Below are 64,775 nucleotides of genomic sequence, written 5' to 3' on the forward strand. Positions count from 1 at the left end.
CCGCCCGGACATCCCGGCTTGGCCCCCCATGGCCCCGTCCCCGGCGGGAGCCTCCCTGAGGAGGGCCGGCCCCGCGGCCCCCCCGGCCCAGCGCCTGCAGGGGAGCGGGATTCAAGTCCGGTCCGAGCGACCCAGAGGGGCCGCCCCAGGGTCTGGCCTCCCAACCTCCGCGTGACCTTTAGCTTCCCTGAACCTCGATGTCCTCGTGGGCTAAGCCGCAGGACCGGGGCCTTCCCTGGCCACTCGGGCTCCTCCCCAGAGCCCTCCCCGGGGCCCCCAATCCTGCCTGAGCAGTGGGCACCCCAGCTCAGCCCCCTGCCCACGCCCAGCTTCCCACCTCCAGAGCCCGGCGTGCGGGGTGACCTTGGGGGGACAGGGCTCCTGGCACCTAGTGGGGCCGCAGGAACGCCTCGAGAATGAGTGCATCCTGGCGCCTCCGTCCTCATCTCCGATGCTCTGTGGTGCCCCCCTGCCCACCTGTACTCCCCTGGCTTGGTCCTGAGCCCTCAGAGGCAGGGAGCGGGGGCCAGCCCCTCAGGGCGCTAGGTGGGGTGAGGCCCGGGGTGGGCAGAGTGCCTTGCCTGGCTGGTGGGCAGAGTGCTCCTGAGGCACCTGGCAGAGGCCGAGGGGCACGGAGGGGCCGTGGGGCACGGAGGGGCCGTGCAGGCCAGGACACTGCCAGCAGGAGCTGGAGGCCAGCCCCGGGGGGGCGGGAGGGGGGATGGGCTAGAGGAGGGACGGCACGGAGAGGGGCCTGGGCCTCTGCAGTCACCAGGTCTGAGCTAAGCCCTCTGGTCTCGAGGCGCTGTCCCGGGCAGCCCCCAGATGGCACACGAGCTGCCTGTCCCACGGCCCTCGGTGCCCGGCCTGCCCGGCAAGGTCTCGGGCGCCGGGATGACAGGAGGCATCCGTGGTGCGGGCAGTGCCTCCCGGTGCCGCGGGCCAGGCGGCCATCTGGCCAGGAGCGGCCCCGGGGCCCCGCCCCGCAGCTGCTGCGGGGACCAGGCGGCCGGTGCCAGGCCAGGAGCCCCGCGCGAGGGCGATGCGGCAGCTGCGGTGACAGGGCCGGCGTCGCCCGCGCTCCCCGGGCGAGCAGGCAGCACTTTCTGTTGGAAACATCTGGCCGTGGACCCCGGAGCGGCTGCCGCAGTGGCCGGGCGGGCGACAGGCCGGGCCGCCCCACCATCCTGTCTGGGGGCAGGAAGGGGGTCCCCGGGGGAGGCCCTGGGGAGGGCTGGTCCTGCCTGCGGGGTGCCCGTCACAGGGCAGGCTCACAGGGGCGCGGCCCCGAGTGGGATGTGGGGCTCAGAGGGTCCCGGTGAGTGAGCCAGGGGACCTGGGCGGCCTCCTGGCCAGGATGCTAGTCCTCAAATCGGCCGCAGGCCCCACGTCTTCCACGAGAGGGCGCCCTCGGGGGCCCCTGAGGCCACTGGCTGCCACCCCAGCCCAGTCTCTTGGCCTCTGCCTCCCCCTGCCCTCTCCAAAGCGTGGATGAAACCCCTCCAGGGAGAGTGTGGGTGGGTGGGACCGTTCCGGGGGGTCCCCAGGAAGGTCTGCGGGGTGAGTGATGGACAGAGTCGGACGTTTGTGGGGTGACCTCAGGTCAGGCGTCCGGCCAGGCCTCTCGCTGGGCCCCTGGAGGCAGGGCGCTGCCTGGGGGTACACAGCCACATGGATGGGGTGCGGCCGGAGGGGCTGCAGGGACAGGCAGGGCGGGACCTGGGAGTCCCCTTGCCCAGGAGTGCGGGTCCCCCAGCAGGAGAGACAGTCCTTCCCTGGGGAGCGTCCGGCCGTCCTTCTGTCCGCCCAGAGGCTGGGATTGAGCCTCAGTTTCCTCTATGGGAGGGAGAAGGTGGGGGGACTGCCCCTGCCCCAGATGACGTGTCTGTACCCCCACGCTGAACTCTGACCCTTGAAGAACAAAAATGCCCCTCCCCCCACACACACCACCTCCGGGAAGGTAACTCGTGGTCTCCCCGCGACAACAGGGTGCTGTCCGCCCGGGGCCTCGCCTGGGGGAGGGGTCAGAGGGCGTGTCTGCAGGGAGTTAGGGTCCCTCTGCCTCTGGCCCTCGGCTGCCCCCTAGCGGTCCGTGGGGCCCAGGCCCGTGGGGACGGCGGGAGGTCCTGGCAGCCCCTCCGCCAGCCCCTGCGCCCGCGCCCCGGCCCGTTCACAGCTGCCACGTGTCGTGTCCTCCCGGGGGGCGGGGAGTTCCTGGAAGCCCCCCCGGAGGGCTGGGCCGTCCCCGCAGCCGGGCCTTCCGCACCGGGCGGTGTTCCCTTCCAGGTCCGCAATGCGGCAGCCTCCACGCCGCCCCGCCGGCCTCCCGGCGCCGCGGGCAGGGTCCGGGCTGGCGTTCCAGGGTCCTCGCGGCGCGCGCCCTCCCTGCCCCCCGCGGGGGGCTGCCCACTTGGGGCGCATTCCAGTGTCAAACTAACCCGCCCCCCACGCCCCCGCCCCCTGGGAGGCAGCAGCTGGATTCGTCCCGGTTGCCGCAGCGCGGAGCCGAGAAGTGCGGCTCCCGGAACAAACCGGGAAACTGAGGCCGGGAGGGCGTGGCCGGGACTGGCCGGCGGCGCACGCTGGGTCGCGGGCCCACCCCGGCCCCGGCCCCCACCCTCCCTCCCGGCCCGGGTGGGGGCGCCGGCGGCGGAGGCGGATGTGGGCGGGCGGCCGGGCGGGGTGCGCGGGGGGGGGACGGGGCGGGCCGGCGGCGGGACGGAGCGGCGGCGGCCGGCCCAGCGCGCGCGCAGCAGGCACCGGGGACGCGAGCCGCGGCCGCGCACGAAACCGGGCCCGGCGCGAGGCCCGCCCGACAGCGCCCGCCCGGCCCGGCCCGCGGGGATGCGGAGCGGCGGGCGCCGGAGGCCGCGGCCCGGCGAGGCCCGCGCGCGCCCGGCCGCCGCGCCCGGGGAGTCCCGCCCGCCGCCCGCCGGGGCCCGGATTTCCTCCCCGCGCCGCCGCTTTGTTCCCGGCCGCCGGGCCGCGCAGCCGGAATGGAGGCGCGGGAGCAGGAAGTGGCCGCGGGCGCCTGGGCGGGGAGGCGCGGGCCGGGGCCGGGGTGCGGGCCGGCCGGGCTCCCTCTTGACCTTGGGAGGCGGCCGCCGGCCCGCGAGGCCCAGGCTGGGGCGCAGGGGCGCGGCCGGGGCTGGGGGCGCCCCGAGGCCGGGCTCCCCAGGCGCGCTCCGGGCGCCAGGCCAGAGCTGCCCGGTGTCCCCGAGGCGCAGGGGCCTGCGGAAGAGGCCGGCCCGGCCGCGGTGCCAGTTGGAGGGGGGCCTGGACGCTCGGAGCCCTCACCCTCCCGCAGACAAGTTGTCCGAGGGCCCAGGCAGCCCACAAAGGACGCCGCCCTCCCGCCCCCCACGGCTTCCTGTGCGGTGGGCTTGGGGGGCTGCCCGCCCCGCCCGGAGGCTGGGCCTGGAGGGCGGCTAGGTCTCCTCCGGGGTTGCGGGGAGGTGGGTAGATCGGGCATGGCCTGTGCCCCGGGGCCAGAGGGCCTCGTCCTCCCCTCCTCCCGGCCTGGTCCCCGCAGCCGGGCTCCCTGCCCCACGGCGGAGGGCACCATCCAGGCACAGTCCGCAGCCCCGCGTTGGGGGCGGAGGAAAGGGCTTTTCGGGGACCGTTTAGAAAAGCTGAGATTTTATAGGAACAGCAGGCGTGTGCGGCTCCGGCGAAGGCACCGGGCGCAGGGTCCCGGCCCGCGTGCTGTGCGGGGCAGGTGGGCGCCGGGCGCTGCGTGCGTGTCTGCGGACGCACGCCCCGTGTGCGCACAGATGTATTTTTACACATGGGCTCCCGACAGCTGTCCGGCTCTGTCAGCGCAGCCCTGCTCGGGCCCTGGTGGGGGTAGGGGGCACCCGGAGGCCAGCCCTCTGCCTCCAGGCCACGCCCACCCAAGTCACCAGAGCCCCCGTGCCCAACGCGCTGGGGCTCAGAGCTCTGTGCCCAGGGCCGGCTGGGCACGCGGGCACTTTCTCGGGCAGAGGGTGTCTTCCCTGTCGTGGCGTCAGACCGGGGTCTAGCTGCCCGTCAGCATTTAGCCTCAGACAGTGCACAGCCACCTCCTCTGGGTGCCCAGCCCCCGCCGCAGGGAGGGGGGCCAGTGGAGCCCGGCGGCTAAAGACCCCCATTGGGATCCATTCCAGGTCCTCGGGGGTCTGCCTGGCCTGGGGGGCCTGTTCAGGGCCTGCCCTCTGGAGTCCCTGTCTGGAGGGTCACAGAGGACTGGGATGCCAGGAATGGGTGATGTGGGCACTGGGTTTTGAGGGATGCCTAGGAGTTTGCCCAGCAGGGGAGCAGTGGGGAGGGCCACGCAAGGTGAATGGCCGGCGTGTCTGCTCACGAGAGGGCAGCCGGTGGGCCCTGCGGGGCGGGTGTCTGTCCTGCATTCATACAGCCCCCCATTTGTCGCCGCCTGGACCCTGTAATTACGGGTCTGCAACCACCCTGGACGGGGGTTCCCTACAGACGGGACCTGTCTGAGCCTCTTTGTCGCCCGCGCGCAGGCCGAACCCGGCTAAACCAGAGTGCTGGCCCACAGGCCCGATGAATGGCTGAGATTCAGGCTGGCGGGGGGGCTGTGGGTTAGGAGGGGCCTGGCCTGGGGTTTCGGGAGGGTTCACAACACCACCCAGAGGGCGCCCAGTGCCTGCGCCAGCCACCCACACCCTGGCCCTGCCTTCTGTGTTTGAACTGCTCCCGCTCCCAGTCGGGGGCCGGGGAGGGGCTCTGTGCCCTGTCCCGGGGCCCCCGCCTGTGGGCGGGAACACCAGGGATAGGGGCAGCAGGCATCCTCACCAGGGGGTCGGGAGGTCAAGTGCCTTGGGCTGATGCAGCCGGGGGGCTGCCTGGAGGAGGTGGCGTTTGCTGGGTTGGCAGGTTAGGGAGGGCCTTGGGGAATGTGAGTGGTTTGTACAAAGACCAGGAAGTGGGTATGGGCAGGGGAGGTGCCCAGGAGGCTTCGAGGGCCTGGGGTCCAGGAGGGCGGGGAGACCTAGGCCCAGGGAGCAGGTGCCGTGGCGGGGACGAGAGTGAGGGGCAGAGACTGCGGGCAGCAGTGGCTCCGAGGGCTCAGCGGGGGCCGGCTGCGCGGGAAGGTGGGCCCAGGCCTCGAGCCCGGGTGGGACGGGCCTCCTGGGCTCGCCGCTGGGTCCGAGGAGGGGCCCCGGCGGACACGGCCTCACCCGTCCCTTCGCTTCCCCCAGAGGCTGTGGCAGTGCTGGCTCGGGGAGACCCCGCGGCGAGCGGAGCGTGAGCGCCCCCGGGCACCATGACCGACGTGGCCATCGTGAAGGAGGGCTGGCTGCACAAGCGAGGTGAGCGCCCGGCGGGGCCGGGGCCGCGGGGGGCCGGGGCCGCGGGGGGCTCCCCTCAGGGGCAGGGGCCCGGCAGCCCGGGTGGCTGGGAGCCCAAGGCTGCTGGGTGGCCGGTGAGCGTCCCGGGCACAGTGTCTCCGTGGTGTTCAGGGCACGGCCTGGTGGACCCCTGGGTCGGGGGAGGGGAGACGGGGCTGGCGTGCCGCCTGGCGGGGCCCTGTTGGCGGGACGGCCGCGCCACCTCCCGCCCCACTTTCCTGGAAGGCGGTGAGGACGTTGGGCCCGGCCAGGGCCTGGCGCACTGGTGGCCCGGGCACTGCCCGAGGGCTCCTGAGGGCAGGGCAGGGCAGGGCGGCGTGGCCTGGCCCGGTGCCCGCCTCGGGCCCGGGCTGGGCACGGGCTGTGGGAGAGCTCGCACACTGGGGCCCGGGCGCGGCCATGTTTGGGCTGCAGCCCGGCGCCCGCCCAGCCTCCCCCCTCACTCCCTTGGCCCTGTGCCCCGGGCGGTGCGCGGACAGGAGCTGTGGGGATGGGAGCTGAGGCCCTGGCCCCTCACCTCCCAGCCCTGCCCCCGCCCAGGCCCACACCCCCGCCCCCGCCCCCGCCCGAGGCCTCTGCTGCTCAGGGCCGGGCTGAGGGGTGACAAACCTGCCACCCCGGTGCCCTGGCGAGTCACTCCCTCCTCCGTCCTCGTCCCCCCAAAAGTCCTGGTGGCCCCACGCCCTCAGCCCCAGCCACCTCTCACGCTAGCTCTCTCGCAGATGGGCGAGGGGGCCCTCTCCCCACCCCAGGTCCCACCGGCTGTGGGGGGGCGGGACCTCAGACTCTGATGGGAGAGAACTCGCACGCTCAGGGCCAGGGCGGGGAAAAGCGTGCGTCTGGGAGGGTTTTGTGGGATGCATAGGAGCTCCCCAACATGGCAGGGAGGCTGCCGCACTGGGGTGGAGGCGGAGGGATGGCAGTGCGATGCGGGGCTGCAGAGCTGGGCGTGGGGTGTGGTCAGCGTTAGAGCTCCGTCCTCGCTGCCTCGAGAAGGAGGCGAGGAGGCGGGGGAACCTGTGGTCGGTGGGGAGACCTCTGCCCGGCTCCCCCCAGGCCCCTGGCACCCGCCTGCCTTCCCGGTCCCCTTCCCCGAGGCTCCCCACTCCTCGTTCCCGGGATCCCGCTCCCTGTGCGGAGCCCCCAGCCGGTCCGGCGGGGGCCTCACCACAGCCACGCCCCACCCGCCCCTCCCCTCCCGGGACCAGCGCCTCTCGACCTCGGCCAACGTTTGTTGACTGAATGTTAGACCAGGAGCTGGCCCCGGAGGTGCTGGGAGGCCTGCCCCCACGGGCCGGTGCGTCCGTCAGGGCCGGGGGCCTGAGTCAGCCCGGAGGGGCGTCTCATCCCGGTGCCGTCCTGTGTCCCTCTCCGAGGGCCGGTCCGTGGGGCTCCTCGGCCTTGGTTTCCCCATCTGTGTAATGGGAGGGTGGCAGGGGAGGCCTGGAGTAGGGCATGTGGTTTGTGGGGGCCTGACCCGGGGTGCAGCCAGGCCCTCGGCCTCCAGCGCAGGAGAGGGGCTGTGTCCCCCACACACACTCTTCCTCTTCTGGGTGGGGGCGGTGGGGGCGGGGGGGGCGGGGGGGGCCGGGGGGGTGAGGGAGGGCCCTGCCCTGCCCTGTGCAGTGCATGTCCCGCTCCTCCCAGGCCCCGGTCCCGCCTGCCCTGCTCACGGAGGAAGGTCTGTAACACGGGTGCCCTCATTCCCCCCCCCCCCACCCGCTCCCTGTTCCTGGGGACCCCGGATGTCCCCGGCTGCCCCCGCAAGCTCGCGCTGTCGTATTTCTGCGTCGCTCTGTCCTTTTGCCGGTCTGCTCCCCACAAGTGTTTGGGCGCTTCCTGGGTGCTGGGCTTTGGGGCGACCCGGTGAGAGGGCGGAGGTCCTGGGGGGGCGCTGGGAAATGGGTGACTTTCGGGGGGTTGTTGGGGGAATCGGGACCCCCAGCGTGGGTCTGAGGTACCGGGAGCCATTGGACGGGGAGGGTCAGGATTGGTCCTGGCCGTGACAGAGGAGGAGGCGGGTCCCGGGCAGGTCTGAGCTCCACTCAGCACAGATGCCACCCCCTGCGAGAAGCCTCCCAGGCTTCCCCTCCAGCTCCTGGCTGACCCTCTGCCCTGCCTGCCGCCTCTCGGGGGCGGCGGGGGGGAAGCTCTGGGTGGAGTGGGGGACCCCTGGGCTGGGAGGGGTCCCAGGTCTGGCCCGGGGTCGGGTGGAGGGGAAGCTCTGGGTGGAGTGGGGGACCCCTGGGCTGGGAGGGGTCCCAGGTCTGGCCCGGGGTGAGCAGAGGGCCCCACCTGCAAGGCCTGGCCGGGGTGAGAGTCAGAGCGGGGCAGGGGGTGGAGCCGGCTGTCGTCCCGGGCCGGAGGTTAGGAAGCTGCTGTGGGCGCAGCCACTCCCGTCCCTCTGCGTCCTGCGGGCTGGGCACACGGCACGCGGCCACTCCAGACCCAGGGGCGGTGTGGGCCCCGCAGAGGGGCAGGTGGCTGGGGGTGCGGGGCAGACCCTGGGCCGGGCTCCTGACACCCCTTGGGGGCGCCCATCTGTGGGGAGTGACCTGGGCTGTGTTCCGGGGTCCGGACACTGCTTTACCAGAGCGGCTGTGGGCAGAGCCCCCGACTGGGCCTGCACTGACCGTGGGGTCCAGGCGCACCCTCGGCCTCCTGCTGGAGGCTCCGGCTGCGGGGGGGCAGGTGGGCAGGTGCCCCTTGTGGGGAGGGGACCTCCTGAGCCCCGAGTGGGTGTCCCCAGTGACGGGCCGACGTCCTGAGCAAGAGCTGGACATCCTGAGTGACCGCGACCCCCGAGGGGTGGGCAGACCCCCAGCCGTCCACGTGGGGCTGGTGGGCTGCCTTCGCCCACTGCGTGCCGAGCTGTGGTCTGCCTGTGCGCCCCCCTGGCTTCCGGAGGCTGAGGCCGCCCTCGTCAGGAGCAGGCCTGGCTGGGCCCGGCGGGGGCCTCGGCCTTGTCTGGACTGTGCGCCGCGCTGAGGCTGCGGCCGGGTCGCGCCCTGAGGCTGCCCTCCTGCCCGCTGTCCCTGATGCCCCCTGGGTCCCACCCTCAGAGCCCATGGTGTGTGCCCGACCAGGGACGGGCCGCCCGGACCAGGGGCCAGGAAAGGGCAGGGGCAGCAAGATGGGGGGCCAGGGTGAGGGAGAGGCCACGGCTGGAGAGGAGGGGGGGGCGGGGGGGGCACCTGGGCTGGTGCAGGCCGCTGCTGGCCCGTGACCCAGTGGAGGAGCGGGCCTGGGTGACCTCACCGGGCCACGGTCCCGCAAGCCAGGGTGGCGGGCGGCACGAGGGGAGCCCCCCGTGGGCGGAGGTCCCTGCGGGAAGCGGTCACCTGTGTGGCTGCCCGGCTCCGGGCCTCTGTGTGCCTTCACCCCGGAGCTGCGCCGGGAGGGCCTGCTGCCCCGGCTCCGGGTCGGATCCCCGGTGGGTCTTAGGCCTTGCGGGGCCCTCGCCCTGAGCCCATTCCTGGCCCGGCCTCCCCAGCTCCCGGCCAGAGAAGGGCGCCTCGCTTCCTGCCGCGGGGTCCCGGCACCCGGGGGAGTGCATCCTGGGCCCTCCCTCCCCCTCCCTCCGGCGTGGCCCGAGATGGGAGATAGAGGCTCTGTCTCGGGCCTGGGGTCCCTGGGGCGAGGGGCGGAGTGCAGCCAGGCCCCTGTGGAGCGGCAGCCGTCACGGCGGGGGTGCGCCTGGACCCCACCGTCAGTGCAGGCCCAGACGGGGGCTCTGCCCACAGCTGCTCTGGCTAAAGCAGTGTCAGGACCCCCGGAACACAGCCCAGGGTCACTCCCCACAGATGGGCGCCCCCAAGGGGTGGGGGAGCCTGGCCCAGGGTCTGCCCCTCTGCGGGGCCCACACCCCACTTCTGAGCGCCAGCCGCGTGGAGGCCCCGAGGGGCTGGCGTGGTGCACGGTGCTGCCTTGCCTCCCGCGTGCGGGCTCCGCGGGCCGCGGGGAGCCTGCTGACCCCCGGGCTGTCGGTCCCGCAGCGCCTCGGTTCACGGGGCGGCTTGTGCAACGCCCACGTCCGAGGGCCCGGCACTGGCCCTGGGGCAGGTCCGCGCGGGCGGTCAGGCCCGCGGTGGGGCAGGTGGGGCTTGGCTCTAAGGACGGGCCTGGGAGGCGGCTCCTGGGCCGTGGCCGTGGCCGGGCCGCCTACATGGGGCTGAGGTTCCTGTTTGTGAGTGTGTTGTTGAGTTCTCCCTTCAAAACAACAAAAGAGGAAGCTGGGCCGAAGCCGGTGTGGCTCAGTGGACAGGGCATCGGCCTGTGGACTGAAGGGTCCCAGGTTCGACTCCGGTCAAGGCCCGGGTTGTGGGCTTGACCCCGTGGGGGGCGTGCAGGAGGCAGCCGATCCGTGATGCTCTCTCGTCATTGATGTTTCTCTCTTCCTCCCTTTCTGAACTAAAACAACAACAACAGCGGCAGCACATATGGATGTGAGAAAAGAGGAAGCACGGGCCTCGCAGGGGGTGGGGGTGGGGGTGGGGTGGGGGCACTGCCTCCTGGCCCGTCCCAGGTGGCCCCTAGTGGGCTGTGCCCTGTCTCCTTCCTGGGTGCCGGGTGCTGTCAGCCCAGCTGCCCTGCGCGGGGCCAGACTCGATGGGGCACAGGAGGGCGGGCCCAGGCCCCCGGACAGCCTCTGCCACCACCCCGCCACCTCGGGCAGCAGAGCGCGTGGTGTGCAGAAGGGAAACTGAGGCCTCGGCCGAGAAGGGGCGGGCGCGGCGTGCGGTCCTGGGCTCGAGCGCTCAGGGGCCCGGGTTGCATCAGGCTGGTTCCTGGAAGTGCCGCGAGGCGAGGGCAGGGCGCTGCTCGGTCCCGCTGGCGGCCCCTCTGCCGGGCACACCCAGCGGGTGCCAGCCCGCACCTCCTGGGAGCCGGCCTGTAACCGGAGCCGCTGCTGCCGACCCGCCCACTCCCGGGTCACCCCACAGGGGGCACACGCTGTCTCTTCCACGCCCGTGCTGTGCCCGCCCGGGCCCTGCCCAGCAGCCCCACCAGAAGGGCCCAGCCCAGGCCTGGCCCCGGACAGGCTGGCAGAGGGGCTGGGGCTGCAGGCGGGTATGGGCGCTCCTGCAGGGCACCCAGCCCTCACTCCCGCCGCAGGAAACGGGCCTGCAGCTCAGAGCGAGGGGCGGGCGTGGGGCTTTGGGCGGGAGCCCAGGTGGGCCCCTCACTGCACTCCCATGCGGAGCCCTCCGCTGGGGAGGGGCCGGGGCAAGGGCATGCGGCCAGCCTGGGTTTGGGGGCGAGAGGGGTGGCAAGGGTGGGCGTGGCCAGGGACTTGGGGTGATGCGGCTGGGGATTGGGGTGCACGGTCGGCCACCATGTCACCAGGGGAGAGATGGCGGGGAGAGAGCGCTGCGGTGGGTGTGGCTGAGTTTAGAGCAGAAATCACTGAGACGCAGGCCCTGCGAGATGGGGGCGCTGCCTGGAGGACAGGGTCCCCCTGGCCTGGCCCCCACACTCCCCCCGTGCAGGGGCTTTTCCCTGTGGGTGTTGGGGATGAAGGTCTCCGCCTGGGACAGGCTGGGGCACGAAATGCAGGGGTGTGGCTCCGCCTCCCAGGGTAGCAGGGAGGGCGTGGGTGTGGCCGGCCCCGTGGGGACTCCAACGGTCACTGTCCTGCAGCTCATGGCAGCCCGGCCCCGGGGGGCGGGGCACCTGCTGTCCGTCCCGGGCGTGTCCACAGGAGTCGGGTCCCACCTCTGCCAGGGAGGGACCGGGAGCCGCACGCGAGCATCTTCCCTCGCCGGGCGGAGAGGCTGCCGCCCCGTCCTCTCCTCCCCTCCCCTCCCCCTTCCTCCCTCGCCACCCGCTCCAGGGCAGTGGTCCAGCGCCCTGCTGGGGGGACGGGGACCCGGAAGCCGCCTGGGCCCAGGCAGGGGGGCCCCTCGAGGTGACCCCCGTGGCGGGCGGCGATGGATGGGCCGCTGTCAGCCAGGCCATTTGCTCGCTGCGCCGGGGAAGGTAAATGGGCGCCCGGCAGCTGTCGGCGGATGGCTGTGCGGTCGGCGGGGGACCGCGGTCGCCGCTGTCAGCTGGCGGCGCTCCCCGGGCCTGCTGGGGTGCACTTGGCTGTGGAGGAGCAGCCCGGCCCCGCCTGGCGCCCCGCCAGCGCCCGCGCTGCCACCAGCACTGCGGCAAAGAGCGCAGCCAGCGGCTTCCCGGGCGCCGGGCTGCATGGCCGCGGCCCCGTGCCCTCCGCCATGTGCCAGGAGCCGCTCACGGCTGCCCCAGGCTGCCCACCTGACCCTGGGCGCACCCAGGATGCCTGCGCCCCCCCCCCCCCGCCGCCCTGGCCGCGTGGCCGTAGGTGACGTTGGCTGTGGCAGGTCAGGGCTGCTGGCAAGGAGCCCTTCCCTCAGGAGTCCTGCAGCCCCGGGGCATCGTGGGACGGAGCTGGCTCCCCAGGTAGTGGGAGGGACCCCTGGTGGCGGCCCTGGTCCGGACGTGGGCCTGGCTGAGCTGCCGCCCCCACCCGCCAGGCAGCTGCCTCCTGGGCCCGGAGCCCTCGCTGCCGGGGGCTGGGTGGGGGAAGGTCGGGGCACAGTCCCCCCTGGTGGCTGGGCAGGACCCGGTCTCGGAGCTGTGCTGCCCTCGTGCCCGCCCAGGGCTGGGCCTCTGAGAGAGCCGGGGGGGGGGGGGGCGCAGTGCCCCATCCTGCCCGCCTGCCGCAGCTCCGTCCCGGGGCAGCATGGCTCCGGTTGGGCAGGCAGTCGGCTGGGAGCTGAGCGGGGCACCTGGGCCCCCTGGTGGTCCCAGGCCCGTGTGGGCCGCAGGGCGTCCAAGTGTTTGCACGGCGGGCGGGGGGCCTCCTGTGTGCAGGGCTGAGTGCTGGGTGTGAGCGGCAGGGCGGCAGGGCCCCCCCGGGACGGAGCTGGCCGGGTCTCACTGCCCACCGACTGCCCGGAGGTCCCCCTGCCTGTGGGCAGGCGTGCGGCCCCGGGGAGCGGGGAGCGAGGACCCTGCTTAGGGAGCTGCGTCCTGAGGGCAGACTCGGGCTTTCTGTTTGTTACCTGCCCCTGTCTGTGCCCGAGTGGGGGCCCCGCGCCTCCATGGCCGGCACCCCGATGTGTCTGCCCCGCCCCCCGCCCCAGGGCCTCGGACAGGTGCCAGCCCACAGGTATCCTGTGGCCTCGAGGACTGCAGTGGCCGGCAGAGGGGCCGCCTCCTGCACCGCCCGCTCCCGGTCACCTCCACCCGTCTGTCTGGGCGGCCGCCTGCCTGCTGTCCGGCCTGCGCTGAGCTCATTCACACTTGGCCATGGCCTGGCCCCTGGTGGCCGCCGCCTGGACTCTGGGCGGAGCGCCTGCGCGGACAAGGGCTCTGTGTGCCTCGCGCCTCAGCCCGGCCTCCCGAGGCCCCGGGGTTCCCCCCCTGGAGCGGTCTGGGCTGCACGGGGAGCCCCCACGGGGTGCATCCTGGCTTTGAGCTCAGCCGGGTGGGGTGTGGGTGGGGCTGGCTCAGGGCCCATCCCCCTGGACCCCTCCCCATGGCTCAGCCGGGTAGGGTGTCGTTCCTGTGGGCCCCCCCAGCTCTGGGTTCCAGAACCTTCCCGGCCCTGGGGGTGGCTGGAGGGCAGGTGCACGGTCACGTGGTTGGGGTGGGCCCTGGGTGCGGGGAACTCTGCCACCAGCCGTTCCAGGGAGTCCCACTGTGGGGAAACTGAGGCCCGGCCTGCTGTGGGCTGTGGAGCACGGGACACGTGCCCACTGCCTATGTGGGTGGCGCTGGGCGCGGTGGGGGCCGGCACAGTTGGTGCCTCAAGATGGATTTTCGGCTGTGCGGGCGAGGGCTCATCACTCTCCCCGCTCAGCCAGCGTCCCGCTCAGCCAGCGTCCCGGGGAGCGGCAGCTGGCGGGAGGCGAGGCTCTCCATCAGGGGCCGACAGCTCCAGACTGGCGCGCAGGCGGGAGGGAGCGCGCAGCGGGTGCCGCACGGCGTGGGCGGTGGCGCGCACCCGAGCCGGCTCTGCTTGCTGTCCGGCCTGGCACCGTGGGGAGGGCACCCGCGAGGCGGGGCACCTCGTGGGCCTGGGGGGGGGCGACCACAGCCGCCTGTCCCCGGGGCTCAGGGGGAACTGGCTGGAGGCACTGCTCAATGCCGTGGGGGCGGGGCGGGGGCGGGGCAGGGGCCGGCCGGGGTCTGGGCCGGTGGAGACCCTCCGAGCGGAGCCGGGGCCACGGCCTGCGGTGGGCTCCCGGGGAAAGGCCCTGGTGGCTAGAGCCCCCTCTCCCCAGCAGCCCCGGGTCCTGGAGGCGAGGGGCCTTGGCGGCCACATCCGAGGCCACAGCTGGGGCCCCTGGTGGCCGCCCGCCTGGACCTCCGCCCGGGATCGGGAGGGCGGGCGGCAGGCGGCGGGGAGGAGGGTGGGACCCACTGGCGGTGGCGTGGGGCCTTTGCTCTTATCCTGGGCTCGGCGGGCCCAGCGCTCAGGGCCCGGGCCGCCCCGCCCGCCGGCCCCTGCGGAAGCGGCCGCCTCATTAGTGAGTCCTTCGCTGCGGCCCAAACCCCTTGCTCTGCAGAATGTAAATGAGCCGTTTTTTCTGGGTGTCAGTATGAAAAATGACGGTCGCCGGCACAGCGCAGAGGACATCTGCTCGCTTCTGCGCGAGGCCTGTGCGCGGCTGATGTCGCCAGACTCGGGGGAGCCTCCCCGTGCTCCCGGGTGCCCCGCCGCGGGATGCGGGTCCAGGGCCGCAGGTCTCGCCTCTGGGCCCCGATGCTGACGTTGTCACGTGGGCGGAGGGGCCTCTGTCCAGGGGGCGTGTTGCCGCCGGCCCGCGGTCCCCCTGCGTGTGGGGCTGCCCCCTCACCTGGATGCCAAGCTCCATCCCCTCGGCCGGGCTCGGCCGCGGGGAGCTGCCCACTTGCCCTGTGGCTGCAGTAACTGTTTCGGCCAACCAATGGCCGGACCCCGGGTCGGGGCGAGTTCTTGGCCCTGCAGCCCCAGCCGGAGGCGGTCGCTAGTGCTGGAACTGTGCTGGTGGCTGCTGAGACACACTGGCCTGGTGCCACCTCCTCCAGGAAGGCCCTCTAGATTGGAACAGCCTCCCCACAGCCGTGCCCTTCCCCCAAGTCCAGGTGCCCCCCTGGCCCCCCCCCCCGCTCCTGTGGGAATTGGGGTCAGTGCTCACGCATTGGGGGGTCCTGGGTGCCTCTGGCCCGGCACCGGCAGTTGCCTGTTGGCCGCGGGCCGGGGTCCGAGGGCCGCGCAGCCTCACCGCCTGTGTCGCAGGGGAGTACATCAAGACCTGGCGGCCCCGCTACTTCCTGCTCAAGAACGACGGCACCTTCATCGGCTACAAGGAGCGGCCGCAGGACGTGGAGCAGCGCGAGTCGCCCCTCAACAACTTCTCCGTGGCGCGTGAGTGAGCCCGCGCCCCCGCCCCCCGTGACCCCCGGCCTCTGTGTCTGGGACCAGCAGCTCCGGACCCGGGTGGGCAGCGCTGGCTCCGCGTCACCTCGGGGCCTGTCGGCGGCCGTCCCTGGCCGGTGGGTGTCTCTGTGCCGAGTTCAAGGCCGTGACGCCGGAGCGGTCCCAGGCACGCCTGCTCGGCAGGTCGAAGGCCTGGCTGAGTCGAGGCAGATGCTGGTTTGGAGCGGCCAGCGGGGGCCGGGGGAGCCCAGCAGGGTGGGGGGCAGGGCGAGAGTGGAGTGCGTGAGGGGCACCCAGCTCTGGGAGCCTCTGTCACCCCCAGGGAGAGCCTGTGGCTGCCCCCCCCAAAGGCTGCCCGAGGCCCTGGGCCCCCGCGGTGTTGCACGTGCCTCTGCCCCAGCTTTGGTGGGGACAGGGGGTACGCTGGCCCGGGAAAGCTGGCAAAGCCGGGCAAACGCCTCATTCCACTGGGGAGGGGCGGGCGGAGGACGGCGGGTGTGACCCGGCCCATGGGGCTGGGGAAGCGGGGGTAGGGGGTGGAGGAGGCTGAGCCAGGTGGGCCTTCTAGCCCGGCCCCCCTTCCCTGTGCTCTGCCCGGAGGCTGGCCCCCAACAGTCAGGTGGGTGAGTGAGTGATGGGCTCATTAACTGAGCCCCAAGTCCGTCTCGGGCTGCTGGCTGGGGTTCGGGGTGCAGTGCCTACTGTGGGGGTCCCAGATTCACCCCAGGTTTCTCTCTACACGTTCCCACCCGCCGGCCAGCTCTGCCTTCCAGCCTCCAGCCTCGCCGACCCCAGTTCTGGCCCAGGGTCTCGGGGGATGTGGCTCAGGTGGGCTCCCTGCCTGCAGGTGTGCGGAGGTGGGGCCACCTCGCTGCCCTGCGCCTGCTGCAGGGGCCGGGCATGGCCAGCACGCCCACCGAGGGCAGCTGGGGTGGGGAGCAGAGCTGCCGCCTAGTGGGTCTCCCCGGTGGGCAGAGGAGGGGGCCCAAGGGAGGGGAGACCCAGGAGGCAGACATCCCACCTTGGCACCCCCATGGCTGTGCGGGCGGCCTGGCTGGAGATGACACCCCTCAGGAGTGCTCCCCAGGCTGAGCGCACGAGGGTGGGGGTGACCTCGGAGGCACGTGGAGGGGGGCACTGGCCAGAGGGGCTGCCCGAGTGGGGGTGGGGCTGGGCTCCGGGCCCGGAGGAGGTGGTGCCGGGCCTCTGGGGATGGAGTCAGGAGTGGGGACGAGAAGCCAGGCCCTGGGGTGGGCCCAGGTGCTTGGGACAGTGAGTGGGAGGGGCGTGTGCAGAGGCCCGGGAGGCCTGTCTGTCCCCGGCCTGTGGTGACGGCGGCCGCTCCTCACCGGCCAGCCCGGAGCCCTGCCCTAGCCCCAGCCTGGCAGACCGCTCGCTGCCTGGGCTCGGCTGAGCCCCGTCGCCAGGGCCCAGATGCTGGGGTGGTAGGAGCCCCGCACTGGCCCCACACCCGCCGGCCTCACAGGCCGGGCCAGGGTCTGCCCTCGGAGGCCTCAGCGACCCCCACACTCACTCATGCCCCTCTCGGGCCTGACCACGCCCACAGTTCTGCACAGCAGGTGCCTGGCTCCAGGTGTGTGATCCTGGGGTGTGCACGGCCCAGGTGTGTGCTCTCCAGCTGTGCGTGTGATCCTGGGGTGTGCACGGCCCAGGTGTGTGCTCTCCAGCTGTGTGTGTGATCCTGGGGTGTGCACGGTCCAGGTGTGTGCTCTCCAGCTGTGCTGGGGTGTAGGGCGTGTGCCCAGGTGGCTGTGCTCCCAGCCTGCCAGCCTGTCTCTGCACCCCTGTGTGAGTGCAGCCCCCCAGCCCCATGGGTCGGGTCACACCTCCATCCTCCGCCCGCCCCTCCCCGGTGGCATGAGGCCAGTTGCCCGGCTTTGCGAGCCTTCCCGGGCCAGCGTACCCCTCCCCCCACCACAGCTGGGGCAGAGGCACGTGCAGCACCTCGGGGTGGTGTCCCCCAGCCGCCTTCAGGACGGGCAGCCTCCCCCGTGGGGGTGGCCGTGGGGAGGGGGGAGATGGGGCCGGCAGCTCTCACCAGTTCCCACCCTGCGGCCCCTCCTGGGACCCCTGACCCCTCTCCCTGCGGCAGTCAGGGCCGTGGCCTGGCGGGCAGGGCGCTCCGGCACCGAAGAAGGGACTGTGGGGTGGGCGCACCCAGCCAACGCCTGGCGGGCAGCTCCAGAGCCCCGTCTGAGTGGGAGGGGAACTGAGGCACCGAGAGGGCATGGGCTAGAGCTTCCCAGGACTCGGGGGGGGGGGGTCTGGGCTCACCTGCCTCCCCCCCCAGAATGCCAGCTGATGAAGACCGAGAGGCCCCGGCCCAACACCTTCATCATCCGATGCCTGCAGTGGACCACGGTCATCGAGCGCACCTTCCACGTGGAGACCCCCGAGGAGCGGTAGGTGGGCGCGGGGGTGGGGGGGCGCAGGCCGGAGGGGGGCCCGGGGAGGAGGGGGGTGGGCGAGGTGGGTGCTGGCCCCTCGCTGCTCCCTGTGTTCCCAGGCGGGGGAAGGAGGGTGCAGTCCTGCCGGGCCCGAGGCCAGACCTCAGGGCCAGCCGCCTCCCGGGGCCTCGGGGCTGGGGCGGGGCCGAGGCCCAGCTGGGTCGGGCGAGACCGTCCTGACCGCCCGCAGGGAGGAGTGGACGACTGCCATCCAGACGGTGGCCGACGGGCTCAAGAGGCAGGAGGAGGAGATGATGGACTTCCGGTCGGGCTCGCCCAGCGACAACTCGGGGGCCGAGGAGATGGAGGTGTCCCTGGCCAAACCCAAGCACCGCGTGGTGAGGCCCGCTCCCCTCTGCAGGCGGATGCCCTGGGCCCCCCCTTCCTCCCGTGCACAGTGCGGTCTGACCACCAGAAGCCCGGGTCAGAGGGTGGGGACGCTGCGGTTCCAGAAGGCCTGGGCGCTCACTCCCACCATCCCCCCGAACCCCATCCTCCCGCGAGCCCGGGGTCGGCCGAGTGGCCCCGGCCGTCACCCTGTGCCCTGCCCCCGCCGCCCCCTGCAGACCATGAACGAGTTTGAGTACCTGAAGCTGCTGGGCAAGGGCACCTTCGGGAAGGTGATCCTGGTGAAGGAGAAGGCCACGGGCCGCTACTACGCCATGAAGATCCTCAAGAAGGAGGTCATCGTGGCCAAGGTCCGTGCTGCCCGGGCGGGGGCGGGGGCGGGGGGGGGGCCGGCAGAGGCGGGCGCCACTCACAGCCCGTCTTCCAGGACGAGGTGGCGCACACGCTCACGGAGAACCGCGTCCTGCAGAACTCGCGGCACCCCTTCCTGACGGTGAGTGTCCCCCCCCCTCCCCAGGCCGCCTGGGCACCAGGGCAGAGCTTGGCCCTCTGTGCCCGGGCTAAGGACTGGCTGGGGAGCCCGGGCCTCCGGGCTGCAGCGTGGGCAGCAGCGGGCAGGCCTCTGGGGTCGCGGGGAGCCCCGTGTGCAGAAGGGGCAGGTGACCTGGCTCCCTTTGCTCTGCCCCGGGGGGGGGGGGTCCAAGCCAGGGCCCCTGTGCTGGGTGCTGGCCCAGGGGGCGTTTGGGGGAAATCCTTAGCCTTTGGGACAGGAATCAGCTGGAAGTTGGTTTCCCAGCTCAGCCAGCTCCTGGGGCACGGGCGGCCCCTCTCCTCCAGGGTCTGTGGGCGCACAGCCCGGGGGCCCAGCTCCCCACCGGGACCCCGGCCCCCCCGGCCCCGGCCCCCCGCTCAGTCCTATGCTGGCCTCTGTCGGCACTGACTGGGTCCAGGGCGGCGCCTGTGGGTGAGAGGTGGGCACGGGCCGTCCTTCAGAGCCAGGCTGCCCATGTGGGTGGAGGCGGGCCCTGTTGGGGAGCCTCTGTGTCCAGGGAACTTGCCAGCCTCGGAGACCCCCCCACACACCCGGCCCCGCCCACACCGCCCATCCTGCGAGCGGCCTGAGGGCGGGGGGCCTGGTTCCAGCCTGTGCCCCTTGCAGGCCCTGAAGTACTCCTTCCAGACGCACGACCGCCTCTGCTTCGTCATGGAGTACGCCAACGGCGGCGAGGTAGGCTCCGCCGTCCCTTCCCAGTGCGGGGGCCCTCCCCCTCCCCCTCCTCCCAGGGCCCCCCCCCGGCGGTGGGCGTGGTGCGTGGTGCGAGGCTCGGCTCCCCGCAGCTCTTCTTCCACCTGTCTCGCGAGCGCGTGTTCCCCGAGGACCGGGCCCGCTTCTACGGCGCCGAGATCGTGTCGGCCCTGGACTACCTGCACTCGGAGAAGAACGTGGTCTACCGGGACCTCAAGGTGGGCCGCGCCTCGGGCGGGAGGGGCGGGGCCGGGCGGCGGGTGCTGACCGGAGGCCCCGCCCACCCGCAGCTGGAGAACCTGATGCTGGACAAGGACGGGCACATCAAGATCACGGACTTCGGGCTGTGCAAGGAGGGCATCAAGGACGGGGCCACCATGAAGACCTTCTGCGGGACCCCCGAGTACCTGGCCCCGGAGGTGCGCGCGCCCCCTCCCCTCCCCTCCCGTGCCAGCCCCAGCCCCAGCCCCGCCCCCTCCTGCCCAAGCCCCACCGGTGCCTTCCGGGCGCCCGTGACCGTGACCGTGACCGCGGCGTCCGGCAGGTGCTGGAGGACAACGACTACGGCCGCGCCGTGGACTGGTGGGGGCTGGGCGTGGTCATGTACGAGATGCTGTGCGGCCGCCTGCCCTTCTACAACCAGGACCACGAGAAGCTCTTCGAGCTCATCCTCATGGAGGAGATCCGCTTCCCGCGCACGCTCAGCCCCGAGGCCAAGGCCCTGCTGTCGGGGCTGCTCAGGAAGGACCCCAAGCAGAGGTGAGGCCGGGCGGGTCCCTGGGCCCCAACCTGCGGCCCTCACCCCTGCTCAGGAAGACCCCACCCCTCCACCGCGGCAGCTCTTGCCCCCCAGCATTCTGTCCCCCCGCCCTGGGCGTGTCCGGGCCCACGCGACGACCCAGTGCTGTCGGGCAGCCCAGCCTCAGTCCTCACGGCCGTGTCCCCGCAGGCTTGGAGGGGGCTCTGAGGACGCCAAGGAGATCATGCGGCACCGCTTCTTCGCCGGCATCGTGTGGCAGGACGTGTACGAGAAGAAGGTGCACGCCCACCCGCCGCGGTCACCGCTCACACACGTCACACCCCCGCTCACAGCCCAGGCCTCCGGGGCGCGTGGCCGCCCTCGCTCCCGATGGCTGTGCGGCCCGTGTTCCCGGAGGAGCGTGTGCCTGGCTCCTGCGCGGGGCGCGTCAGGTCTGGGCACCGGGTCCCCACGCTGAAGGCGGCGGTGGGGCCTGGGACGCCCACTGGTCCCCGGGCCTGGGGAGGCAAGGCCCCCACGGGAATGCCGCTCCACAGCCCGAGGGGGCCGAGGGCCACGGGTGTGACTCCCTCCACCCTGAGTTATCGAAGGGGAGCCCCAGCAGCCGGGCCGAGCAGGCCTGTACCCGCACACCTTTTCCAGGGGCCCTTCTCCCAGTTTATAAGACAACCAGGAAGGAGAGCAAGAAAGTTAGGAAAAAGAAAAGTGGCCGTGTCTTCTCTCTCCTGAGAGCCTGGCAAGGGGGGGGGGGGGGCGGGGGTGAGGGCTGCAGAGCTAGGCTGCACTACCTCCTGTCACCTGCAGGGGCCGCTGTGAGCAGTCTCCCCCTACCCTTGTGGGAGGGTTCCTGGGCCTAGACAGCCACCCTCCCCGCAGTCTCCCTCCCAGAGTCCTGTTGTGGGTGGGCGACAGTTTACACCCCTGGAGACTGTGCGTGGGCTCAGCTCCCTGGGGTGGCGGTGGGGTGCAGGGCCAGTCTGTGACCTGCCCGCCCTCCCCGCCCCACCCCCGCCTCCGCCCGCAGCTCAGCCCGCCCTTCAAGCCCCAGGTCACCTCGGAGACGGACACCAGGTATTTTGACGAGGAATTCACAGCCCAGATGATCACTATCACGCCCCCGGACCAAGGTGAGGGCCCCGCTCCCCGACTCCCCCGCAAAACAACAGAACCAGGGTCCCCTGCCCGGGCCTGGGCCTTGACCGGAAAGGTCCCCTTTGGCGGGTGCTGATCAGGGCGGGAGGGAGGGCCACTGTCCCCTGTGCCCGGCACTGGAGGGTTGGGGTCAGTGCGTCGGGAGCCCCCAGGGCCTGCCTCAGTCTCCCTGTCCTGCCTGCCCGCAGACGACAACATGGAGTGTGTGGACAGCGAGCGGAGGCCCCACTTCCCGCAGTTCTCCTACTCGGCCAGCGGCACGGCCTGAGGCGGCCAGCCCGGTGCTGGTGGACCCGCCTCCGTGGGGCGGGAGGAGCCCGCAGCGCCCATCTTCCGTGGATGTGTCTCTGGAGGCGATGGGGGAACACGCTCCAGCACGTGCGGGAAGACGCTCGTGCCGTGGGCAGGGCTGCCCTCACGCGGAGGGGAGGCCGTCCTGCCGTTTTTCTTAATTTATTTCATCCAGTTCTCCAGGCGTGGCCTCGCCTTCGGACGAGATTCACGCAGGAAACGCTGAGGACTGCAGCAGCCATGTGCAATTTGGGGTCCGGTGGCCCCTGCCCGCGCCCCTCGGCCCCCCTCGCCACCTGTCCCTGGCTGCCCGCTGTCCCCGCCCGCCCGGAGGCACCAGGATGGGCCGGGGCAGGCCCGCGGCGACGGCCAGGAGTGCCGAGCAGGCGGCTGAGCCCGTCGCTGTGTTGCTGTTCGTGTGCGTCGGGGCTAATCTTAGAGAAGAGCCCCCCCCCCACCCCCCGACGCCCCCCCCCACGCCTCCCCTGTAGCGCCTGTCCTGTCCTAGAAGCTTCTCTCCCGCCGCCCGCCTGGCCAGACACCGCGCTGCACCATGGCGTTTTTTTACATCAACTTTAGTATTTTTACTATTACGAGACTCTCCCTCCAAACTCCTCAATAAAAACGCTTTTCAACTTGGTGGCTGGTTTTGTGAGGAGCTCCCCGTCCTGGCCCCGGCACCCAGGACAGCTTGAGGGGAGGTGCCTCCCCAGCTCACAGACGTGCTGGAGGGGGTGTCCCCGGCCCACCTGGCCCCAGGCCCAGGGGTCATCTGACCCAGGAAGGACCCTGCAGGACCCAGAGCTGGTGGAGGGCATGCGGGGCTGAGGGGGCTGCGCGGGCTTCGGGCGCCACCTGGTGGCGAGGAGAGGAACCGCCACCCAGCCCTAAACACTGGCCAGCGCTTGGCAGGGCCCAGAGGACCTGGCTCCTCGCCTTAAGGGGGTGGGTGCCCCCTGCAGGGGTGCTAGCGTTCCCGGACGGGTACGGACTTGGCACCGTCCCCCCACTCTCCGGTGCCCTGGGTGGGGGCGTCTCAGGCCTCGGTGGCCCTCTTCCCTCGGCTTTGACGGGCCGTGGATCACACCACAGCAGCGACAATGCCGCCACGAGCAGCACGTCACAGCTGAGGGGAGGCCAGGGTCAGGGAAGAGCCACGTGTCAGCCGGGGCCTGTGCCACGGAGAACAGCGAGGACCCTCAGGCAAGGACCACAACGACCACCGCCCAGCAGTCCCACCTCTGGCCACCACCCCCCCACAAAGAACTGAAGGGGGGCTCCCAGAGACACTGCGGCCCACGTTCACAGCGGCAGCGGCCTCAGCAGCTGAGATGTGGATGCAGCTCGGTGTCCAGGGCGAGGACAGGATGACGGAACTGGCCCACCCGCACCAGGGACAGTGCTCAGCCTCAGGACGGACACGCGGACAGCTGCTACCACAGATGGGCCGTGTCGTGCTCAGTGAAATAAGCCAGACACGGGAGGGCGGGCCCTGCACTGTGGGACCCACTGAGGAGGTCCCTGGAGGAGTCAGACCCATTGGGACACAGCAGGTGGTGGCGCTGGGCTGGGCGGGGTGGGGGGTAATGGGGACAGGTCAGCTGTGCAAGACGGGAGCTCGGGGACGGTGTGGTGCTGGGAGCATGACTGAATGTGCTCAAGGCCCCGAGCTGTGCGCTGACGAATGGGTAAGATGGCACTTTGTATTGTCACACCATCAGACAGGGAAACACACACACTGCAGACACCAGGAAGTACTGCCACACCGCCCATGAGCTTCAGGCTCCGCGGGGCAGGTGAGGTGTGCAAGAGGGAGGAGCCTTCAGAGCTGGAGCGGGGGTGTCAGGTGGGGGTGCTGGCCAGGCCAAGGGTGCGATCGGCTCCCTCCCACAGGACCCCCTTCTGTGATGGGTGGGGAGATGCCTTGGGGATATTCCAGGTCACCGGCACGGACACAAGCATGGCCTGATCTGTGTCCCCTCCCAGGCAGGACCCTCCTGCAGCACTGTCCGGGGAGTTTGGGTGCAGGAGACAGGCACCTGGGGGAGAACTGGGCACTGTCCTGCTGACTGTGGCCTGGGGCTGTTGGGCAGCGAGGGCCAGCAGGGTGCGTCCCTCCTGTGTCCCCACCCAACCTGCCCTCCCCAAGGCTGGCCTCGAGGGGCAGGAAGTGGGTCGACAGGGCCACCCAGGGGCTGTCACGGTGACATCTCAGAAGTGTGGACGTTACCCACCCCCTCCCCGGGCTGTGCTGGCACAATGTCACCCGCCCTGGAGTCAGATAAAGCTTTTCTCACCAGGACTGGCTGGGGGCGGATAGGTGATGCACTTTGACCTCCATTTCCCGTCTGTAACGCTGGGTGACCAGGCACGCAGCTTGCGTGAAGCTCAGCGGGCGCTGAATGAGCTGGCAGAGTGGCATGGAGGCCGCGCCTCCTCCGTGGGCCCCTCCAGCACCTGCTGGTCCCAGGACCCGGAGGCGCACCCCCAGGACTGTTAACATAAGCAAGTCCTCTCGTCCAAATATACAGGATTTATTCAGTCATCAGTACAAAACATCACACAGAAAGCTGCCCCCCGGTCCCTCTGCGTCGACACGGGCGGCCACCTGCCGGGAGGCCACGTCCACGCGGCCCTCAGGCCTCGAACACGGCACAGCTGGCGCAGAGCACTTTCTCGTGGACGTCGCTGCAGCTGCAACATCGCAGGGAGGAGAGAAGAGCTGGCGTTAGGGGCTAAGTTGTGTTCCCAAGTTCACACAGGGAGGTGCTCCCCCAGGCCAGAGACCTGACTGGAGATGGGGCCGTTCGCTGCAGATGTAGAGTTTGGAGGGGCCCCCCTGCGGCGGGTGTCCTGAGTAAACACACAGGAGGAGGACATGCAGAGGGGATGACGCTGGGACGCGGGAGCCCCCAGCGTGCAGCAGCCTGGGAGGGGGGACAGGTGGGGAGCAGGTCCTTCCCGCGGCCTCTGAAGGAACCACCGTGACACCCATCCCAGACTTCGCGCCCAGAGTGTGAGGACGAAGACCGGCAGGTATGTGGCCCGAGACAGCCAATGAGCTGCCTGGGGTCCCACCTGTGTGTCTAGTTGGATGGAGGCCCCACAGAACCTCCAGGAGTCCAGCGAGGGTTACTGGCCACGATGGCTCATCAATCATGTAAGGTAACGGTGAGGCATCCAGGGATTCGCGGGACTCATCAGAGAGGTCCCGAAAGGCCGGGAGACTGGCAACGCGCTACCGGACACCAAGGAGGGCCGTGGGGTCCAAGCCGTCACCGAGAACTCAGAGCCGCGAGCTGGCTGGTTCTCGCTGGGAGCCACGAAGCAGCCCCCAGCCCAGCCCCAGCCGCCCGCAGCCGAGCTGGGAGCCCCAGAACAGCGACTAGTAGGTGTGGGCGGGATACGCCAGCACCGGGAGCCAGGGCCATGCCTGAGCAGCTGGCGAGGGGCAGAAGGCGGTGGCGGAGACCCATGGTCTGGCTCCCGAGCCTGGGGACGGCAGTTGGCCTCACGGCCGGGAGCAGAGAGCCCAGCCCTGGCTGTGGCCCGAGGCCTGCTGACCGGGCAGCGTGAATGCTGTGGGCAGCGGGAGGGGAAGGAGAGGCTGGCGGGGCACGCGCAGGGGGTCCGGCGAGGACACTGCAGGCAGGAGGAAGGTTCCAGCCCAGGGCTCACCCTCTACCTGCCCTCCTGCCGGGCTCCTGTCCTCAGCGAGGCGGCCACTGGCCACGAGGCCCTGCCCTCTGGCTCACACACAAGCAGAAGTAACCTGTGCATCTCAGTCACGTGCGTGACTCCCAGCACAGCCTCCACACTGGACGGCGCAGTGTCCCCCAGTCTCTCGTTTTTATTGATTTCAGAGAGAAAGGGCGAGGGATAGAAACATCAATGATGAGAGAACCATTGACCTGCTGCCTCCTGCACGCCCTACTGGGGATCGAGCCCGCAACCCAGGCCTGTGCCCAGACCGGAATCGATCCTGGGACCCTTCAATCCACAGGCAACGCTCTATCCACTGAGCACACCAGCCAGGGCCCCGTCTCTGGTCCCCGTCCCTGGGAGCCGCCTTGAGGCCTGGGGCCTTCCCGGGCCACCCCGGCTTTCTGAGCCGTCAGACAGCCCCTGGCTCCCCGAGGCTGGCTGCCAGGCTGTGGGGTCGAAGCTGCTCACAGGTCTACGGACCTGCTCCGAGGCTGGGGGACGTGTCTTCCTGCAGCACAGCTGCCGGGGAGGGACTCACTCAGCCACACACTCAAGGAACGGGCCGAGCACACCCTCCATGTCCTGCTCCGCCGCCCACGCCCTCAGAGGCGGCGACAGGCACCGCGCGCCTGCGGCCCGGGCCGGGGTGCTCCGCGGGGAGACCGAGTGGAGCCGCGCGGCCCTGATGCCAGGCTGGAAGGACTGACTGCGCTGCCTCAGACCCGGCCAGGCCACGGGCTGCACTGGGGACAGAGCCGGCCCTGTGACGTGGGCTTCCCTCCGACGGACCAGTCTTCACACGCCCCAACCCTGGCTGTGCCCGCCCCGCCCCCTCCGACACCCAACACTTACTCCACGAGCGCGCACAGGGTGCAGGCCACAGCCCCGCAGCTGCCGCAGGTGCGCACGCAGTGCCCGCACAGGGCGCGCTCACACTGGCCGCAGGCCGCCGGTCCGTCCACCGCTCGCACGCACAAGGAGCAGGCCCGGCACGCCGCCCCAGGCGCGTCTGTGAGAAGAAATGCCAGCGGTCAGCGGGCAAGGGGCCGCGCAGTGTGGGGCTGCGGGCACTGCTTGACCTCCCCACGCACCTGACCGCCCTGCACCCTCACGGCCCCTGCGCAGGTCCGGCACACAACGCTGCTCCGCGAGGGAGCTCCGGGGGTCGGGGACGCCTGCTACCGAACCCCCGACTCTGGGTGCCTGTGCTGAAGGGCCAGCTTTGCCCTGCGTGTCCTGGGGATCTCGGCCTTCATCCCATGCGTCTCAATGTGTGACCCATGTCACAGGTTAACAGAGTCCTGGGTCCCACCCAGACCCAGGGGTGGGCGGGGACTATGAGCAGCAACACAGGTGACAGCCTGAGACGCACAGCGACAGGCGGCCAGGGTGTCCCACTCAGATGGGACCAGAGCTGCAGGGGAGCAGGTAAACGCTCCTGCGGGCCCCGGGAGGTCTGCCCCTTCCGCCGGCAGTTAGGAGCTGTCACAGCTCCCTGCTTGAGTGGCAGCGGGGGCAGGCTCCACAAGGCGGGCCTCCCAGGGTCGCCCAGCTCCAGCCCCTGCTGGGCAGACAGCGTCCCTGATGGCGGGACGGCCCCTGGCGTGTCCATCTCCAGCGCACCACTCACCGGCTTCGAAGGCCTGGGCTCCCCTCCTGGTCAGTCGGCCGTCTGGTCCGATCAGCATCTGCCCACGTGTGGCCCGAGGGGCCTCCATGGGGCCCGGCTTCGGGGACTCTGGCAGGTCAACCACAGCGCAGCCTTCCTCCCACGCGTGGTCCATGTAGGCCTTGGCCCCGCGGAACAGGAGCTGCCTGGTCTTCTCTGGGGAGACAGAGCCATCCTGTGACACCTTCGCAGCCTAGGGGCCTTTGCACAGCCCCCTCCCGTCCCCCCGTCCCCCCGCCATCCTGCAGGCCAGGTGTGGAGGCGCCGCTGCTCCCCGTGACCTGGGCCCACTCTGCCTCCCGCCCTTCCTTCCCCAGGCTCAGCCGCCATCTCCCACAGGGGGGTTTCGGACCTGCAGCCCCCCCCGCCCCCGGGCTCCTTCTCGGTCGGTCCCTCTGCTCATCTTCACCCCCCCCCCTCTCGAGGTGGCCTTGCCTCCCTGCTGCCTCCCTGCTCCCGGCGCCTGCCAGCCAGCCCAGTCCAGCACTGGCAGAGCTGCGTGCTATGGGGCCCACGTCCAAGGCGGAGGCTCCGAGCTGGCCTCCCACCCGGCCCTGTGCACCCCCGTCACTCACTGCAGAGCGGCTCCTGCCAGAGGCCTCAGGACTTTCCAGGCCTCTGGGGGCCCTGGACACCCCGGAGCCGAAGTGGCTGCTCAGCACCCGGAGCAGTGGCTTCCCACCAGGCCTCACGCCAGTCACCCAGGGGCTTTCACATGATCAAGCGCCAGGGGCCAGCCCCCCAAAGGCTTCGTCCTCCCTCCAGAGCCCCAACAGAGCGGGCTGGAGCTGCGGGAAGCGGGTGACTTTCCATGGAATGGGCCACAACAGTTACCAGGGAACTCAACTGCAGGGGCTGCTCACAGCTAGTCGGCCCCTCCTCCCCGCTCTCCTGTGACCCCTGCACGCACATGGGGAGGCCTGGGCCTGGGCCAGCAGCGGTGCTCACAGCCCCGCACAGGAAGCGAGGGCAGAGCAGCGCGGACGCCGGTGGCTGGGGGGACGGGCGGCAGGAGGGGAGGCCTCTCCCCGTTCCATCACAAACACCAGGGCCACTTCCTAACTGCTCAGCGGGTACAAACTTGCGCCCCCCGACCCCTCGGTAAGGTAAGCGCCACGTTGTAGCTGCCCCACACCACCAACCCCCGCAACGGACGGTCCACAGCATCTTCTGCACCAGCGCCCGGGAAGGGCCTCCGCTGGCTCGCGGCCCTCGCAGACCACCCGGAACTGGACCTTCCGGCCACGCGCAGTCCTCCTGACCTCCCGCTTCCGGGCCGTGGCACAGGCTGTTCGCGGGCCGCGGCGGCGTCCCTCCTCTCCTCCCTCCCCGCCGCCCACCTCTCACCTGCAGGGCTCAGCTCAACTCTTCCTCCGCGGGGCCCGGACGCCCGCGCAGTGGCCTGCAGGGACTAGCGCCGGCCGGGTCCCCTGCCCTCCCCTGCGGCTCCCCCAGGGCCCGCGCTCCCGGAGGCGGCGCCTCGCGCAGCCGCAGGGCCTGGCCGGGAGGGCACGCTCCTCAAATACCTCCCCGGGGGAACGGGACTTCTGGGCGCTGAGTCCCCCCAGGACGTCCCCCTCCCTGACCTCCCGCTGGGCCCGAGGGGCCCCAGTGCCAGGCAGGCCGGCCAGTGCGCGAGTTCGGCATCCCCGCAGGACCGAGCCGGGAGGCGGCACCGCGCAGAGGCCGCTCGTGTGGGGAGGCAGGGACACGTCGTGCGAGCTGTGGCCACCGCAGTTGGGCGTGGGCGCATTCCCGTCCCGCTCAAAGCTCCAACTCCGGTCCCCGGCCCCCCGCTGGCCCCGGCCTCCCGGGGGCGCGGCCTGTGGGGACCGCCCGTCCCAGCCCCGCGTCGCACTCACCGTAGATCTCCCGCGAGTAACGCTCGGAGCACACGCCGCGGCCCAGCTCCTTCCAGCCCACGCGGACCTTGAGCTGCAGCGGGGCCGCGACCCCGAAGGGGCAGCCCCGCTTGGGCATCGCCGCAGGCCAGGGAGTTCGCGTCCGCGCCTGGCCGCCCTCCTGACGTCACAGACGCGCGCCAACCCTCGCGTGCGGCGCTGCGGGGAATAGGTCCGGAGCGAGGGAAGGGGCGGGGCTCCGATGCAGCGCGGCGCAGGATAGGCCGGGGACGCACGGGGGGCGGGGCTGGTGCGCGGCGCGGGAAAAAGCTGGGCGAGTGGGCGCGCCGGGGCTGGGAGAGGGCGGTGTCGTGAGCACGCGGCGCGGGATAGGCCGGTTGGGGGCCAGACTCGAGCCGGGGGGCGGACCCTGCGTGAGGCGCGGCGCGGGATAGGCCGAAGGCGACTTGGGGGCGGGACTCGCGAGAGGCGCGGCGCGTGATTGGGCAGAGGCGAGCTCGGCGTGGGCGGGGCAGGATGTCAGCTCTTTCCATTTTGTTGGTAAACAACTGTGGGAACTGGTTATGGTTCCTTGTTTACGCCACCAGTTAGAGGGTGGTTCCCTTTCTCCTCATTTTCACTTCGTCGGAATCACGGAGGTGGAGAGTGACGTGCGCACGCCCGGGACGTCCCTGGGGAAGGCCTGACGCGACGTCCGGCCCTGCGACGCCGGCGCGGCGGTTCCGACAGAGCCGCGAGGCGCGCGCGGCCTCCCGGGCTCTGACCCGGAAGTGCCTCCCCACAGCCGCGCCGTCCGGCCCCTCCGTCATGCACTTCCGGCGACGAGGGCTGCCGCCTTGGTCGGAGTGCACCTCACAGGTGACGTCACGTCCGCCGGGGTGTCCGCCCCCGGGCGGTCGGTGTGTCACACGGGTGGTGTGTTGTGATACCGCAGTCGACGCGAAACGCAGGTGATCTGTTAACCTGTCACCCCAATGCGCTTAATTTAAAAAGGGCTCCGGGCCGAAACCGGTGTGGCTCAGTGGATAGCGCGTCGGCCTGCGGACTGAAGGGCCCCGGGTTCGATTCCGGTCAAGGGCACGTACCTTGGTTGCGGGCACATCCCCAGTGGGGGGTGTGCAGGAGGCAGCTGATGGATGTTTCTCTCTCATTGATGTTTCTAACTCTCTATCCCTCTCCCTTCCTCTCTGTAAAAAATCAATAAATATATTAAAAAATATATTATCTCTTTAAAAAAAAAAAAAGGGTTCCGCTCTGACGTTTCAGTCAAACTTGAAGCCCTATTTGTTCTCAATGTACCCCAAACCCTAAGGAGCTGTGAAGGGGCTGCTCAGCCAGGCGAGAGGCACAGCCGGGACAGCCCGTGACCAGCGCTCAGTCCACCCGCCTAGACCCACAGGGCCAGGCAGCACCTGCTGACACACGGGCGGGCAGGCGGGCGGGTCCATCACCCAGTGGAGGGGCGGGGGGAGGGGGGACTCAGGCTCTAGAGCGAAACCCTTTAAATGTTTGGAAAACACGTTTACTGCCATGGTCTCTCTTACACGGGCTGGTTCTGAGCAAATAAACCGTTTGGCTTGGTGACATCAAACACGTGTGTCACCCAGACTACTGTCACAGCAAAGCATGGCTGGTGACGTCTAGTGTTTAAAAGTCAAAACAAGGGGCACAGGCCTGGGTTGTGGGCTCGATCCCTAGTGGGGGCGCACAGGAGGCAGCCGATCCATGATCCTCTCTCATCATGGATGTTTCTATCTCTCTCTCTCCCTCTCCCTTCCTCTCTGAAATCAATAAAAAGATATATCTACACACAAATAAAAGAGAAATATGCAAATTGACCATACCTCTGCGACACCCAGCAGCCAATCAGGAGTGGGTATGCAAATTAACCCAACAAAGATGGCAGGTTAATTTGCATACACAGGTGGGGAGAGGCTGGGCAGGGCAGGATGCCTGCTATGAGCGGGAGGGCGGGGCGGGGAGGCGGAGGAAGCTACAGGAGCAGTGCTCAGGCTGGAGCGGAGAAGACTGAAGGCTCCGTCCAGAGCGAAGACGGAAGGCAGCGGCCAGAGCGAAGGCCTGGGTCCTGGCAGCCAGGGGAAGGAAGGCCTATTGCGTGAATCTTCATGCAACGGGCCTCTAGTATATATACAAAAGTCAAAACAAAATGACAAAGTCAGCCAGCCGGCGTGTCTCAGTGGTTGAGCGTTGACTTATGAACCAGGAGGTCACGATTTGATTCTGTGGTCAGTGCACAGGCCCGGGTTGCAGGCTCGGTCCCCAGTGGGGGGTGTGCAGGAGGCAGCCAATCCATGATTCTCTCTCATCATGGATGTTTCTCTCTCTCCCTTCCTCTCTGAAATCAATAAAAATATATGTTTTTAAAAATCATAAAAGACAAAGTGAGAACAGAGCATGCGTGACCACTCCCGCTCAGTGGCTCCCCGATGTTTATTGCTGACCTGCTCCAACCGGACACACAACATGTGACAGGAAGGAGCCATCCACATCCGTGCGCCCAAGCGCCGCGGCTCATTGTAAACAGCAGGGCCGGGCGGTGCGCGTGGCCGGCGTCCCGACGTGTAAGAGGGTCAGCGTCGCCCACAGCGTCAGGAGGAGCAGGCAGCCACCCAGTCCTCTCCTGTGTCTTAAGTCACGGCACTGCGGCCGCCGTCACCGGCTAAAACAGCTGGATGATCGAGTCCCGGGACTTGCCGACACCGACCCATTTCACTGAAAGGGAAAGGTCGTTCAGGCTGGGCACGCGGGGAGGGGCGGGGGGCCGGGTGCAGGGCGCAGGGCACAGGGCACCCACCTGCCACGCCCACGTGATTCTCCACAAACCGCACGTAGCTCTGGGCCTGCGGGGGCAGGTCCTCCCACTTCCTGGCGCCCGTGGTGTCCGCCTTCCAGCCGGGCAGCGTCTCGTACTCCACCTCCACCTTCTGCAGGATCTCCTGGTTCGCTGGGGACACACACGGGGTGGCCCGGCCCCTCAGACCTCGCTCCGTCGCGGGCAGAGGCTGGGTAGCTGGGACCCCCAGCCCGGGGCCTGCTTCCCTGGGGGCTCAGCGACCAGTCGCCCCACTTGGTTTTCTCAGGGCCCGGGAGGGGTCCTGGGACACTGGCTGCACCCCTTCCAAACGGGGCCACCTCCGCCCGCACGCGGATTCGCCGTGGGCTCTGCTGGACGACCCCGGCTGACTCAGCTGAGGAGGCCATGGACGCTGCTTGGAGATTCTAGCGGGCGCCTGGCCGGTGGCTCGGTGGCTCTGAGATTTTATTCATTTCATTTTAAAAACATGTTCTTATTGATGTCAGAGAGGAAGGGAGAGGGAGAGCGGTAGAAGCACCAATGATGAGAGAGAAGCAGTGATCGGCCGCCTCCTGCACGCCCCCACTGGGGACCGAGCCTGAGACCCAGGCCTGTGCCCTGACCAGGAATCGAACCGTGACTTCCTGGGTCACAGGTCGACGCTCAGCCACTGAGGTGGCTCTGAGATTTAACGTGTTAAGACCTCCTGAAGGAGCTATGCCCCGTCCCTCCCGGGCGGGGGCCCCACGCGACGGGACCCCTGGGCTCAGAGATGCCAGCCATCCACTACTGATGGAAGACGCTGGAACAAGCCGGCCACCCCTGGCCCTGACCCTGGGGTCACACCACACTTCCGCTGCGCCCTCTCAAAGGCCAGGGTCAGTAGGGTGAGCCGGGGCCCTGGAGTCGCTGGTGGGTCTACACAGACGGGGGAGGGAGGGCGGCCCCATGGCCAGCGCGGGAGGAGCCGCTGGTGCCGTGGGCCCGAGTGCGAGCCGGGCCCCAGCCGCAGAAGTCGTGTGACATCCGGAAACCGTGATTTTCGGGGGTGGGGGGCACGGGGGAGCCCAGCCAGGCCTTCCACAGCCGGGTGAAGGGTTTCCTTAGGTCACATTTCCATCTTGCCGTTCGCGGAGTTTTAGGGTCACCGCTGCTAACAGGAGCTGGGCTTTGGCACCCAGGGGCCCGCGGATCCCCAGGGCCTGGGGTGGGTCCCAGTTGCCTCCCACCTGCCACCAGGCCGGGCCGGTCCCTCTGAGCCCTTCCCGACGCGTGCGACGCACCTGCAGCCCCCCCAGCCCCGGCCGCGCCCTCAGCTGCGGACCTGGCGGCCAGGGGTCGGACAAGCGCTGCTTCTGCGCTCGCCCTGGGGGCGAGCCCTTCCCCTCTCGCCGGCCCGGGGCCGGGCCGTCCGCGGGTGCCAGGGCGGGAAGCCCCTCCCCTCGTACCTGGGAAATAGGGGATCCTCTTCCCGTTCAGCTTGTAGGAGATGCCGACCTTGATCTCGTCCAGGGCGTCCAAGATGTCCAGCTTGGTCAGGGCCAGCCTGTCGGGACCGGGGACTCAGTGGGGGGCTGTGGGCCCCGTGCTCGCGGCTGTCGGCCTCCTCCACGCTCCCCGCCTCAGGGGGCAGCGAGCAACCGGCAGGCGGGCACACTCAGCGCCCGGGCGGCACTGCCCTCCTGCCTCACCTGCCTTGTCTGGGGTCTCAGCCCAGCGCCCGTGCCCAGGCTCATGCACCCGCTCTGCGCCCCCTGGGCTGCCATGCAGACCCAGCCCTGCACCCCGATGCCACAGTGGCACCCGCTTCGTGGATCTTCCCCCCACAGGCCCTCACCCTCACCCACACCCGCTGCTCCCCTTCCTTCCTCCCATCAGCCCGCTAGCAGCCCCATCGGCCGGACAGGACTCCCCATCTCCACCCGCTGTGGCCTCGCCGTGCGGAGGGTCTGGGTGGAGGGACGCCCACTGGGGAAGGCTGGCCCTGAGCCCTGACGTCCGCTGGGGGGGCCCCGGTGGGGTCTGGGAGTCCGGGGGCCCATGGGGGTCTGGGAGTCGGGGTTCCGGGGGGTCTGGGAGTCCGGGTCAGCCCGCGTGGACAGCGCCCGCACGGCCCCGGTGACAGGCGCTCACGCGGTGAAGCCGTTGACCATGTGGGCGTAGCGCAGGATCATCAGGTCGAGCCAGCCGCAGCGCCGCTTCCTGCCGGTGGTCACCCCCCACTCGTGGCCGCGGTTCTGCAGCAGGTCGCCGATCTCCTGCGCGAGGACGGAGCCTGGCACCTCTGGGGACCTTCCCTCAGTCCGACCTCCCCCGGCTCGGGGCCACGCTGGCAGCTGCCCCCACTACGGACTCCCTCCTCCTAGGCCTCGTGCCCCCGCGGGGGCGCCCTGCAGGCAGCGGGCCAGAGGGCTCTGTGGGGAGGCCAGGCCCGGCGCACCCCCTCCCCTTAGCGCTCGGGGGCAGGCGGCAGGGCAGGGGGCCTGACCTGTCGCTCCGCTGGGGCCTGCGGTCTGAGGTGACTTCTCCTGGGGTCCCCTCCCTATTCCTGGGTCCCCTGCCCCTCAAAGCTGCCAGATTCTTCCGGACGCGGCACCCCTCGCCGCCCCCCGCCCTCACACCCCAGCTCAGGACAAGGGCCTCCTGTCCTCAGGCCACCAGACACCAGGCCAGGCAGGCTGGGGGCCCCTGAGGACCCCTCTCTGAGCCAAGGGGGGCCCTGACCCCACTCGCCTGCCTGCAGCACCCCCGGGGAGCAGGGCTGCGTGGACACGTGTGTGCACCGCACGTCCTCAGCACCAGGCCACGAGGTGCCACGCTGCCAGGCCCACGGCCTCACACGCATCGCACACCCAGGCACGGCCTCCCTCCGCGTCCCGCCTGCGCCGGGACTCACGTTGATCTGCTCCGTGGGGAAGGCGCCGATGCCCACGCGTGTGGTGTAGGCCTTCACCACGCCGTACACGTCGCCCACGTTCTGGGGCGGGATGCCCAGCCCCGTGCACACGCCGCCCACCGTGCAGTTGGAGGACGTCACAAAGGGGTAGGTCCCTGCAAGACACAACCGGTCAGGGCCCCCCCAGATCACCCAGCCCGGGGCCCTCCCCCCCCCAGATCACCCCAGCCCGGGAGCCCCCCTCCCAGATCACCCCAGCCCAGGACCCTCCCCCCCAGATCACCCCAGCCCGGGGCCCTCCCCCTCCCAGATCACCCCAGCCTGGGGCCTTCCCCCCCAGATCACCCCAGCCCGGGACCCTCCCCCCCAGATCACCCCAGCCCGGGCCCTCCGGGCAGAGGGCATGGTGGGTAAGCCCCCCCGAACAACCCTCAGGGGGTCTCAGGGACCGTCCTGGGGGAGTGGCCCCCACGGGGTCTGGGGGACGGGAGGGGAAGGTTGCTCTGCAGCAGGCGCCCCTGTGCTGTGTGTCCCGGGGGCGGGGGAGGGAGGTACAGTCGGGGTGCGGCTCTAACCATCCCCGCCCCGTCCTGGTCTCTCGGGCCCTCGGCCTCTCATCTCAGCCCGCCTGCCCCTCTCCGATAAGTTAGAAGGAGGGCGTCTCCCGATCAGGTTGGAGGCAGGGATGAAGGCCACGCCCCCCCCCCCCCCCCCCACAGAGCAGTGCGTTGGGGCCGCACCGAAGTCGATGTCCAGCAGGGCGGCGTTGGCGCCTTCCACCAGGATCTTCTTGGGGGGGCCGTGCAGCGCCTCGTACATGAAGTGCACGCCGTCCCGGACCATGGGCCGGATCCTCTCGGCAAAGCCCTGCGGGGGGGGGGGGGGGGGGGCTGTGGGGCCCCGGCGCCCCCAGCTCCCAGCGCTCCCGACCGCCCGGCTCACCCAGACATCCCCCCACCCCAGTGGGGCCTGGGCTCCAGCCTGACCCCCCAGGGCGTCTGCAAGACTCAGCGCCTCCTCGGTGACGGGCGGGGCGGGGGAGGAGGTGCGTCCCCCAGTTCATCCGCTGGAGCCCGACCCCCAGGACCTCCGGGTGGGGCCGGGCCGGGGGAATTAAGCTCAATGAGGTCCTGGGTGGCCCTGATCCGCTCTGTCCTCATCTACGGCCCAGAGACGGCGGGAGGAGCGGGATCCCCGCCGGAAACTTCCAGAAGGGCTCTGCGCTGACATCGCCCTGTCTCCCCCCCCCCCGCCCCCCTCAGGTGAGCAGGGGGCCACTGCACCTCCTGCCTCGGCTGGGACAGCGCCACCTCCACCTCCCGCCCCACACGTCAGGGCAGGTCCCAGAGCGGACGTGGGCCCAGCCCCGGGTGAGCCCGCCTCCACCCCATGCTCACCCCGGAACGGGCGCACCCCACGAGGGAGCCCTCCCTCTACCTTGAGCTTCTTGAGCTGGCCGTCGACGTCGATCTCCAAGGAGGGGAACATGGACTGGTGCTGGTGGGCCAGGTTCTTGAACCTGCAGAGGGACAGCGACGGGTCCCGGCCCTGCTGGGTCCCGAGCCCCCACCAGCCGGTCCCCCCTTCCCCCGGGCTGGGCGGCCGGGTACCTGGCGGAGAACTCGTCGAAGTCGGCCAGCAGGTCGCAGATGCGCAGGCCCGTGCGCGCCGCCTTGGACGAGTAGGCGGGGCCGATGCCCTTGCGGGTGGTGCCGATGCTGAGGGGCGGGCGGGTGAGCACGGGGAGCCCGCCTGGAACGCGGGTCCCGCCGCACCCAGACCCACTCCACCCCGGGTGCCAGGGAAGGGCCGCCCGGCTGTGAGGAGCGACTGGACTCCTCCCGCGGCCGCTCAGGGACGGGGCTGGGCAGGGCAGCCAAGCTCCGAGGTGGGGCCCGGCGTCCCCCGAGCCCGCCTGCACCCCCCTCCCCCTGCCGGGCCCAGGCTCAGCCCGCCACCTGTGTCCGGCCAAGCTGTGTGTGCACTTGTGCGTGTGCGTGTGTACGCATGTCAGCATGTGTGCGTGAGTGTGCGTTCCCATGTGTGCGAATGTGAGAACCAGTCCCGCCTCCTGCTGACAGGGTCTGTGGAGGGCACCTCCCCGGCCCAGGGCGGGCGTGGCCTGTGTGTGGGGTCAAGGCCGCGGGGGCCCCAGTGACATGGCGGACGGACAGCAGGTGCACCCTGGGGTGGCAGCCCGTGAGGGATCCCGGAGAGAGGCCGGGGCAACCGAGGGCTGCTCCCCGGGGGCTCTGGGTCCCGGACCCCACCCGTCGCGCTGCCCAGGACACGCCCAGGACCCCAGCCCGTGGCCCCAGGACCCCAGCCCGTGGCCGAGCCCCCGCAGCAGGCCCGCACTCACTTCTTCCCCTCCTGCGCCTGCCGCTGCACCTCCTGCAGCCCGTCCACCGCCTGGTGGAAGTCGAACACTGCGGGCGGCACCGGGCGAGACAGGCCTGAGCCACACCCGCTGCCCCCACAGACCCCGCTGCCCCCACAGACCCCGCTGCCCCCACAGACCCCGCTGCACCCCCACAGACCCCGCTGCCCCCCACAGACCCCCCTGCCCCCACAGACCCCGCTGCCCCCCACAGACCCCCCCTGCCCCCACAGACCCCGCTGCACCCCCACAGACCCCGCTGCCCCCACAGACCCCGCTGCCCCCACAGACCCCGCTGCACCCCCACAGACCCCGCTGCCCCCACAGACCCTGCTGCACCCCCACAGACCCCGCTGCCCCCACAGACCCCGCTGCCCCCCACAGCGCGGCCTCCATGGGAAGGTGGTCCAGTGGGAAGGGGCACATGGGACTGGCGAGTGGCTCAGGTGGCTGGAGCGTCGCCCAGTGAGCGAAGGGTCTTGTGCTCACTCCCCGTCAGGGCACCCCCAGGCTGCAGGCTCGATCCGTGGGCGGGGCGTGTATGGGAGGCAACCCATGGACGTCTCTTGCTCACGACAATAAAAACAGACCCTCAGGTGAGGATCAGGAAAAAGAAAGGGGTCAATTGGAATTCGGGCTCCACTCCTAACAAGTGGGACCATGGGCCCCGGGCTTAGGTCTCCCCACCTGCCCGGGACCGCGGCCCGGCCGCCCTGAGCTCCGGGAAGGCGGCGCGGGCGGAGGGCACTCACCGAGGTGGGCTCGGTCGGAGATGATGAGCCTCTTCTCCCAGTCCCTGAGGCCTGCGGGGCGCAGAGCGGGCGCAGAGGGGGCTGAGGGGCTGGCTCCCCGGCGCACCCCCTCCTGCCACAGCCACCAGGATCGTCCCTGGTGCTGGGCAAGTGACGGGCCCTCCCCTCGGGGCCTCTCCGCCTGCGGGGGTCCCAGACCCGCACCCGAGGGACGCCCACCCACAGCCGCCCCGCACCTATGTCCCCCAGGGCCTCCCTGCTGGCCCCTCTTCTCACCCGTTTCCCACGAGTCCGTGCTGCACCTGCCCTGACCCTGAGGCCTGAACTGCAGCCGGAGGCCCCGGCTCTGCTTCCTTCCCGACCCTCTCGGGCCTCAGGGCCCAGACCCAAGGAGGGGAACATGGACTGTTCCTGGGCGGCGTCCTGGGCACCCTCAGGGCGGCGTCCTGGGCACCCTCACGGGGCTCCCTCGCCAGACGCCCTGGCTGTGGCCCCGGGACCAGGCGGGCGGGTCTGCGGGATCGGCCCTACCTTTCTTCTCATTCTTTTCTGCTTCTTCGAACAATCCCGGTAAGTGGACAACCACTCCGTTGCCTGCAACACACGGACCGGAGTGAGACGGACGCCGGGACTCAGGGTCACAACGGCATGAAATTGGCACTGCGGCCTGGCCGGCGTGGCTCAGTGGGTGACTGTCGGCCTATGAACCAGGAGGCTGATTCCCAGTCAGGGCACATGCCCAGGTTGTGGGCTTGATCCCCAGCAGGGGGCCTGCAGGAGGCAGCCAATCAATGAGTCTCTCATCATTGATGTTTCTCTCTCTCCCCAATTCTCTGAAATCAATCCTCTACACTGAGTGGCCAGATTATTATGATCTCTGAACACATAATAATCTGGCCACTCAATATATATTAGAGGCCCGGTGCATGAATTCGTGCATGGGTGGGGTCCAGCCAGCCTGGCCAGGGGGAGGGGACATGGGCGGTTGGCTGGCCTGCCTACTGATCCAACTCCTGGTGGAGGGGACAATTTGCATATTAGCCTTTTATTATATAGGATATACACTGAGTGGCCAGATTATTATGCGTTCAGAGATCATCATCATCTGGCCACTCAGTGTGTAATTAAAGGCTAATATGCAAATCGACCGAACGATGGAACGACCGGTTGCTATGACACACACTGACCACCAGGGGGCAGACGCTCAACGCAGGAGCTGCCCTCTGTTGGTCAGTGCGCTCCCACAGGGGGAGCGCGCTCAGCCAGAAGCCAGGCTCACGGCTGGTGGGAGCCTCTCCCGCCTCTGCAGCAGCGCTAAGGATGTCTGACTGAGGGCCTCAGCCGTCAGTCAGACATCCCCCGAGGGCTCCCAGACTGCGAAAGGGTGCAAGCCAGGCTGAGGGACCCCCCTCCCAAGTGCACGAATTTTGTGCACCGGGCCTCTAGTACAAATATGTTTTAAAAAAGAGAGAAAGAAATTGGCACGGCCACGTTCCAGGGGCAACAGTCACAGTCGCTGAGTGTCCACAGGAGGAGTGGGTCCCCTGACGTGGCCCATCCACGCCGTGGAATGCCACTCAGCCTGAAGAGGACAGACGTCTGACACCTGCTACAACGCGGATGGACCGCGAGGACGCCGCACGGAGGGAAACAGGCAGACACAGGCCCTGCGCTGTGGGACCCACTCACAGGCCCTGGAGGAGTCAGACCCAGGGGACAGACAGCGATGGTGGGACTGGGGCTGTGGGGGGGGGGGGGGCGTTTAATGGGACAGAGGCCCCGTCGGGGAAGATGGGAAGTCCTGGGGACGATGGTGGGAGGGCTGCACAGCACTGCGACGTACTTCACACCTCTGGGCTGTGCACGCAGAGGCTCAGACGGCACGCTCATCTGCCTGTATTTTACATATAAACACAGCAAGCCCTCCCGGCCGGCCCGCGGGGCTCCGTGGGGGAGCGTCCACCTATGAACCAGGAGGTCACGGTTTGACTCCCAGTCAGGGCACAGGCCCGGGCTGCAGGCCAGTGGGGGGCGTGCGGGAGGCGGGTGATCAGTGATTCCCTCTCATCATGGATGTTTCTCTCTCTCCCTCTCCCTTCCTCTCTGAAATCAGTAAAATATATTTTTAAAAAACCACAAACAAATCAAAACAAGCCCAGCCCGAAGCATGTGCAGAGACAGCCGAGGGGCGGGGGCTGGGCTGGCGGGGGGGCAGCAGACGGCACGGGAGCTTCTGGGGTGACAAGTGTTCGTGATTGGGGTGACCCTGTGGGTACACTCCACGGCACGCACGTTATGCCTGGAGAGCGCCGCAGGGTTATTTAACGTCTAACGGCCTGGGGACGGGAACTTGGGCCCGAACCCTCCAGGGTCGGCTGGCGCGCGGAACCAGCTCCCAGCACGGCAGGCGGCCCGGGTCACACGGTCCCGTGGGGTCCAGGTGAAGCTGGACGCTGGCCCCTTCCTCCAGGACCCCAGACCCTGGACCAGGGCCACCGTCTCGGGGCGCCCCTCCCCCGGGTGGACAGCGGGGGCTCAGCGCAGAGACGGTGCCGGTGTAGGTGGGAGTGACTCAGACGCTCCGGGAGCCACGCCGAGCACGAAAGGTCACTAAATGCCAGGCGTCCTGAACGGACCAGCTGACAGGGCCGGGGAGTGTGGGGAGCGGAGGGCACAGTCTGACCCCGCGCCGGGGCCCTGGCTGAGTGTGAGTCCGGGCGCCCGCTGACAGCTGCCCCTGCCCCTCCCCGGACCCTGCAGCCGGGGCTCCGCGAGGCCCTGACCAAGCGCCCCACCCCTCCAGGGCGCCTCCTTGGCCTTGCTTCCTGCGGAGCGGGGGGCGGGGGGGGCAGGCTGGTGCTGAGAGGGCTTCCTGCAGGGGCCCCCGCCGGCCAGGCTGGGGCACAGACTGGGGCGTCCGCGGGTCCTGAGCCAGGGCAGGGCCTGGGTCTGCTCCCGCGTGAGGGGCGCTGGCGACCTCCTGCTCCGCCGCCTGCTCGCAGCCCCACCCCCCACCCCGACCCCCGCTTCCCTTCCCGGGGCCGCCCGGGCCATCGCTGGGCACACGCCGCCGGCTGCTGCTCCCCCGCTTCCTGACCGGGAGGGTGGGAGCAGATGAGTCACGAGTGTGGCTCAGTCACAGAAAGAGCCGAAGGAAAAGTACTGGGAGCTCAGAGCCTGTCCCGGAGCGGCTGGCGGGGGAGGGCGGGGGAGAGGGAGAGAGACCACGCGGGGAGGGGAGATCCACCGGGCCCTGGAGCTGGCTCTGTCTCTCGGGGGCACTAAAAGGGCAGGTGCCTGCAGGGAGGGCAAGGGCTGGGGGGCAGGAAACTGCAGGGGGAGCGAGGCGGGTGCTGGGCAAAGCTCAGCCTTCCCACGGGCTCGGCTCCGCCACAGCAGGAAGCCAGGCCTGTACACGCGCGCGCGCACACACACACACACACACACGCTCACACACACACGCACACACACATGCACACGCGCGCACACACACACTCACTCACACACACACACGCTCACACACACGCACAGCTGAGCAGGCATGCTCCATCACAGGTGTGCACACGCACAGCACACTCGCCCACGCGTGCACATGGGCTTGCTCAGCACCTGGGGGAGGGGGAGCTCAGGGAGCCGGCACCTCGCTCCCTCTGGCCAGGCTGGCCGAGTCCTGGTCACCCCCGTCCCTCAGGCTGCAGGCAGGCTCCCAGGTCAGACAGTCGGGCCAGGGCTCCTGGGGTGACTGGGACCTGGGGGCCGTGCTGAGCAGGTTGTGCAGGGAGGCCCAGCCCCATGGCAGCCGGGCACTCACCGATGAAGGACACGGCCTTGGTGTTGATGATGCCGCTGGGCAGCAGGTGGAAGTCGTACTCCTTGCCGTCCACCACCACGGTGTGGCCCGCGTTGTTGCCCCCCTGGGGACGGAGACCCGCTGAGCGCCCAGGGCCCCGGGGCTCGGACCGCCCGGGGAGCCCGCCTCACGCCGGCCCTGCCCCCCAGGGTGGGAGGTGCCGCCCACACCTGGCCCTGGGGCGTGGGCTCTGCGTGTCTGGGGTGAGCTGGGTGGCGGCCTGCTCCCCCAAGGAGGCGGGGCCCAACACCCACACTATCTCAGGGGCCCCGATGCCCCCCGGGGGCTCAGTGCAGCCCCTGACGCCGGGGCCTCCTCTGATGGGAACGAGGGTCCAACCCCTCCCACGCACAGGCTCAGCCCCCACGGCCCAAACGCCGTGGCCGGGGAGGGGACCGGTGCCCTTGAGGTCCACGCCTTCCACTTAAGAGTGAAAAGGAAAAGGCAGTTTGGAGGCCAGCCCTGTTCTGGGGGCGCAGCCAGGGATCCCTTCTTTCTGGGAGTCTTGCTGACCTGGGCGCGGGCTGGCAGGGAAGGTCACGTCCCGGGGGGAGGCCCGGCCGCAGCCCCATGTCCTGCCACTGGAGGGCCCTGGGGTCCCCAGGGCCTGGGTGGGGGCCCCTCCCGACTGCCCCTCCCTCCTGGGTCCCCCAGGGATGAGCAGAGCCCAGGGAGGGGCACATGCCCGCTGGTGCCCAGCCCGTGACCGGTCCCTTGTGTCCACTCCGTCCCAGGACCCTGAGCCCCGCTGGCCCCCCTTCCTGCCTCCATCTCCCCAAGACAGGCTTACCGTGGGCCCCGCTCCACACGCTATCTGACCGCGGGGGTCATGGGCTAAGACTCTGAGGCCCCTGCATCCCCCAGCCCCCGACAGCCCCCTGCAGGGCCCAGCACGGGGGAGCCTCACTGGCTTTCCTGGCCCGTCTCAAAGTTCCCCCAACATGGGGGGGGGGCAACTGGGGGCTGCGAGGGGCAGACGGGCGACAGTCCCCGAACCACTAAAGGAACGGCTGGAGCCCTGGCCCTCCACCGGCCGGAGCCCGTCCCGCAGGCGTCCCGGGCGCAGGGCATCCTGCTCACGGCCCCCACGCCGGCCGGAGCCCGTCCCGCAGGCGTCCCGGGCGCAGGGCATCCTGCTCACGGCCCCCACGCTGCCGGCCCGGGTGTGGAGGCCGGGCCTCCCCGTGGTGTGACCTTCCCTGCCACCCAGCCCAGGTCAGCAAAGCTGCCAGGTGTGCACCCCGGGGCCCTGCCTGTCCCACAGCTCAACCCCGAGGCCGGCCGGCTGCCTCCCCAGGCCCCGAGCGTCCCTGGGACCCCCAGGTGCTGGCTGGGGGGACCGCGCATGTGCAGGGGAGGGGAGGAGAAAGGGGGTGCCGGGGGCCTGGGACCCAGGAGGGTCTGAGTGAGAGGGGACAGGGCGCCAGGCCTTGGGGGCTCCAGGTGGAGCCCGTGTTGGGAGGGGAAGTGGGTGAGCCGGCCCCACCTGGCCTCCAGGCCTCGGCCCTTGCCTCCTGGGCTGCTCTCCGTCTCCGTCTCCCTGTCCCAGCTGCGTGAGCCGGACCGTCCTGGGACCTGGGCAGCCCTGGGGACTCCCACCCCTGACTTCCCGCCGCCCAGCAGCGCCCTGGAGCCTGCCGCCCGCCCCCCCCCCCCCCCCTCCGCCCCGGGGACTGGCAGCCAGCCCGGCCCCTCAGGCCCCGCCCCCTCCAGGCTCCCCGGGCGCTGAGGCCACGCCCCCTGTCCCTGCCGCTCAAAGTCCCTGATGGACACAGCTGCCTCCTTGGCGTCAGGGATCTAAGAAAAGGCGCCACCTCACTCCAGACCTGGGGACCAGGCCAGGGCCAGGGCCAGGCCGGCCACTCGGGAATCTGACCAGCCTGACCTTTGCCGGGCCTGCAGGCATCCAGCCGGCACAGCCTGTCCCCAGGGAGCAGCAGTGGTGACCCTGGGCCATGCCCCCCCCCCCGCCCGCATCTACCCGCCCTGTGTGGCCTCTGCACCCTCCTTGGCACCCCAAGGCTCATGCAGCCCTGACACCCAGCCCTGATGTCCCTGCTGGGGGCACCTGGCCACACCCCTCCTCACCCCCATGTTCCACATTGCAGGGGGGGGGGGGTCCCTGGATGCAGCAGCAGTGCGAGTCTTGCCACCCACCCGTGCCCCCAGCCTTGCTCTCTCGTGTCTGTCCTGGCCCTGCGTACCCCACTATCGGCGTGGAGGCCTCCTCTGACCTACCAGGCTCCCCACCTCTCCTCACCCACTCAGCTGCCCCCCCCCCCATTCCTTCTCTGACCCCACACAGGTCTCCTCGATCTTGGGACGGCAACTTAGGCCACAAAGTGAGCCCGCCTGGCCTGTCTCCTCTGGGATGCAGCCCTGCCCCCCATCCCCGATGTCAGCACCCACTCACTCGGGACAGGAACCAGCTCTGCAGCCTGTGTCCACCCCCAGCCCTGGCCCGTGTGCAGGACGAGTGGACAGAGGGAGGAGCGAGTAAGCATGGGGTGGGGACGGGCACCCCCAGCTCCCCCGTCTGTGCCGCCGCCAGCCCAGCGTGGCCGCGGCCGTGGACCTGGTCAGGGAGCCTGCTGGGCTGGGGCAGCAGCGGGATTTACAAGATCGCAAACAGCACGCAGCCGGGCGGCGTTCAGGGTGGGGACAGGTGACCTGGGTCCGGGGGAAGCAGGGAGCCCCCCACCTATGCAAGGCTTCTCTCCTGTGGGACCTGCTGGCAGGTTCCATCCATCCATTCATTCAACCCCAACCAAGAGCTGCTCCCCCCCCCCGCCCCCCGGGCCCCAGGCCCTGGAGCAAGGCCTGGGACAAAGGAGTCCTGGGGTCATAGGCCATCAGGCCTTCGGGCCGGAGAAGGGAGGCCGCCCGGTCACAGAGGCGAAGGAAACAGCAGGAGGAACCCAGCCCGAGACAGGACCACAGGCCCCGATGACTGATGAGAGCAAAGCACGCGCAGGTGTGGGGTGCAGCTGTGGGGTCCCAGCTGTGGGGTGCAGCTGTGGGGGATGCAGCTATGGGGTGCAGCTGTGGGGGATGCAGCTGTGGGGTCCCAGCTGTGGGTACAGCCGCAGGGTCCCAGCTGTGGGGTGCAGCTGTGGGGTGCAGCTGTGGGGTGCAGCTGTGAGGGATGCAGCTGTGGGTACAGCCGTGGGGTCCCAGCTGTGGGTACAGCCGCAGGGTCCCAGCTGTGGGTGCAGCTGTGGGTACAGCCGTGGGGTCCCAGCTGTGGGTACAGCTGTGGGTGCAGCTGTGGGTACAGCCGTAGGGTCCCAGCTGTGGGTACAGCTGTGGGTGCAGCTGTGAGGGATGCAGCTGTGGGGTCCCAGCTGTGGGTGCAGCTGGCGCGAGGGAAGGCCCAGCGGGCGAGGCCGGGGAGGGAAGGCCCAGCGGGGGAGGCCGGGGGAGGCTGGCCTGCCATCGCCCTTTCAGGAGGCGCCCAGACAGACTCTGGCCCCGCCGGCGAGGCCCGTGGTTGTGTCCGAGGCACTTGGGAGCGAGGCGCGTGGGTGGGCTCGGCCTGCAGACCCAGCTCCCTCCAGAGCCGTCTCTGCAGCCGGTGGGAGAGCCCACGCGCCAGGAGGAGGGTGTCCACGTAACTGCAAAGGCGCTTCGCGGAGGGAGAGGCCCCCGTGGGCCCGCCTGCGTCCCTGGAGCAGACAGCAGGAGGCGGGGTGCCCTGGAGGGTGCCCCCTGCTGGAGCGGGAGGGAGGGGCAGCCCTCAGGCCACACCCCCCAGGCTACAGAGGGCAGGGCTCCTGGCTCACACAGCAGGGCCTGGGGGGAGGGGCCTGGGGCTGGGGGGGCGGGTCCCCATGGCTTAGGACGGAGAGAGCGGGGGGACCTTCCAGGCCGGGAGCTCCAGGCGTCCAGGCTCAGCGTGGCAGAGGTGGTCCCGCTGCTGAGGTTCCCTGATCCAGGGCGTCAGCCCAGCCTCCGGCGGGAGCGCAGGAAGGCGGCGCCCCTCGCAGCGGCCCCCAGCCCAGCGCAGCCTGTCCCGGGGCGCAGCGGTGACGGAGCAGGAGAGGCACAGGCCGGAGGGGGGGCCGGCACCCCTCCCCTCGTGCGGCTGCATCCCGGCGGCTCCGGCCCTGGCGGCGCAGTGTGCGCCCCTCCGCGCCCGGACCGCCCGCCTCAGCGCAGAGGCCCGCCCTGGCCCCGGGGGCAAAGACTGCGCGGCCTCCCGGTGGCACTGCCAGCCGCGGGCACCCAGGCCACGAGTCCGGCTCCTCCCTCCCCCGCCCTCCCGCCCTGCCTGCCTCAGGTTCTCGCTGGCTGCCCTCCCTGTGCCTCCTCTCGGCCCAGGGTCACCCCCTCCTTCCGGCTTCCCCCGGGGCTCCCGGCACCCAGCCCCCTCCGTGTCAGGGCCCCCGTGTGGGGTCAGCCAGCCCGATCCCAGACCCAGACAGAATGAGGAATGGGGTGTCTCCAGGTGTCCTCAAACCACCCAGGAGCTGGGGTCCCCGCCTCCTCCCCCCTGGAGGGCGAGCGGCCTGCCCACGGCACACCCCACCCCCTGAGGATCCGGTGTCCCCAGCTCAGCAGGACTTGTATTTATAGCTCTGCCCGGCCCGCGGGGTGGGTGGGGGGCTGGGGGGGGAAGGCGGGGTCCCTGGGGAAGGGGTGTCCCGCGCAGGAAGGGGAGCGCGTGTGAGCGGGTGGGGGTGGCGCTGGGAAGGTGTCCCTGGGAGGAAGGCTCAGCCCCCCCCGTGGAGTCTGGGTCGTGGGGGGGCCCGGGGGGGGCCCGCGCACCTGGCAGCGGCTGACGATGTCGGCGTCCGTGGCCAGCAGGTCCACCACCTTGCCTTTGCCCTCGTCCCCCCACTGCGCGCCCAGCACCACCGTCACGCGGGACCCGGTCGCCGCCGCCTCCTGCTGCTGCCGCCCCCGCTTGACGCCGCCGGCGCCCGGGGGCCGGTCGTTGGAGGCGCGGGTCGCAGCCATGCCGCTGGCGGGGCCCGTCCGGCGCTGGCGCTGGCGCTGGGCTGCCCGAGAGCCCGCCCGCCGAGGGCCGCCCGCCGCCGTTAAAAGGCGCCGCCCCGGGCGGGGGGCGGGCCCGTGACGCTCTGACCTCCGGCCCCGGTCCCGCCCCCGCCCCCGCCGCCGCCAGGAGTCGGGTTGGCCCGCGGGCACTTCGGGGCGCACGGACGGACGGCGCGCTGTGGGGTCCCTCCCGCGGGCCCGGCCGGGCGCCCCGGGAATGTCACGAGGGCGTCCGCTTCCCCCCACCCCTCCCGGCCGCGGGCAGGCCTGGGCGCTGCGAACCCACCCCGCGGAGCCGGACCTGGGGGACCCGGAAACGGCGGGGTCCCCTCCAGCGCGGGGTGCGGCTGCAAAAGGCGAGCCTGCTCCCTGCGCCCCACCTGGCGGGCCCGCCTCCCCGGGCGGGGGGCGCGCACCTGCCCGGGCGAGCCCGGCCCCTGGACTGGCGCGCGCCCTCTGGTGGCCGCGGAGAGGACAGCGTCCCCTCCACGCGCCGGGCCAGGCGTCCAGCGCCGGACACACTGTGCGGCGGTGCCTGCCCGTGCGGGTGTCACACGTGGGCTCCGTCCGGGCTGCCTCGGTCCTCCCGCCGGTGCTCGCAGGGCTCGCAGGGCAACCTGGCGGGGCAGGGCGCTGGGGGGCAGCCAGGATGCGCAGGGCCAGGGACTCTGGGAGGCCCCACCCAGACCTCTTTCCCCTCCGGCCTGTGGAGGGACTGGGTGCCGGGTCGGGCTGTGTGACCATCAGCTGAGTTCCGAGCTGGTGCACTGCCTGGGGCCACCCCCCCCACCTCCCCTCACTCCCCAAGGGACTCTTTAAAAATGTATGTTTTTACTAGTGTCGATTTCAGAGAGGAAGGGAGAGGGAGAGAGAGACATCAGTGATGAGAGAGAATCATCGATGGGCTGCCTCCTGCACAGCCCACATTGGGGACCGAGCCCACAACCATGGGGGAGCCGGCATGTGCCCTGACCGGGAATGGAACCGTGACCTCCTGGTTCATAGGTCGTTGCTCAACCACTGAGCCACCGCGGCTGGGCCCCAAATGGACTCTTTTTTTTTTTTTTTAAATATATTTTATTGATTTTTTACAGAGAGGAAGGGAGAGGGATAGAGAGCCAGAAACATCGATGAGAGAGAAACATCGATCAGCTGCCTCTTGCACACTCCCCACTGGGGATGTGCCCGCAACCAAGGTACATGCCCCCCGACCAGAATCGAACCCGGGACCCTTCAGTCCGCAGGCCGACGCTCTATCCACTGAGCCACGGCGGCCAGGGCCCCAAATGGACCCTTGCTTGGGTCTGGAGAAGGGGCCAGCGATGGGCCCCCGGAGACACCCTGAGCCCCTCCTCCCTCCCTGGGCTGTCCCTGCAGAGGGGCCCGGGGCCCGTCCTCTCACCCCTGGCCAGGGCTCGGGGGGTTGGGCCCCCGGTGCTCCAAGGCCGGAGGGGGACGGCCCTCCCAGGAAGAAGGGCGGGGACCGGGCCGTCACACATGGCCACTCATGGGCGTAAGGTCAGCCCGCAGAGGGCTGCACTGCCCAGCGCCTCTCCCGCTCCTGCCGTCCTCCAGGTGGGAGCCGGCTGACCCTGGCTGGTCACTCGGCCCCTCGGGGCCCAGCCCTCTGCTCGCACGGGGACACCGATGGTTCCCGCCCCTCAGCACGTCGGGGATCACACCGCCATGTGTGGGTCAGGCTTCCTGTCCACAGCTTCCTGGTGACGGTGGCAGGTGGGGGTCCCGGGACCAGCCCTGGGGGCAGTGGAGCAGGGCCAGGGGGCCGGGCGTGAGGCTCCGAACGCCAGCAAAGGCCGAGCGGGTGAGGCGGGGGCCCCGGGGGGCTGTGCCGGGGGCTCGGGGATTCAGGGGGCAGGGATTTGGGGCGCAATAGCTGGCTGTGTGGCCGAGGAAGGGGCTGGGGTGTCAGGAGGGAGCCAGAGGTTCCTGTTTGCTGGTTTCCAGACTTTGCTGCCCGCCGGGGCCACGCAGAGGGATTTGCTGGGGTGGCGGCAGCTGAGGGGTGCTTCCCTCTGCCCACTCCTGGGGGCGCCGGCTCTGAGTCCTCCCCGAGGAAGACCCCGGTGGGGACCACGGAGTCGCCGCGGGGGTGGACGGGCTCAGCGGGCCGAGGCTGTGGCAGCCGCCGAGCGGGTCTATAAATAGCGGCGGGGAGCCTGGCCGCCCATAAACAGCCCTGGCGCCGGCAGCTGGCGGTCACACGCGCAGCCTGAATTAGCCCCCCCCCCCCCCCGCGGCCCTGCGCGGGGCACGCACTACAGGTCACCGAGCTTGGGGCCCGTGTGACTCCGGCTTGGCAGTATGACCCCTCCGAACTGGCTGTGTGACCCCCACCTGGCTGTGTGACCCCCCACCTGGCTGTGTGACCCCCCACCTGGCTGTGTGACCCCCACCTGGCTGTGTGACCCCTCCGAACTGGCTGTGTGACCCCCCACCTGGCTGTGTGACCCCCACCTGGCTATGTGACCCCTCCGAACTGGCTGTGTGACCCCCCACCTGGCTGTGTGACCCCCCACCTGGCTGTGACCCCCCACCTGGCTGTGTGACCCCTCCGAACTGGCTGTGTGACCCCCACCTGGCTGTGTGACCCCCCACCTGGCTGTGTGACCCCCCCCACCTGGCTGTGTGACCCCCACCTGGCTGTGTGACCCCCCCACCTGGCTGTGTGACCCCCAGTTGCCATCAGGGAGCAGTGGGCCCGGCCACTGGGGGGCCACAGCTCACGTGGGGCATTGCACCCGCGACCAGGACGGACGCCCGCCGGCGCCTCACCTGGAGCTCGGAAGTGTGTGCGGGAATGAGAAGTGCAGCCGCTTTGGAAGCCAGTTTGGCAGTTTCTTAAAAAGTTAAACGCAGCCCCGGCCGGTGTGGCTCAGTGGGTAGAGCGCCGGCCTGCAGACTGAAGGGTCCCGGGTTCGATTCCCCATCAGGGCACAGGCCCGGGTTGCGGGCTCGATCCCCAGTGTGGGGCGTGCAGGAGGCAGCCCATCAGTGATTCTCTCTCATCACTGATGTTTCTCTCTCCCCCTCCCTCTCCCTTCCTCTCTGAAAGCAATAAAAAAAAAATCAATTAAAAAAGTTAAACGTAAACGTGGCCTCTGACCCCCGGCTTGAATCCCCGAGAACCGACCACCGCTGCCCGCGAGGCCAGCGAGCAGCGCCACAGCCTCTCCGAGCCTCACGGGGCGGCCGGGCCCGCGCAGGAGGCCAGGCAGCGGCGCCGGGGACCCTCCCGCCGGGCATCTGGGAAACATGCAGAATGAAGGCGTGACGCAGGCCACGGGAAGTGTCCAGGAGGCAGATGGACAGACAGGGCGGGGGGCGGGGGGGCGGGGGGCGCTGGGAATGGCCGCTTGTGGAGGATGGAAGTGTCTCACTGTTTTTGGCTAATCCTCAGCTGAGGGAATTCCCCATGATTTTTAGAGGAAGGGAGAGAGACAGAAACATCGATCGGTTGCCTCCCACACACACACCCCACCTAGGGCCCGGGATCGAGCCTGCAACCGAGGTACATGCTCTACCAGAATCGAACCCGGGACCCTTCAGTATGCAGGCTGGTGCTCTATCCACTGAGCCAATCCGGCTAGGGCGGATGGGAGTATCTTAAAACTGGACCACGGTTAGGATTTTATGACCTTGTACGTCTGCTGAGGTCACACGGGGCTTGTGGATGTGCATGGTGCCACCCGAGGGCCGATGTGGGCCGTGTGCCATCCGCTCTGCCCCCGTCCTGAGCGCTCAGTGGCTCGGGCCCAACCCTCTGTCCCTCCCTCCCCACCCACCTGCTAACCCAGCCCTCCCTCCCTCCGCCTGTCCGTCATCCAGTCACCCCCCACCAGGGCCAGGCCCCACCACGTCCACCCGCAGCTTCTGAGCACCCCAGGCCCACGCCCACGCCCACGCCCACGCCCACGCCCACGCCGGGCCAGCTCTGGGCTGTCCGGGTCCACACCCCCGCTTCTGGCCTCAGCGGGCAGCCAGCACAGGCAGCTGCCCCCCCGCTCCGGCCGCATCCTCCCGGGGCCCTTGGCCTCCTCTGTCCAGAGGGGACACGCCCGGAGCAGCGGGTGGGAGATCCGTGGACAAGGCACCAGGTCCGGGCTGCGGGGTGGGCAGGCACCTCCCACCCTCAGGCCTGGACACACGGGGGGGGGGGCACTCCACGGGCCCCCTCCCCTCTCCTGAGCGAGGGGACCCTGTCCTGCCCCAAGCAGTGCCCGCCAGCCTGCTCCTCCCAGGGCCCCAGAGCGCCCCCCTCAGGCACCACGAATGGAAGCAATGCGCCCACAGTCACGTGTTGTTAAAATCACTCTGTTCCAGCTGAGCACGCAGCGGGCCGAGCTGGGGAGCAACGGGGCACCGGGGGCTCCAGCCCCGCCTGGCTCCCCTGGTTTGGGGTCTGTAACGGGCTGTCTCCAGAGGAATCTGGGTGCCGGGTCACTGGAAAGTAGGTGCCAGCTGAGGTGCCTAGGGGTGCACCAGTACCCCTCCCCAGTGCATGCGGGGGCGGCACTGGTGTTAGAGCTGGACCACGAGGACCAGGCGTGCGGGCAGTCCGGGTGTGCGAGGCGGGCAGTCCAGGGTGCCAGGCGGACAGTCCAAGGTGTGAGGCGGGCAGTCCAGGTGCCAGGTGGAGAGTCCAGGTGTGCGAGGCAGGCAGTCCAGGTGTGTGAGGCGGGCAGTCCAGGGTGCGAGGCGGGCAGTCCAGGTGCCAGGCGGACAGTCCAGGGTGCGAGGCGAGCAGTCCAGGTGCCAGGCGGGCAGTCGAGGTGCCAGGTGGGCAGTTCAGAGTGTGAGGCGGGCAGTCCAGGGTGCGAGGCGGGCAGTCGAGGTGCCAGGCGGGCAGTCCAGAGTGCGAGGCGGGCAGTCCAGAGTGCGAGGCGGGCAGTCCAGGGTGCCAGGCGGGAAGTCCACGGTGCCAGGCGGGCAGTCCAGGGTGCCAGGCGGGCAGTCCAGAGTGCGAGGCGGGCAGTCCAGGGTGCGAGGCGGGCAGTCGAGGTGCCAGGCGGGCAGTCCAGAGTGCGAGGCGGGCAGTCCAGAGTGCGAGGCGGGCAGTCCAGGTGCCAGGCGGCCCCCGCGCCCCTGAGGCTTTGGGGACCACGCCCCTGGCTGGGTAAGGCATGAGGTCCGTTGTCCCAGGCCCAGTCCCTGCCCGGCCCTGGCGCTCCCGGCTCAGCAGTGCGCCCAGGCCCTGCTGCGTGGAGGCCGCCCGCGGGCCCTCACTTGGCTCTGGGCTTGGGCCTGAGGCCTGTGGGAGGGACAGGAGTGACGGTGAGGAGCAGCCGCGCTGGGGCAGCGCCAGGGCCCGCGGCGGGGTCCCCGGCCCCAGCTCCCCAGCTGCCCTTCTGTCACCACTGCCCGGGGCTGGGCTGCGTCCCCCGGCAGCGGGGCTTCCTGGGCAGGGGCTGGCGCCCGCTCCCCCCCCCCCCCCCGCGTCTAGGCTGCTCTCCCCTGAGCGGGGGGTCCCGTGTCCTATTCCCCGTGCCTCAGACCCTCGCTGCCACGTCCACGCCCATCGGTCCCATGCCAGCTCCTCCCCTTCTTCCTCAGCTGCGGCCTGAGGGCCCCGGGCCCCGCCCCCACCCCGCCCACCTGTCCCCCTGCCCATCAATGCGTGGCCCTCTCTGGTCCAGGGACAGGCCCTGTGCTTGGGAGACACACGGGGGGCAGCTCGGTGAGGTCACTCAGTGAAGTGGGGGCGGGGGCACCAGAAAGGAACACGGCACTGTATTTCGCAAGTCTGGGCCGTTCCAGGGTGAAAGGCAGGGGGTGTTCATCGTAACCTCCTTGCAAACTTCCTGTCAGGCTGACGTTTTTCCAAATAAAAAGTGGGATTCTGGCCGGGATGGCTCAGAGGTTAAGCGTTGACCTATGAACCAGGAGGTCACGGTTTGCGGGCTGGATCCCCAGTGGGGGCGTCTCTCTCATCACAGTGTTTCCATCGCTCTCTCCCTCTCCCCTCCTCTCTGACATCAATAAAGACACGTTTTTGTTTTTATTAAAGTGGGGCTCCTTCTCCGTCCTCCTGCCCTCAGCCACGGGGGGGGGGGGGGGGGAGGCGCAGCCAACCTTGGCACCCGCAGCGGGGCCACGAGGCCACACCCTGGCCCCTAAGGGACACGCCGGGCGCTGCTGTAAAGGGCTCCGGGTGTGTGACCCGGAGCCGAGTCGGGCAGAGGTGCGCTCGCCTCGCCCTCGCCCCCTCCCCTGCTCCCGCTCCCTGGCGCCCACAGGGCCTCACCTCTGCGCCCTGGGCCCCTTGACTGGAGGCGTGTGGGGACAGACGGCCCTGAGCTCAGGTCGGGAGGGGCGGGGTTCCCTGCACTGGGTCCCCACCTGGCCAGGCCAGGACTCAGCAGGGACCAGCCCGTCCCGGTGGCTGCATGTGGTAGCCTCTCGGGCCCGGCAAAGCCCCTCCCTGCCTGTCCGGTGGGGGGGGGGGGGAGGGGGGAGACCTGGGGAGCCCCTGCTCTCAGCAGACAACCGGCCTCCAGGGAGGGGGTGCCGCAGACCCCACCGAGGTGCCGGGCAGCCTGTCCCTGTCCCGCACTGCCTCCCGCGGGCAGGAGTGGCCAGCCCAGGGCCACGGAGGGCGGGGTGTGCCCTGAAGACGGACCCGGAGTGAAGGTGTCGCCCTGGGGGACACGGGGGCAGGGGGGTGTCAGTAAAGCCCAGGATTAGGCAGGTTAGGCACAGGGCAACCTCAGCCTGTTCGCCAGGCCCGGAGGCTCCGGCGCCCCCCGCACCCCCGCCCAGGAGCCTGGCTCCCGCAGGCACCCAGGAGGCCCCGTCCACCCGCCCTCGCGAGGCTGCGTGCCCAGCGGGCAGCTCTGAGGCCGCACCAGCCACAGCAGAGGGTCACCAGCCACGCGGCATGGCCCTGCCCTCCCGGGGACGGTGGGGTGATGCCCCCCTCAAGCGGCCCAGGCGGGGGGCGGGGAGAGGGTGCTGCCGAGGGGCGAAGCGGGTTAGTTAGTGTCTGGGCGGCCGGGCAGGGCCGTCCTCGCCACCTCCACGGCCACCAGCGCCACCACCACCACGGCCACCAGCGTTAGTGCGAGGCGGGCGCGGACCTACCTTACTGGATCACACAGAACCTTTTTGACTTATTATCGTCAGAGTCAGGGGCAACCTCTGCTTTCAAACAAAACGAACACACTCAGCCGCCTGTCCGCCCCGGGCGCCCTGAGCGGAGCCGGGCTGCGTGGGCGCTGAGCTGCGGCGTGGCTGCGCCCCCGCCCCCCGCCGGGCAGCCTCCCTGGCGGGCGGTGTGGCAGGGCTCAGTGGGTTGGGGTGCAGCGAGCAGGCGGTGCCCCACACCTGCCCCTCCCGGGGCGGAGGCGCCGCCGACCCCTCACCTGCAGGGCTCGGGGGCCTGGGAATCCCCCATCTCGGGGGCAGGGGGACCTCCGGCTGCAGGGAGAGGCCGGTCCGGGCATGAATGGGTCAGCGGACCCCACGCCGGAGCCCGGAGCCCCGTGGACCCGCCCACCCGGTCCTGCTGGGGACGAGATGGAGGCCCCCCTCACCTTCCTGAGTCCGAGTCGGGCGCTTCTTCCTCCGCCTGCCCGTCCCCTTCGTGGCCCGGCCCTGGGCCCTGGGGAGGGTGCCGGACCCCGAGGAGTCGGCCACCGAGTCCTCGGAGAAGGACCTGTCCAGGGACGTGTCCAGCGCGGAATCTGGGGCGGCGTCTTCCCGGTCCTCGTCCCCGCCGGGCGCTGCAGCGGGAGGGCCGCCTCCTCCGCCGAGGGCAGCCGTGGCCGCCGGCCCCGCTCCTGTGCTGTCAGCTTCGGCCCTGCTGACGCCTCGGGGGGCTGTGGGGGCCTCAGGGGGCTTCTCGCTGGAGAACGGGAGGGGCTCCAGGGCCCGCGCGTCCCCCAGCACCACGGGCCAGGCCGCTGCCGGGGGCGGGGAGCTCAGGGGGTCCTCCGTGGGCAGGACATCGCTGGCGTCCTCGTACCAGGAGGACCGCCTCTCCCGGGGCCCGGGGCCGGCCTCCTCCGCCGGGTCTGCAGGGGGCTGCGGGCTGGGGGCCGTGGCGTCCGCGAGGTCCCAGTCCTGGGGCGGCCTGGCTGCCACCACGTCGAGACCAGGCCCGGAGGCCGAGCTGCTGGTGCCGCCCCTGGGGCCTCCTGGGGGGCCGCTGGAGGCCACTGTGGACGGAGCACGTGTAGGCGGAGGGCAGGGCGCACCCAGCGTCCTGAGGGCACCCTCCTCGGGAACAGTCTGAGCGGGGGGCCCCCTCCAGCTCAGCTTCCCTGGTGGCCTCCAAGCCTGGGCCCCACAGGGCAGGCCCGGCCTCAGCGTCCTCGGCCTGTCCACAGGGCATCTGCCCATGGGCCCGGGCCCCGTCTCTCCGGCCCACCCCGGGGCTGGGCAAGTGGCCTCTAGCCCCGCCTCCCAGCCCTCCCCTTCTCAGGGCGGCCAGGGGAGAGGAGGGCTCCCTCGTGAGGTCAGGGAGGGCTCCCCGGAGGAAGGGAGTGCCGGAAGCCAGTTCCAGCATGTCATCATTACAAGAGTTTCCTCAGAAGGTTGATGAAACTTGGGGGCTCAACAAGAACTGAGTCGCATATGTTATCGCTTGTTGGAATGGCTGAAAGGCACTTCCCCCACACCTGAATAGGATGACTGTCTGCTGCCAGACAGCTCAGGGCATCTCAGTCTACATGTTATTGCCTCCTGTTGGCCAAACACCTGAACAGCTGTAGGCTGTTCCCCAATCTGACAATGCTTCTGTAAACCCTACCCTTTGAAGTGTATTATCTCCACCTGGCCTTAGGACAAATTGTGTTAATAAAAAGCAAGGGTCCTGAGACAAGGAGGAACTTTAGCTCCTTTAACTGAAGCTCCTCTGACCCCCCAATGCCTTTCAAAACTATCTTCGTCTTTGGACTCTTATTTAATCTACGCACAGCCTTTCTCCAAATTGCTGAACCCTTTGTGATGCTGGAGCAAGAACCCCGGCAAGGGAGGTGTGGGCCGAAGGATGGCACAGGCAGGGATGGCGGGAAGCAAGCAGAAGAGGGAGGCGAGGGTCTCACCAGGCGCGGTGTCCCGCGGGGGGCCTGCAGCGGCCGACCGGCTGCCCCCGTCCCCGTCGCCGCGGCCGCGCGCCGTCTTCCGCAGCTGGAAGCCCTTCCTGATGTCGGCCAGCAGCGCGTCGATGACACACACCTCCTCCTGCTTCTTGCCGCCCTTCCTGACTGAGAACCCAGGACCCTCAGGCACGGGCTCGCAGGGCCAGAGCCCACCCGGGCCACGGAGACACCACGGCGGTTGGAGGAAGGAGGGCCGTGGCCACAGCACAGGCCGCCCCAGCCCCGCGTCCGCCCGCCCGGCCTCACCAGGCTTCCCGTCCTCGCCCCTCGGCCTCCGCGCCTCCTCCTCCGCCAGCTGCCGCTTCCTCCTCTCGGCCTTGGCCGCCTGCTCCTGCCGGTCCTTGTTCTCCTGCGGGGCAGACACGGAGCCCGTGACCCCCCCACCCCCACCCACCACCCCACAGGCCCTTCCGCGCGGCCGCAGGGGCGGGCCCACCTTCAGGGCGCGGAGGAAGAGGTCCCGGAAGGCCTTCATGGTGCTGAACGTGTCCTCCAGGCTCAGCTGCTGGGCGTCCTCGCACAGGTAGCTGGCCAACGCCAGCTTCTTCTGCTCCACGGCCTCGAACACCTGCTCCAGCGCCTGGGAGGCCTCGACGCTGGCCTGGGGCACGGGCACCGCACCGTCAGGGCCCGGGAGGCCCACCGCGGGCGACCCGCTGGCACAGGGCGGCGGCCCAGGCCCGTGGCTGCGGGAGGGCGAGGGCCAGGCCTGCAGACAGCGGTCCCTGTGCAGGACCGGGGCTCTGGGTGCTGGGCCTGGGGTCCAGGGGGGCTCCTCGCAGGACCCCCTCTGGGACCAGGACCTGCTGCAGGGTCCCCCCCTCCCCCCGGGCCTCTCCTCCCCCACCCTCACCTGCCCCGCCCGGCCTCTCCCCTCCCTAAGGCACCCAGGCGGGCAGACAGCAGACGGGAGGGCTGCCGCCCCAGACCACACTCAGCGAAGCCGGAGCCCCTCCCTCGGCCGCGCACTTGCCTGCAGGCGCTGGGCGTACTGCTCCCGCACCTCGGGCTCGGAGGCCGCCACCTTCCGCTCCATCTCCAGCAGCCGCTTCAGGTTGCCGCTGGACTCGGAGCGGATGATCTCGAGGTTGATCCTGAAAGGCCGGGCGGGGTCAGGTGACAGCTGATGCCCGGCATCGCTGGACCGAGGGGCCCTCGCCCTGCACCCCGAGGCTGCCAGAGGCACGTCGGAGCTCTGGGCCGGCTGGGCGGGCGGGCGGGGCGCCGGCCACAGCAGGTGCTGGGCTGCAGGCTGGGACCAGAGGACCTGCCACAGCAGTGGGCGTGGAGCTGGACAGCCTGCTGCTCCCAGAGCTGCCCCTGCAGGCGGTGGGACCCCACGAATGCACCCCCCTTCCTGGCCCCGTCTGGACAGTGGTGGCGGCAGGGATGCGGGCCGCTCAGGGGGTAGCCTTTGGAGAGCTTCGTGAGCCTGGCCTCCAGCGTGAGCGTGGCCGGTCATTCCCTGCCTCTCCCAGGCCTCAGTTTCCCTCTAAGTCACGGGGGACAGGCGTGGGGGGCAGCCGTTCCTGGGGGCCCCGGGTGGTACTGCAGCCTGTGACGGCCTGGTCCAGCCCCTCACTGGTGGGGACGGGCAGGGCCTGGTGCGGGGCGGAAGGCACCTACCCTGCCGCCTGGGCGGGCTGCTCCAGGTCTCGGGGCAGCTGCAGGAGCTCCGGGTGGCTCTTCTCCACCTCCTGCAACACCGGGTCCAGGGAGGTGGCCGTGGCCGCCCGGCCCTGGGGGTGCCCGCGCCCAGGCCTCCCACCCTTCCCCTGGGCCTGGACCTCGGGGACCGGAGGAGGGGGCGGGGAGGCAGGGCCCTGAGTGGGCCGGGGCAGCGAGGCCCGGGACGCCCGCGCCCACCTCCAGCACGTGGTGCAGCAGCGTCACGCGGCTCTGCTGGGACTTGGTCTCCGTGAGCTTCAGCAGCGTGCTGATCTTGAAGCCGTCCGCGTTCCCCGTGTGGCTGCCCTGGAGGGAGGAGGAGGGGTGAGTCTCCCTGCCTCCCGGCGGGGTGGGGGCGGGGCAGGGCAGGGGGGCGCAGCAGCGCTCACGTAGTTGAGGAAGTTCCCGATCCTCAGGATCAGCTGGCAGAAGACGGGCAGCAGGCGGCTGGAGAGCAGGCCTGGGGGGAGGAGGGGCTCAGGGAGGTGCGGGCTCGGGAGGCGGGTCCCCTGGTGCTCGCCCACCTCCACCCCACAGCCCACAGCCGGGGGGAGGACGCGGAGCGGAACCTTCCAGAACCTCTGGCTTCCTTGGTTCTCAGCAAACCATGGCGGGGGGTGGGGGGGTGGTGGTGGTGGTGGTGGGGAGAGCTTCCAGAGGGTGTCCCTTCTGCCCTGTCCCAAGATGGGTGTGGGCACCCACTGCTGTGTCCACGCAGGGTGAGCGGCACCCGGGGCCAGGGCTGCAGCGGGTCCCCGCCGGCTCCTCACTCAGAGGGTGGTGTGTGCACATGTGCACGTGTGCGTGTGTGCAAGTCTGCATGCACACACCTGTGTCTGCATGTGTGAGTGTGCGTGCACATGCATGTACCTGTGCGTGCCCGCGTGTACACGCAGAGTCTGCCTCAGAGCGGGAGGGGGGGTGGTCTGTGACATGAGGAGGCTCAGCACCCACGGGCGCCCTCGGGGACAGTCTGGATGTTGGGGTGCAGGGGCTGGTGGCCCCGCCTGTGTGCCCCCCCCCCGGGCTCCGGGCCACTCACTCTCGCAGGCGCTGAGCATCAGCTGGGCCTTGGGCCGCACCAGGTCCAGCACCACGGCCGTGCCCTCGCACAGCAGCATGCACTCCACCCGCAGCTGGTAGCTGGGGGCAGAGCGGGCGGTCAGGGCCCGGCCTGACACACCCCTGCCCTGGCCCGCAGTGCGGGGGCACAGAGCTGGGGTCCCCCGCCCACCCCTGCTCCAGGTCACACTCGGCAGGGCCTCAGCAGGTCCGGGCGCCCAGGAAGGGGCTGTCCGACCAGCACCCTGAGGGCACCCCTCCTCTTAGGATGGCTGGGGTCTCTCAGGGAGGCCACCGGGGCCCTGCCCCCCCTGCCCCCCACGCTGCTGAGCCCTCAGGTCCCCTGGAGGCCCCATGCCGGGTGCAGGAGGGAGGTGGGCACGGAGCCCGGGCTGGGCCCAGCTCACCAGGGGATGCCCAGCAGCAGGAGGTAGAACTGGTCGGCGCTGGCCAGCTTGGCGCGGTCCTCCGTGAAGGAGCGCAGGTTTTCGATCTGTGGGGAGGCCCACGCGTGGGTGTGGCGGCCAGTGCGGCCGGCCGCCCCCTCCCGCAGCCCCGCAGGCGCCGCCCCCCCGACCTCGTGCTTCTCGGGAAGGAGTTTGAGGAGTTGCTTGAGCACCTCCACGTCAAACTTGGCCGTGTTCCCCGCTCGGATCATGGCGGCGACCTCCTCGTTGGAGCTGGAGGGCGAGAGGACGGGCGGGGGCGGGGGGGGGGGGGTTGGAGGTGGAAGAGAGACCCTGCCAGGCAGGTGGGGGCAGCCCTCGGCCCACGTCACCTCTGGTCACACCCGTGAGGTCGGGGCACAGAGAAGGTGAGCCACCCGCCCGGTCACACAGCAGGGGGCTGGGGCTGAGTGGCCCGCCCCCGCCGGAGCGCCCTGGGCCTCCCCTCCGGGCGGCTGCTCAGGACCCAGGGGACGGCCCGCGGGCTCCTGCAGGAGGAACTGGGGGCGGGCAGGGCTTCTGGGTCTGCTTCCCCAGGGAGCCTGGACTGGGGTTCCCCCGGGCCCCAGCTGGGGCAGTCTGGCTATCACCCCGCTGTCTGGCCGGAGCCGGGACGTGCACCGCCCAGGGCGGCCTGCAGAGGGCACTGCGGAGCCCAAGGTGAACCGCGGGGGAGGCTGGGCCCGGCCAGGAGGGGGCGGCCCTGAGCTCACCACTTGAACTGCTTCAGGAAGATGTTGAGGTTCAGGCTCTTCTTGGAGTCCAGGAAGGTGATCTGGAAAGCACCCCACCCGTCAGCTGGTCCCCGCGGGCAGCGGGGGCAGAAGGGGGCACTCCCGGATCCCAGGCCCAGGCCCCACCTCCTTGGGCTCCTTCCTGGCCGGGGCCGCCGCCGGCTCCTTGGGCTTGGCCACGGGGAAGGAGAAGAGCTGCTCGATGCTGGAGAAGTCGGGCTCCACCTGGGCGCCCAGGCTGCCCAGCGCGGCCCACATGGAGCTGTGCTCTGCGGGGGAGGCCCGTCAGCTCCCGACCTAGCCGACCTTGGCTGTGACCTGAGCACACAGCACCCCGGCCCCCAGGGTGACGGGCACCCAGGGGCCTGAGCAGGGCAGGGCTGTGGCATCGGACACACCAGCTTCGAAGGTGTGTGGGAGGGCAGGTCCGCACAGCTGACCTCTGACCTGCTCCTGTCCCCCGCCCGCCCTGGACCACACAGGGGCTGAGCCCAGAGCGGGGGCACTGCCGTGGCCCGGACAGGAGCTCCCCTGCCAGCAGGGCCCGCCCCCCCCGCCCCCCCGCCCGCCCCCCCCCCGCCGCCCAGGAGGGAAGCCACCTGTGGGACCCGGGTCCGCACCTTGTGCCACGTGGGACGGCAGCTTCTGCCAGTTCAGCTTCTTCATGCGCAGTGTCGGGGGGTTGACCTGCCGGTGGCTGGGGACCCGGGCGGAGCCCAGGCTGTGGTCCACGTGGGCCACAATGACCTCCTCCACGCCGCCCAGGGCAGGGGGGGCAGCGAAGCCCGGCAGGGGTGGGGGCGGGGGCGGGCACCCCATGCCCGGGGGTGGTGGAGGTGCAGGGGGTACAGTCCCACTCAGGCCAGGCAATGGGGGGGGTGGAGGGGGTGAGGGGAACGAGGTCCCCAGGCCTGGCAGGGGTGGGGGTGGTGGAGGGGGAGGTGGGGGTGGGGGGAATGAGGTCGCTGGACCTGGCAGGGGTGGGGGTGGGGGTGGGGGAGGTGGGGGTGGGGGGAATGAGGTCGCTGGACCTGGCAGGGGTGGGGGTGGGGGAGGGGGCGGGGGCGGGGCGGTGGAGCCGGGGGAGCTGGGTGCTGGCAGGGGTGGGGTGGGCATCAGCTGTTCCAGAGCCGCTGTCTGCTCGCTGCTCGAACTCTGGACGCTGACGGCCCGCAGGCCAGCGAGGGTCACTGCTGGCTGCTGGCCCTCCACACCCGCCTTCGGGGCGCCCGTGTTTTGGGGGGAGCTGCCCCTCCGGCTCTGGCCTAGGTTGGCCTGGACACTCTTGTGGGCCTTGTCCAGGGAGCTCGGGCCGGGCCGCCTCTTGACGGACACGAGCCGCTCGACCATCTCGTCCAGGGTGCACTCCTGGGCTGCGGTGGGGACCGCTGGGTCAGCGGGGGCAGGCAGAGGCCGACGGAAAGGCGTGGCCCCCTCCCTCGGGCAGGTCGCAGGTCAGGGGTCAAGGATGGGCACCCCCACGATCTGAGACCCCCGTGCGTGCCCACCAGGCGGGCAGGAAGGCAGCGTGGGCAGCCGCTCACCGTCGCTGGCCAGGAGCACGGCCCGGTTCACCAGGCGCTCCAGCGCCTCCCAGAGCAGCTGGCTGGAGCGCAGCCCGGGGTCCAGGAGCAGGAGGCCCTGCAGCACGGACAGCAGCTGGGCCGACGCCGGGGAGCGGCTCACCTGGCGGGCAGAGTGCGGTCAGCGGCCACGCCCTCCGGGGCGGCTCACCACCCGGCCTCGGTTCGCCGGGAGCGTGCACCCCCGGACGGTCGGTGCCTCACGGCCCTGGTCTGAGGACCACGGCGGCAGTGAAGGACGGTGACCCGCCGGCGGGGCCCGAGCTGGGCCGGAACGCTGCCTCCTGGGTCTGAAGCGCCCTCTGCCCCTCCTGGTGGCAGCCTGCTGGGCCAGGACCACACAGCCGCCCCTGGCAGCCCGGGCCTCGGCCCCCTGGCCCCCTGGCCCTGTCACCCCCGGAGCTCTGGCTGCTCCCCGAGTTGGCTCCAGACCGGGCCCCGCTGCGCGGTCACGGAGGGGACGGCGGGGGCCCACCTTGTGGAACAGGGACGCGAAGACCTCCTGGTGGCTGCTCATGTCGACGCCCCCGCACGCCTGCAGCAGCTCCTCCTCGTCCTCCGCCTTGGCCTCCTCGAAGGCCTCGAGCTGGATCAGCACGTCGGCGTCCTCCAGGTCCCTGTGCCGGGGCCGGGCGGCTGAGCCAGAGCCCCCCCAGCCGCCCCCACGCGGGACGACAACCCCAAGCAGGGCAAGGGCCACAGCAGCCGGGGGCCGCTGGCCTGTGGGGCTGGGCTGCACGGTCAGGGGCAGAGGCTCCTGGACGGGGGCTGGGAGGTCAGCAAGCAGACCTCACCTGAGGGGGAGGGGTGGTCACTGTGGGGGGTGGGGCTTCTGACAGAGCAGGGGGAGCTTGATTGTTCATTGGGCCCAGGACCTGCCAGTCATCTTAGTCTGGCCAATGGGCTGTGCATTCAGCTGCAGGGCAGGCCCTCTCAGCTCCCCCAAGACCTTTCCTGGGGGCCAGTTCAGCACCCGTCACACCAGCCTCGCCTCTTCCTCCTGGGGTCCCCCCACCCAAAGCTGACACCCGGGGAGTGGTCCCGACGAGGCCTCAGGGGGAGGGTCTCAGCTCTGTGGGTGCCCAGGTGCCCAGTTAAAACGGAATTTCAGAGAAACAATGAATGGCCCGGCCGGCGTGGCTCAGGGGCTGAGTGTTGACCTATGAACCAGGAGGTCACAGTTCGATTCCCGGTCAGGGCACATGCCCGGGTGGCAGGCTCGATCCCCAGTAGGGGGCGTGCAGGAGGCAGCCGATCCATGATTCTCTCTCATCACTGATGTTTCTCCCCCTCTCCCTTCCTCTCTGAAATCAATAGAAATATATAAAAAAGAGAGAAACAATGAGTGGTTTTCAGCATAAGTAGGCCCCATGCACCAGCTGGGACATGTCGGTCTGAAGCCAGTTTAACACATGTCCTGTCTGCATGTGGCAGCCCTGGCTCCAGGGCCGGGGGGAACGGCTGGGCTCTCGCTGGGCCCCCTGGAGGCGCTGTGTGGGAGCCAGGGGGAGGCAGGGCAGGAGCCGCAGCCGGGGACTCACCGGAGCCGTGTCAGGACGTCCAGCAGCTGCAGCCCTGGGGAGGGACGGAGGGTCAGCGGCCCCCCTCCAGTCACTATTCCTCTGACGCCCTCCCCGGGGCCCCTCCCGACACCCCAGCACCAGCGTGGAGTGGGGGGTCCCTGCCAGCCCCACAGGGCGCCCCGACAGGAAGCTCAGAGGGAGACTTCTCGGGGGACACTCGGTGGTGACTGTCCAGGGGTCCCTGTCACCCCTGGACCGGGGTCCGGACCCTGCCTCCCCCCGAGAGCCGCCTGGGCTAAGGTCCGGGGACCCGAGGCCCCTGTCCGCGAAGGGAGCAGCTGGGGGGTCAGGCTGCTTCCAGGGCCCGAAACGGAGCCTCCCTCAGGGGCCCGGTGGGGGTCGGGCGCGGGGGCGTCTCCCGGACGCAGCGCAGGCGGCTGACCGACGAACTCGCCGCGCAGCTGGGTGCGGGCGCGCAGGTCCTCGGGGCCCAGGATGATGGCGTTGACCACGCTGAGCAGGGTGGCCACGTAGGGCAGGTTGTCGCTGCCGGACAGCTCCGTCATGATGACGCTGAAGCGGTACTGCTGGCTGCACACCGTCTGCGGGGGGCGGGGGGGTCAGCCTGCGCCCAGGCCCTGTCCCCGCCCCGCCCGCCCGCCCGCCCGCCCCTCACCTTGTAGTGGTCCAGGGCGTCCAGGGCCAGGGCGTGGCCCTCCGGCGAGTAGATGCACAGGGCGGCCAGCAGCTCAAACACCTGCTTCTTGACCATCACGTTAGATGTGTCCAGAGCTGCCGAGGGCCGGAGCGGGGGAAGGGGGTGTCTCAGTGGGGGACCCAGGCATCCAGGCCAGGCCTCCCCCTCGGCCCTTCCCCCACCTGCGCCTGCCTCCGCCCGGAACTGCCACACTTCAGCCAGGAACGCAGGGCAGCAGGCAGACACCAGGGGGCGCTCTGCACCCACCCACCGCCCACAGGGTCTTCTCCAAACTCCACCACCTGCCTCCCGCCTCATCCCCTGAGCCTGGAAAGTTCCGGGGTGCCCCTTGCCTGGCCCGGCTGACAGCACGTCACAGAGGACTCTACATGCAGTCGGGCATGGCCAGGCCTGGACGGGGTCAGACAAGAATGAGGTGACCGCCATCTCACTCACCCACACAGGCACCCGCCCGTCACGGCCCCCCGGAGCCCCAAGCAGGAGGGACTCGGTCACTCCCATGGAGCAGGCCGGGGGGCCAGGGACACAGTGACCTCGGGGTCTCCCGAGGCTGAGGTCGGCCTCTGAGACGGACGAGGAGGTGCCGTGAGCTGGGACTCACAGGGGAGCAGGGCTGTGCAGACACAGCAGGGAGCAGCCTGCTGGGGAGGTGGGGCCCGGGACCCCATTCAAGAAACCCCCGAGTGCAGGGGCCGGGGGTGGACGGTGCCGCCAGCAGGTGCCGGCCAGACCTGAAGGGCTCGGTGGGCTAGGGTCGGGCTCAGAGCCTGGCGGAGTGCAGCCACTCGGGTGGACTTTTGTTTTTGACCCGTGACTCCAGCTGCCGCCGTGTGGACGGGGCCTGGAGGCTCAACACCAGGGGGTGTGTGGGGGGGGGCTGGGAGGGAGTGGAGCCTGAACCAGCAGCAGGCCGGGTGGAGAACTGGGGCAAAGCCATAACACAGGGGGGGCAACTAGGTGCGGCTGGTGGAGGGACCAGGGCTCCAAGGTGACCTGGCGGGGGCGGGGTGGGGTGGGGGTGGGGCAAACGGGAAATGGCGCCTCCTCCAGGAAGCCCTCCCTGCCTGCCCAGCCCCCTGTCTCTTCCCGGGCGCCCAGCCCCCCCCCCCCCCCACCTGGCATGGCGGCGAGCCTCACACTGAGCAGCTAAGGCCCCGGCGCCCAGCACGGCTCACCCTGGGAGAGCTGGCGCACGTAGGCCTGGTTGCTGAGGATGTACTCGATGCCGGGCGGCGAGTTCATGACGGCGCGCACGCAGCTGACGCAGGTGAGCTGCAGCAGGGCGTCGGCGATGCGGGCCACGCCGCGGCCCGACAGGCGCGCCAGGGCCTCGAGCAGCAGGTCCAGGCCGCTCTGCTCCAGGAACTGCACCATCCAGCCGCCGTCGCTGCCCTCCAGCCGCTTGCGCAGGCCCGAGTAGTTGACCACCGAGGGCATCTGCAGCAGCCGGATGCAGAGCTCGGGGTCCGCGTTCTCCAGGTTGGCCTCCGTGGGGTCGGCGTCCTGCGGCCCCAGCTTCTCCTTCAGCGCCGCCCACTTGCGCTGCGCGCCCTCCTTCACCGACATCTTGCCGAACTGCGGGGCCAGAGGGGGGTGGGGGTCAGCCAGGGCGGCGTCCTCCGCCTCGTACCCCCGCCCACCAAACGGGCTCCAGCGCTGCCCGGTGGCACCCCGCAGCACACGGTGCAGGCTCCCCGCGCCCGCGCTCCTGCACCCACCCTGACTGAGTCGCCATAGTAACCAGAGGCGGCAGCATGCCCTGCTGCGTGCACCCCGACCTCACCGCCACCCCAGGCAGCACCACGCGGACCGGGGTGACAAGGGGCGCCCTGATCTCCCCCGGGTGCGGCCCCGGCACGCCAGGCTGCCCGCAGCGCGTGAGCGGGCCCGGGGGGCCGACTCGAGGGGCATGCCCAACGCCCATCGGTTCTGTGTGCCACCTGCGAGCGGGCGGAGGACCGGGCGCCCCAGGCCCTCGGCTCGCG

General features: G+C 70.5%; 4 protein-coding genes across 7 annotated transcripts in view; 1 reads left to right on the forward strand and 3 right to left on the reverse strand.

The window, feature by feature from the left end:
- Positions 1–5,185: 5,185 nt before the first annotated feature.
- On the forward strand, positions 5,186–21,650 carry AKT1 (AKT serine/threonine kinase 1). Of its 2 annotated transcripts, XM_008158803.3 has the most exons (13): positions 5,186–5,315; positions 14,605–14,733; positions 17,057–17,168; positions 17,404–17,551; positions 17,780–17,911; positions 17,989–18,054; positions 18,721–18,789; positions 18,900–19,025; positions 19,098–19,226; positions 19,352–19,566; positions 19,757–19,844; positions 20,592–20,694; positions 20,908–21,650. In XM_008158803.3, exons 1-13 carry the CDS (start codon positions 5,270–5,272, stop codon positions 20,985–20,987), a joined length of 1,443 nt encoding a protein of 480 aa, XP_008157025.1. In that variant the 5' UTR covers positions 5,186–5,269; the 3' UTR covers positions 20,988–21,650. The 2 variants fall into 2 exon arrangements, with proteins under 2 accessions (XP_008157025.1, XP_027991410.1); XM_028135609.2 differs by lacking the exon at positions 14,605–14,733.
- Positions 21,651–23,525: 1,875 nt separating this feature from the next.
- On the reverse strand, positions 23,526–28,459 carry SIVA1 (SIVA1 apoptosis inducing factor). 2 transcript variants are annotated; one of them, XM_008158835.3, is made up of 4 exons: positions 28,247–28,449; positions 26,346–26,540; positions 25,568–25,724; positions 23,526–23,704 (listed from the first exon to the last, which is right to left on the reverse strand). In XM_008158835.3, the coding sequence occupies exons 1-4, from the start codon at positions 28,362–28,364 to the stop codon at positions 23,647–23,649; spliced, it is 528 nt and encodes a 175-aa protein (XP_008157057.2). In that variant the 5' UTR covers positions 28,365–28,449; the 3' UTR covers positions 23,526–23,646. The 2 variants fall into 2 exon arrangements, with proteins under 2 accessions (XP_008157057.2, XP_054571668.1); XM_054715693.1 differs by lacking the exon at positions 25,568–25,724 and having other exon boundaries at positions 28,247–28,459.
- Positions 28,460–30,662: 2,203 nt separating this feature from the next.
- ADSS1 (adenylosuccinate synthase 1) lies at positions 30,663–45,974 on the reverse strand. 2 transcript variants are annotated; one of them, XM_054715694.1, is made up of 13 exons: positions 45,707–45,971; positions 40,901–41,003; positions 37,621–37,683; positions 37,090–37,140; positions 36,320–36,386; positions 35,568–35,675; positions 35,395–35,476; positions 34,698–34,824; positions 33,958–34,112; positions 33,195–33,319; positions 32,510–32,607; positions 31,062–31,211; positions 30,663–30,979 (listed from the first exon to the last, which is right to left on the reverse strand). In XM_054715694.1, exons 1-13 carry the CDS (start codon positions 45,896–45,898, stop codon positions 30,927–30,929), a joined length of 1,374 nt encoding a protein of 457 aa, XP_054571669.1. In that variant the 5' UTR covers positions 45,899–45,971; the 3' UTR covers positions 30,663–30,926. The 2 variants fall into 2 exon arrangements, with proteins under 2 accessions (XP_054571669.1, XP_054571670.1); XM_054715695.1 differs by lacking the exon at positions 40,901–41,003 and having other exon boundaries at positions 45,707–45,974.
- Positions 45,975–50,883: 4,909 nt separating this feature from the next.
- INF2 (inverted formin 2) overlaps positions 50,884–64,775 on the reverse strand; it is a 23,266-nt gene continuing 9,374 nt past the window's right edge. The window contains exons 2-22 of the mRNA XM_054715697.1: positions 63,966–64,365; positions 62,749–62,864; positions 62,515–62,674; positions 62,091–62,124; positions 61,025–61,166; positions 60,511–60,652; positions 59,587–60,339; positions 59,093–59,235; positions 58,946–59,007; positions 58,364–58,466; positions 58,194–58,279; positions 57,767–57,867; positions 57,114–57,184; positions 56,923–57,030; positions 56,683–56,753; positions 56,030–56,150; positions 55,493–55,657; positions 55,303–55,405; positions 55,000–55,161; positions 53,488–54,111; positions 50,884–51,206 (exon numbers count right to left, since the gene is read on the reverse strand). Coding sequence (XP_054571672.1) covers positions 51,178–51,206; positions 53,488–54,111; positions 55,000–55,161; positions 55,303–55,405; positions 55,493–55,657; positions 56,030–56,150; positions 56,683–56,753; positions 56,923–57,030; positions 57,114–57,184; positions 57,767–57,867; positions 58,194–58,279; positions 58,364–58,466; positions 58,946–59,007; positions 59,093–59,235; positions 59,587–60,339; positions 60,511–60,652; positions 61,025–61,166; positions 62,091–62,124; positions 62,515–62,674; positions 62,749–62,864; positions 63,966–64,356 — 3,687 coding nt within the window. The 5' untranslated portion in view covers positions 64,357–64,365 and the 3' untranslated portion in view covers positions 50,884–51,177. The remainder of the gene's footprint in view (positions 51,207–53,487; positions 54,112–54,999; positions 55,162–55,302; positions 55,406–55,492; positions 55,658–56,029; positions 56,151–56,682; positions 56,754–56,922; positions 57,031–57,113; positions 57,185–57,766; positions 57,868–58,193; positions 58,280–58,363; positions 58,467–58,945; positions 59,008–59,092; positions 59,236–59,586; positions 60,340–60,510; positions 60,653–61,024; positions 61,167–62,090; positions 62,125–62,514; positions 62,675–62,748; positions 62,865–63,965; positions 64,366–64,775) is intronic.

Source organism: Eptesicus fuscus, chromosome 5 (assembly GCF_027574615.1).
Source record: "Eptesicus fuscus isolate TK198812 chromosome 5, DD_ASM_mEF_20220401, whole genome shotgun sequence".
Lineage (NCBI taxonomy): Eukaryota > Metazoa > Chordata > Mammalia > Chiroptera > Vespertilionidae > Eptesicus > Eptesicus fuscus.

Excerpts from the sequence above, each read along its gene's own strand:
- AKT1 (XM_008158803.3), top strand. The coding sequence starts at position 5,270 with ATGACCGACGTGGCCATCGTGAAGGAGGGCTGGCTGCACAAGCGAG. Across the intron at positions 19,026-19,097 it reads TGGTCTACCGGGACCTCAAG|CTGGAGAACCTGATGCTGGA; the intron begins GTGGGCCGCGCC and ends GCCCACCCGCAG. Across the intron at positions 19,845-20,591 it reads AGGACGTGTACGAGAAGAAG|CTCAGCCCGCCCTTCAAGCC; the intron begins GTGCACGCCCAC and ends CTCCGCCCGCAG.
- SIVA1 (XM_008158835.3), bottom strand. The coding sequence starts at position 28,364 with ATGCCCAAGCGGGGCTGCCCCTTCGGGGTCGCGGCCCCGCTGCAGCTC. Across the intron at positions 25,725-26,345 it reads AGCCCAGGCCTTCGAAGCCG|ACGCGCCTGGGGCGGCGTGC; the intron begins GTGAGTGGTGCG and ends TTCTTCTCACAG. Across the intron at positions 23,705-25,567 it reads ACCCTGTGCGCGCTCGTGGA|CTGCAGCGACGTCCACGAGA; the intron begins GTAAGTGTTGGG and ends GCGATGTTGCAG.
- ADSS1 (XM_054715694.1), bottom strand. The coding sequence starts at position 45,898 with ATGGCTGCGACCCGCGCCTCCAACGACCGGCCCCCGGGCGCCGGCGGC. Across the intron at positions 34,825-35,394 it reads GCCAGCTCAAGAAGCTCAAG|GGCTTTGCCGAGAGGATCCG; the intron begins GTAGAGGGAGGG and ends CCCCCCCCGCAG. Across the intron at positions 33,320-33,957 it reads TCCCCACGGAGCAGATCAAC|GAGATCGGCGACCTGCTGCA; the intron begins GTGAGTCCCGGC and ends GTCCTCGCGCAG.